A 72,089-nucleotide genomic window follows, 5' to 3' on the forward strand; every position below is an offset into this window, starting at 1 on the left:
GGTAGGCCTCAGCATGTATTGGATCTGGAATACCTATATATACCAAAAAATAAAAGCCCTTTACAATTGGAATATTATGGTCCTATTGTGGAGAAATTTGGGGACGGTCCATCTCTGGTGGGTCCAAACATAGTAATGGACTGGATCATCAAACTGGTCTAGCAAGGTCTTCACAATGAAAATGGAATGACCCATAAATCGGGTGGATCCAACCATCAGATAGGCTACTACGTGAATTAGGAGTTTTTTGGGAGTTATCTACAGTTTCATATGGTGTGGCCCACTTGATGGTTGGATTACCTTGATTCTTGCAGCATCACATTTTCATTATGTGACAACCTTATTAGACGGATTGGATGCCGTAAAATATAGCGAGCCACACACCTAACTAGTTTGCACTAATTTGTCATGTACAACTAGTTGCGTGTGAGTGTTCTTCACATCATTTAGTTGGGACGAACGGACGCGGATTGTGTCCTACCCCCGTCCTCCGGCAGGGATCTGTGGGGCCCACCATGATGTATGTGTTTTATTTATGCCGTTCATTGCTTTTCTCATATCCATTTAAGATATGAGACAAAAAATTAAAGCACATCCACAGCTCCACTTGACCGCATAAAAGGAAGCTGCAGTGATAAGGACGCTCACCGTTGAAACCTTTATAAGGGCTACCATGATGTTATTTTTACCATCCAACCTATTAATAAGGTTATGCAGACGTGGATGAAGTGAAAACACAAATATCAGCTTGATCTGAAACTTCTACAGCTCCCAAAAAGTTTTTAATTGTGGACATTAAATCCCTACTTTGTGGTCCACTTAAGCCCTTTACGTGCCTCATTTTTTGGTTTATACATTAAAATTATCTAAGAAAAATGATTAATGGCGTGGATAAAACACTTACATCACTGGGTCCCACAGAGCCTTGCTCGGACGGATTACCATCCGGGGGGGGCAGGACGCAATCCACATCCAGGATAATCATGTCTTCGTGGACACCGAGGGAATAGGTGTTGAGGAGTTTCTACTCAGATCTCCTGACCCATCCATCCATGAAGAAAGACATTGCTAAGGCAGGGGCTCTGTGGGCCCCTATGTGATGTATGTATTTTATCCACGCCGTCCTTCCATTTTGATAGATCATTGTAGGGAAAGATACAAAAAAGGAAGCACATCCAAGGCTAAGTGGACCACACCATAGGAAGTAGACCTTCCTAGGGATTATATTGATGTTCATTTGTAATCTAACTTGTTCATAAGGTAAGATAAACATGAACGAAGGGAAAATACAAATATTAGCTTGATAAAAGCTTATGCGGCTCCTAAAAAGTTTTAATGGTAGGTGTTTAATCCAGATCGTGTGGTCCACTTGAGCCTTAGATCTGCCTCGGTTTTGGGCTCATACCCTAAAATGATGTGGCAAAATGGATTGATGGCATGGATAAAACACATATATCATGGTGGACCCCACAGAGCCCCTGCCAGCCGCCATTAGTTAGGTTCCTTGTACCAGCTGCATTCAAATATCCAACGTAGACAGGCAAAAATACCCCACCCATGTCTCCATATGAGAGTGAAAATCATAAATAAATATATAAGAGGTTTTTACAGATAGCCTACTTACTTTTAGTCCAAAGACAAATAACACCTTCTGTATTCCCCCCTCCCTTTTAACTGAATATGGCCAGTAACCACTTCGCTATTAGGCCATGGATTGTGTAGTGACGAGGTGAACATGCTTAGAACGTGGCACTGATATTTTGTGGGGTCCACCGTAACATATGTGTTTTATCCACGCCATCCATCTGCTTTTCTAGCTCATTTTAGGGCATGAGCCCAAAGTTGAAGCATATCCAAAGCTCAAGTAGATAGCACCATAGAAAACAGTGAGAATCAAACGCATATCGTTAAAAACTTTTTATGGGCCACAAGTTTTGGATCAAGCTGATATTTGTGTTTTCCCTCATTCAACATCTATGTGACCTTATGAACAGATTGGATGATAAATTAACATCACTGTGGGCCTTAGGAAGTTTTCAACTGTGGGTGTAATTAAATCCCCACTATTTTATGTAGTGTGGTCCACTTGAGTTTTAGATATGCCCTATTTTTAGGGTTATGCCCTAAAATAAGCTAAAAAAATAGATGCATAATATGGATGAAACACATTAATCAAAGTGGGCCCCATATAGTATCCACACCACCACACTATATAATCAGCATCCTAAGCTATTAGTACTTTGGAAACTAAATATGATTAAGCAAAATCTTTTGAAAAATAACAATACCATCTCTCTCCTAAACCCCTAAACCCCAACTTATCCTTTACTCCTTGTCTCTCCTCTCTTAAAACCTAATCCTACATGCTTTCTAAATTAAAGTAAAACTGATTTTTTATTTTTATTTCTATTTATCATAACGGCTCTATCATAACTCAATCACATGTTGGTGATGAATGCCAACCACACGAGTTTTCCAGTCAAATATGGAAAAGAAAGGTTTATTTGAAAAAAATCATAAAGTAGAAAATATGAAATAGGAAGGTTTATTTGGAAAAATGCATAAAGTAGGCATGGTTTGTCTTTGAACTAAAAGAAGAGGAACTGTCTATGACAAGAAAAAACAACAACCTTTATTGTGAGACAATTAATTAGAGTATGATTTATGAGCCACAACCTGATGTGTACACCATATCTTCTGTCTCTAGTCAGCATGTTGGATTTACGTGTTACTTCGTGGATTGGCCACAACCAAAACTAGCTTAATAAGCCATATCAGTTGGATAATTAATCATATCGTTTGGATGATCCCAACTTCTGATCGGTGGATCATTCTGCAGGTCAGCTATCGAACTGATGCCATGAATTTGCACCAATCGATCAGATCGTAACCATTCTACTGATGGATTTCTCGGTGGATGATCGCCGAGAAAAACCCCAAGTCATAGAGAAGTGGGCCATCAAATGGACAGGACATAATCATCAAAGTGATTGTTGTAGTGAGGCCTTTCAATGAGGTGGTCCATCGACTCCAATAGAATGGATTGTTGTTGATGTCTTAAATATGTAAACAATAAGTTATGTCAATGTTATCAATAGACCACTAGATGCCATTGAGTAGTGGTAGATGTCATCAATAAATGCTTGATGCCATCGGAAAAATTTGAAAAATTTATTTTCTGGTGCTGGAACGTTTTGGTGCTTTATACGATGTCATCGAAGGTGTTTGATGTCATTGACAAATCGTTGATGCCATTGAACATGCACGCACAAAATTGCATTCGTGCGGGATTTGTTTCTTATTCCAATTGTGATATTATATGGTGTTATATATATCAGGTGTAATAAGGATTTGGGAAGTAGTAGTGGAATTCTAGGGCTTTCTAAATCATTCCTAAGGGTTTCAAGGGCATAGGTTAGGCTTGTGTAGAAGATTCAAGGCTTATTCGAATCGATAACACTCTATCTCTTGTAATTTATGCTTTCAAAGTGCATACTCGTTGCTTTGTGCTGTAATTTTTTTTTTTGAAAAGGCTTTTTCCATATAAAATTTGGATTATGTGTGTTGGACTTAGTTGTGTGATTGGTAGTACTTTACTTAATTCAACTATGTGTGCTTTTACAATTCCCCAACAAGTGGTATAAGAGATAACGTTGGGAAGCAGATCGAATCTAAATGTTATGTATTAATGACATATAACCTGAAGTTTCATATAAAAAAATAATCCCAGCAAAAATGATTTTGAACTATGAAAAGTTAAGATGACTGGTGTCCTAATTTAGTAAGGATTGGATGATGTCCTCTTTGAAAAGCGACTAAAATCTATGACTGAAGATGAATGGAACAAGATGGATAGGAAAGCCAGAATCTCTATCCAATTGTGCTTAACATATGAGGTCATTTATAATGTCATGAGAGGAAAAACTGTAGCAAGTACATAGGCAAAATTAGAGAACATCTATATGAAGAAATCTCTTGAGAATCGTTTCTACTTGAAGTTTTAGTTATTCAATATAAAGATAGTAGAGGGGACTGATGTAGAGGCCCACATTAACAACTTTAATAGATTGATTTGCAAATTATTGAATGTGGATGAAGCAATGAAAGATGAGGATCAGGTATGTATTCTACTGAATTCTCTCCCGACTTCGTATGAGTCTTTCAATGACTCGTTGTGCACCGGTAGAACTACCATTAGCGCCAAGATCGTCATCTCAGCCCTTCAGTCGAAGGCGATAAGAAAGAAAAATGGTGACATGGGTACTTCTATAGATGTGAAGTGATAGAATTGTAAAATGACTGGGGCTCATGGAAAAAGATTGTTAAAATCTTAATTCAAGAAAGGAGAATTCAGATAGTTCTTCGAGGGAAGCCTACATTGCAGAATCCTTTGAGGAGATGAATGGTAGTGACATGCTGATTGCATCAAAATCCGGGTACTTAGACGAAGAACGAATTTTGAATAAGGGAGCTTCGTACCATATGACCCATCATCAAAGTTGGTTCACCAGTTATAGTGAGTGTGATGGTGACCAGGTGTTTATGGGCAATGATAATGCCTGTAAAGTGGTGGGTGTTGGATCAGTGCACATTAAGATATTTGATGGCATAGAGCGTATCTTGACCAGAGTGAGACACGTTCCTGATTTGAGGAAGTGTCGGATATCTCGGTGAGCAGTCGAGGCAAATTCACTGGGTTTGATCATGTCTTTAAAGTTTTAAAGTGGGCACTTATAGTCTTGAAGGCACGAGAGGAATGAAAACCTTTAAAGGTTGATCAGGAGTGCTTCATTCGGTGGAGTTGCATCGTTTGTAGCGGATTCCACGTCTACACTTATGTGGCATACACGCTTGGGCCACATGAGTAATCGGTGCATGAAGATACTTTCTGACCATTGTTTGATTTTAGTTTTAAAAAGTTTTAATTTTAGTATATGTGAGCATTGTATATATGGTAAATAATCAATGTTGTCTTTTAAGTATGGAAAACATGTATGCAAGAGTGTTCTTGATTATGTGCATTTTGATGTATAAGGGCCAACACCCGTGGTTTTTAGTAGAGGGTCGTCATAGTTTGTCACATTCATTGACAAGTATTCTATGAAAGTGTGGGTTTATTTTATGAAAAATAAATCTGATATTTTTACTAACTTTAGGTAGTGGAAGGCAATGATAGACAAACAGTCAAGATGAAAGGTGAAAGTGTTGAGGACAGATAATGATGAAGAATTCACTTCTAGAAAATTCAATAGGTATTGTAAAGATGAAGGGATCATGAAGCACAACACAGTGTGCCACACACCAGAGCAGAAGGTGTGTCTGAGTGAATGAATCAAATTCTCTTGGAGATGGCCCAATGCATGATCAATAATGTTGCGTTGGGCAAGGAACTATGAACTGAAGCCGTTAATATGACTTGTTACTTAGTGAAATGGTCCCCTTCTACTGCCATTGAATGTAAAATTTTAGAGGAAGCGTGGAGTGGTCAGTAGATAGACTATTTGGGATTGCATGTATTTGGTTGTGATGTTTACTCTCATGTACCGTTAGTTAAGAAAGATAAGCTAGCCCAAAGGGATAAAAATTACGTCTTTGTCGGCTATGGTGGTGGTATGAAGGGTATAAGTTGTATGACTGAGTCACATAGAAAATAATCCTTAGTCGCGATGTCAAATTCGATAAAAGATCCTTATTCTGTAAAGATGAATACAATTAAACGAAAATTTTGGTTATGGATATTCAGTTAGACAGAGATGAGACATAGGTTGGTATAGAGATGGTGATAGATGTACATGAGCAAGTGGAGCAGCTACCTGTGAGAAGGAATCCACCAAGGGATTGCAGGTTACCAACGAGATATAGGGATAACTCAAATGTTACATTTTCCCTCATTATGGATGAAGGAGATCCATCTACTCTTCAGGAGGCTTTTGATGAGTAAGATGCTGAAAAGTAAAAATCAGCGATAGATGATGAGATGGACTCCTTGTACAAGAACAAGACGTTGGAGCTAGCTTTCCGTTTGCCGTAAAGTGACGGATGCAAGTGAATTTTAAAGAAGAAACATGATAGGTACAAGGCAATGTTGGTAACGAATGGATATACTTAGAGAGAAGGTGTGGACTTCACTGAGATATTCATGCCGGTAGTAAAGCAAATATTTATTATATTTGTGTTGGCACTGGTTGCCCAGTACGACCTCGAGCTAGAGCGGATGGATATGGAGACTGCTTTTTTGCATAAAGAATTGGAAGAACGGTTTTATATGAAGCAACCAAAAGGTTACGAATTACAAGGGGTAAAGAACAAGGTTTGCAGGTTGAACAGGTCGTTGTACGGTCTAAAAAAGTCGTCTAGGAGGTGGTATAAAAAGTTTGATTATTTTATGATGAGTTAGAGGTTTACAAGGAGTGAATATGATCACTGTGTCTATTATAAGAAATTGAGTGATAGGAACTTTATTATCTTGGTATTATATGTTGATGACATGCTTATCGCTAATCTTATCATGTCTAAGATCGACATATTGAAGACTCAATTAGCAGGTACATTCAAGATAAAATATTTGAAGGTTATAAAGAGGGATCTCGGCACTAACATATATAGAGAAAGGAAGAGGAACATGCTATGGTTATCTCAGGAAGAATACCTTGAGAATGTATTGATTAAGTATGGGATAGACAAGTTAAATTCGGTTAGCATTCCTCATATGACTTACTTCAAGCTATCTTTAGAATAATGTCTAAAAATATATGAAGAAAAGCACAATATGTCTCATGTGCTTTATTCGAGAGCAGTTGATAGCTAGATGTATGCCATGGTCTGTAATAGACCGGATATTTCACATGCAGTGGGTATTGTTAGTAGATACATGTCTAACCCTGACAAGCAACATTAGGAGGCAGTGAAATAGATACTTCAATACATTCTAAGTATGTAGGACTATGTCCTAATATTTGAAAAAATAGAAGAAAAGCTAGTAAGCTATATGGATTCTGATATCATTGCCAGTGTGGACAATAGAAGATCGACTTCCGGTTATTTGTTTGTGTTAGTGGGTAGAGCGATCAGTTGGATGTCAAAGCTTCAGTCTATAGTAGCTCTTTCCATGACCGAAGTTGAGCATATGATGGTGACGGAAGAATTCAAGGAAGATATTTGGTCGAGGGGGTTGATAAATCAGTTGAGGCTTCAGTAGGAGATCATGCTAGTCAATTGTGACAACAAAAACACAATCAATTTGGTTAAAAATTCTGTTTATCACCCTTGTACTAAACATATTGATGTGTGTCACCATTTTATCCCACATGTATTTGAGGAAAGGGGCATAACTCTAGAGAAAATTCATACGAGCGTGAATTTGACTGACATACTTACGAAGGTGGTTCCCACAGAGAAGTTCAAGTTTTATGTAACTTCTCTAGGCTTGTCGAAGGAATAAATAGAAGACAGAATATACACAAGAAGCGATGGTGGATCTATAATGCAAGACAAAATTGGAGATGAGGATAATGAGCTATGAATAATGAAGATTAAGACCTGGTGAAGATTATTGTTGATGTCTTAAATCTGTAAACAACAGGGTCTATTAATGTAATCGATAGACCAATTGATGTCATCGATCAGTGGTCGATGCCATAAAAAAAAAATTAAGAAATCCATGTTTTGTTGCTGGAACATTTTGGTGTTTTTCTCAATATCATCGAAGGTGTTCGATGCCATTGATTGATCGTCGATGCCATCGAAGTCCCATCAAAGGTGTCATCAAGCATGCACGTAGAATTGCGTAAGTGCGGGATTTGTTTACTATTCCGATTGTGATACTATATGGTGTTATATATATCGGGTGTAATCGGGATTTGAGAATTAGTCGAGAAGTTCTATGGCTTTCTAAATCATTCCTAAGAGTTTTAAGGGCATAACTTGGGCTTGTGTAGAAGATTCGAGGCTTGTTTGAATTAGTAATGCTCTATCTCTTGTAATTTTTGTTTTCATAATGCATATTTGTCGTCTTGTGCTGTCGTTTTTAATTTTCTAAAAGGATTTTTTTTTTCCACGTAAAATTTGGATTCTCTGTGTTTGGACTTGGTTGTGTGATTGATAGTATTTTGCTTGATTCAACTCGGTGCTTCCGCAGTCCCCCAATATGGATCAATGAACATGTCACTAAATTATAGGTAATGGATATAGTCTCTTAGATTTAAGGGAGTTTTACAAAAAAAAAAAAAATACTTAATTAATATAAAATTTACATTACGATATATTTTTCAAAATGATACCTTATTGGTAGATAATAATTACCATTCCACGCAAATAGGCCGGTGGTTCGGGTGGCCCCACTATGATGTTTATGTAAAAGCCACCTTGACCACCAGGTGCATCTCCCCATGTTAGGCAAAGTGCCAGAAAATGAGCTCTGTTTATAATTCACGTGGAGTACTACATGATTAGAAAAACTGTATAAGGCAACACTTACCTTCTAAACAATTTCCATTAGTGTGGCCGACATGAATCATGAATGCACGTGATTTTTGGATTACAGGACTAAGTTTTTGTATTGAATTTGATGGTAGGAGACTTGGAGTGGATTTCATATAATTATCATGGGCCTCGTAAAAATTAAGAGTGCACATTTTTCTTCCAGCTATTTCCTTTGGTGTAGCCCATCAGAATGATAGGCTAAGTTAGTATTTTTTTTTATAATTATTATTATATATTATCTCTGAGCCTAATATAGGACTAAATATCTACCGGTTGAAGTGAATCTTACATAAATATCACAATGAACCTCTCAAAATCAAGAATCGCGTCCCACTTGGATCAAATTTTTTTTGGTATAGTTGGAGAGGGACTTGGATCTTAATTTTGGTGGGGTCCACCTTGATGTGTATATAAAATCTACTCCAATTATTAGATGTGTGATTTCATTTTAAGTCTAGAGTAAAAAAAAAATCAAGTTGACTTATGATTCAGGTGGGCCATACTATAGGAAACAGTTTGGAGGGCGATCATTGCCTCTAGATTATTTCCAATCCTGTGGTCCATTGGAATCAGCAATGATGGTGATATTTGGGCCCTTGGTCTAACATGAAGTGAAACACCCGGTGGTGGAGACCACCTAAGCAGCGAACCCATTTGGTGTAATGTAATGTAAAGAAGACCATGGAATGATAAAGAGGTAGCTCTCAAAAAAGTATCAGAACGTAAATTCCACATTAGTTAGGTAGTTTTTTTTTCTAAAATTTCCTAAATTTGAATTATCTGAGAAACCAGAGGTTCCAAACTGAGAATGACTACAAAATGGCATTTATTGCAATGAGAGAGAGACGAGAAAAGCTTTGATGCTCTGACATAGTATGATGGTTGATACGCAGCCACTGAAAAATTGCGTAGGCAGTCTGCAAATGGTTCAAACTAAATTATCCAAATTACGGGTCCCAATTTAAATGTATCATGAACTAAAAATTACGTTTATTTGATTATCTGATTATCTGACTGGTGGGCATTGATTGGATGGTTGGAAACAAAAACATCAAACGGTCCACTTAAACAAGAAAATGTTACAGTTGGTTCCGGAATTTAGATGGTATAATTTTAGTCAATGTGCCAAGATGACTGTATATCAAGTGTCATAGGCTGCAAGAGTATCAAGTAAGTCTTCCAAGAGAAATAAATTTGTATTTATCATCTGACGCAACACTCTCATTATTTTCAACCGTCCCAATTACTCACGCATTAAATCGTTTCTTATGGACAGTACTCCAGGTTCTCTCTCAGTCAGAGCACTATAAGTTATTTGTACTCCTGCTTCCATCGGGACACTTATGTGGTCCAATATATTGATCTAGACCGTTCCATTTTTCCAATATACAATTCTTTGGTTATCATAGAAAATAAATACTGATCTGTTAAATATTAACTATTTCATCAAAGGTCTTTAACACGGACGGTCAAGATCATTCTCACAAAATAGGTCCTATGAACAATCTAATCCATCCATTTGTTAGGAATCATCATGGATTGCTTATGATTCCAAAGAATCATTTTTGCTAGGAAATTGTAACTATACCAACCATGGCTTAGAAAACGAATGATTAAAGAAATAAGGTAAAATCAAGGGTAGATTGGATCATCCTATCAGTGGAATTTTTTCATGGTGGAACATGAAATATGTTCTAAACTCAATGGACGGATCAGATTAATCGATTGGACTGTCAAAGTGACTTAATCCGACTAGGACATTCTAATTTGTAGTACTAAAGCAATGGAGCTCCTCTCCCAACTAATCTTCCCATAATCACATACAACTCACCTGCTCATGTATACGCCACAAATGCGTCAGCATGGCATATAGGTAAGGGATTTAATCCATCCATCATCTTGGGTCAACCTTCTACATTTTTACCCGAAAATATATCTTGTCCACTCAATATGTGGGCCCCCCAGTATTAAAAACATGTGAATACGTTAGAAAACTTCAGCCAAGATTTTCATAGCCGTACATTTGTTTTTCTGACTATGGCCCACCTGATTAGTGGATCAACTTGAATCTAGGCCTGGTGCCGTTCTTATGGGTCTGTTGGATTTGGACCCATAGTACCATGTTGGCATGCGCATGAGCTTTATTGCACTTGCGTGTGGGCCTAACAAAGCTCCGTAATCTCCGTCCATAAAGGGTGTGATTCTTAATTCATGTGCATGCACACAGAAACTGTGAATATGTCATGCGTGAAAGTCAATCTGAGACGTCCAATTTGCAGGATCCATGGTGGATTGGTTATTAGCCCAAAAATCCCATTTAAGGGATGATCTTAAATGACCGATTGGTTGAATCTAGACTATTCAAGCGGTGGGAAATCAACAGATAAGTGTCCTCTGATCAGAGGTAATTAGGACCATCTAGGAATACGATTTTGTGTTTGGCCAATCTACAGTGAGGCCCACCATTTGAGCGTTCGAGATTTAATTATGCATGGGTAACGATAGAACGGCTGGAAATTAAGAAGCCTTAGATTTTAAGAAATTGACAAAACTACCCATGGGAGTACGAAAGCGCACTTGAATCGTGTTGGATACTCATGACTAGGGTTGAAAGTTGAGCAGGTTGGGTGCGGTTGGTGCTCAACCCTAGCCTAACCTAAGGTTCCTATACTTTGACCATAAGTCCACCCAACTTAACCTCAGGTTAGGAATTCTCAACCCAAGTCCAACTTAAGCAGGCTTGGTCAGATTGGCTGGGTGAATACATGCTAATATTTTCGTTTTTACATTAGTTCGTTATATTTTTAATACAAAATCTTAATTTTTATACTTATAGTTTTATTAACTATATACATATATATAGAGTCATGCTCCCCGGCGCACCTACGCACGTGTGCACCTTTGCACACGTGCCATGGGTTTCTAATCTGAACGGTCCATGTGATGCGGAATCCCATAAAACCCCATTTGGAAAGTTTTCACCCCTATGTAATATTCTGGTGGGCCATAGCAAAGAGAAATGCAAATCAAGGGAGGAAACTGTTTTCATTTTTCATGGCCGACCAAAGTTTCATATCAAAGTAAAACTTGAGCTCGGGGGGTTTCATGATGTGCTGATTCACATGAACGGTTCAGATTTTGGATCCATATCACGTGTGATGGGTTTTCAAAAAAGTTCGTACATAGTACGTACGAACTGGTTCGCAGGTGAGCATTTCTCTCTGTATATATATATATATATATATATATAATTTTAAGACAACTACTCCTTTAAAAGTTGTTTTGGGTAGCACGCAATCTATTTAGGAAAGAATTCCGGGGTATCCTGTTAGCTTGAATCATCGAAAATGACATGGACCATTGAAACTTGATGGTACTAGAATTTCCAATGCCTTTAACATAGATGGTTTGTATTTAATTTATAACTTATATATTGATCAGATTTGGTTAGGTTGGGTAACCGGAGACCTCAACCTGAGCCCGACCCAAGTTTTATCAGTTGGTGTTTGTATAGCCCAAGCCCACCTAAAACTGAACCCCATGCACCCTGCCCGACCCCAACCCAATGCTGGGTCAGTTAGGTTGAACCCACCCGACTTTCAGCTGTACTCATGATGTTTTAGTTGAAGTAATCTGAGGGCATTTTCGTCCATAAAAGGAAACCAACGAGCTCTACAAGATTGAAGTAGCTCAGCTATTACAGGGGAAGCGGATCGCGTCCAACCCCTGCCTCAGAAGAAATCTGTCCAGGCAGGGGCTTTGCGGGGCCCACCGTGATGTATGGATTTTATCCCCACCGTTCATCCATTATTTCAGATCATTTTAGGATGTGAGCCTAAAAATGAGGCACATCCAATGCTCACGTGGGCCACACCACAAGAAGCAGCGGTGATAATGACGCACACCGTTAAAACCTTCTTATGGCCCACTGATAATGTTTATTTGTCATCCCACCTCTTCATAAGGTCACATAGACATGGATGAAGGGAAAACACAAATTTCAACTTGATCCAAAACTTCTACCCGTCCACTTGAGCCTTGGATCTGCCTCATTTGCCCTAAAATGATTTGAAAAATGGATGAACGGCGTGGATAAAACCCATACATCAAGGTGGGTCCCACGTATACCCAGCCAGTACCTATACAGTATTTTTCATGTGTATGTTCATTAGACAGGTGTACCATTTGTATTCACGTGCATGTGGTGAGTCATCCACGTGGCAAACATGCAAGCCATTTGGGACATCAAACATTCAGGACCGTTGATAAAGCTTCGTCAAACAATCACGTTGATTAGACTTCTTATACCCATCTAATTATGACCCTTAGAATTTGGACCTTCTGACCATTTTACTTTTACTTTCTTTCGTGGGGTACCCAAATGGACGGTTGGGGTGTTTCAGATAGTTTTACTTTCAGAGCATGCTCTATACACGATTTGGACGGTCCTGATTCGCATACGATGCTGCCATTTATGAAAATGGTGCAAATGCACACATTAGCCTACCTCATATTATATTGTAGACCAACGTGCTTATGTATACATTTTATAGTATATTTCATTTAAACATGCTCATACCTCCACACAAACATGTGATACATGAATATACACGCATGCATACATGTATGCATGCATGTGTGGTTTTTAAACGGATGCATGATATTGAAAGGAAATAGGAAATAATGAAAGGAAGTTAACCGTTTGATAGTAGAATTTGGGCTGTTACAGTTAACCAGCTAGCTGACCTACCATGTCTATATTTCTTCTCATAAAGCCAAAAGAAAAAGAATAAAAAAAGAAGACAGCTGTAGCAACTAGTTCTTCCTCGTTTTGTTGTTGTTGTTGTTGTTGTTGTTGACATAGCTGTAGTAGCTAATTCTTTCTAATTTTATTGCTGTTGTTGTTGCTATTGTTGCGGTTGCTACTATTGCCACGGTGGAAATCGAGGAGAACTGTGCTCTTGCATTTCGGGCATTTTGGGTCTTCTTCAGATAGCATAACATACATGAGACAACGCGGGCACCCGACAAGGACCATCGATGTAGTCTCTTCAGGGCTGCTTGGATACTTAGCCATCTCGGCCTCTGAACCCAGGTTAAGCTCTGACGACATGCATGAGCTTGGTGATGATATTGAAGATGACGATGAGTTGGGCGATTCCATAATCTGGTGGCTGGCCCACTGCGGTGGGGATAGGTTCAGCTTCAAGTCCAGCTTTGCATTTTTTCCATTGGAACTCATCTCAGCGGCTTCCTTAGTATAGTAGATGGCACCCGTCTAAAAAAACAAAGGGAGACTCAATCATATTTTAAGCATTATATTGGCATGGTGGCCCTATAAGATTGAGATCAAAATAATGGACGGTTAAAATTGGAATATCCCCATTTCCCAATGCAAAGCAAATCCAAAATAACTTAAATATATACACATACATACATAGATATACACACACAAATATCATATATACATAGATAGACAGAGAGCGTTAATATAAAAAAAAATACGAAAAGATGAGTGCTAGAGCACTAGTGAATATGGGTTACCTTAAGATCGAGACACTTCTGCCAACCAAAAGGAAGAGGCAAGGGCTCGTCTAATTCGATGGGGGAAGAGGCAAGCTTTGAGTGGAACAAATCAAGGGTGGTGGGGATGGCTCGGTGGAGGGCGGCGACTGCTGATGATGGATAGAGGAAATCACCTCCTTGGTTGTCAAAGGGGGTTTTGCTTCTACAACTAGTGCTAGTTGTAGCTCGATGTTGTTGTTCTTGCTGTTGCACCTCCAACGCCATTATATAGGAAATTGGAAGTGGGTTTTTATTGTTATTGAGAGAGAGAGAGAGAGAGAGAGAGAGAGAGGGAGAGGATTGAATGGAATTGAAGGATTAGTGGAAGAAGAGTATAAATTGAGGCAGGAAATGTATTTATTGTGGGAAACAAGGGATCATAAAGATGTATAAAGAAGGGAAATTGTAGTAAATATTGCAATTACAAGTGGAGGGTGTCTTCATTCATTGCTCACAGCCTAACATAATTGGTGAAAATCAATAGCAAAAACCAATATCTACTCTCTAAAGAATAAAAGAAGAAAAAAGGAAAAAGAAAACGAAGATTGGAAATAAAGAAAGAAAGGAACCAATGTCTTCAATCTCTATCTCTTGCTGTTTTAATTGTTTGATTTGCCTTCTATTTGAATATATATAGTGGAGCGTAGGTAGGTGGTTTTCAAATTGGTTTGTTGTGTGGGGCCATCGGACATTTGCTTCAATGAAACACCATTTCATGAAAGTTATGATATTTTCTAATACTAACTTTCATGGGATTGGGTTTTTCTTGACTGAGATTCGGAAAGTTGACTAAATATTAATAATGATTAAACCATTGTTGGAAAAATAAGAACTCTATTTGATAAATTCAAGTTCAAAATCCTCTAATAACCATAACTCACATATATGTATATGTAAAGTGTATATATATGGTACCATTTTGATCCATATGTATGTGTATACTAAGTCCATGAAATGAATGAAACATGAAGGAAATTTCCTTTTTATAAGTTTTAGTTAGTGACTTATATTTAAGGTTGCAACTACTATAGAAGCCAGGGTTGTGATAGGTGTGGAGCTAAAAGTAGGTATGTGTTATATAGAGAGAAGAATGCGTAGGCAACCCATCTTCCCTTTTAACTTGTTGTGGCCCACTAAGTTCTACATCTGCCTAATTTTTAGGTTGAAGTCCAAGCATTAGCCCACACGACGGAAGTAATGAGTAGATGTGACCTGTCATTAAGGTGGACCCACAAACCTTTCGTCTCAACGTTTTCTTAATTTGATGGTTCTTCATGCATCTAAATAAATCAAGGAAAGAGAAACATCAGTGTGGGACCTATATATATTAAAAGAAGCCAAAGGAAGCAAGTGCCATCTAAGTCATTCGAAAGTAATTGCGACGGCAAAAAATATTGAAAGCTACTGATATCATATATTTTAGAGATAAAATATGGATGGACTTAGCCACGTTCCGCCTACAATGTTATTGGTAGCTTGTTTACACATCATTTGGTACACTTTCTTCTATTATATTAATGAGAATTAGACTATCATTTATGTCATTTTGCTATTTTCTTAAGTAGGGTTGGCAGGAGTCAGGCATTAGGTTGGTTATGGCCTGGATTTTGAACTAGTCCAGCTTGGCTTATTTAAAATATTGATTTTGCTAGGCTGGCCCAGCCTATTTGTAAGAGTATACTAACTAAAATCTAAGCCATTGATCTGATGAACCTATCAGAGATAGATGATCCCATTCAAAATTGGAAGATCCTAGTGGTCCGATCCTATACATTCATGATGGGAGCCATAAGGTCATTAGTCTAGATCATTAAACCATGGACGTTTCCTAGAGATAATTTATTTATCATATTTTTATAAATAAAAATAAATATTTATTATTGTTATTATTTTATTTTCTACCCTTCTGACTCCTTTTCTTTCTCTAAAAAGCTTTAACACTCTCATACACACAACTATATATGCCATATATGTACCTAGAATCAAACCGTCCAAATAGTTGGTTCCACTTGACATGGCTTATATTTCGTTAATCAGCGATTAGGATAGTCTAATCAACCTGATTTTGGGGTTATCCTCTCTCCATAGTGGGTCACTCTATTTCGAGGGTTTGGATTAACAATAGAAGAATGCATGCACATTGCTCTCATACGGAGGGGAGCAGATTAGGTGTTACCTGGGTAACACGTTAGTGGGTGTTACCCTGATCGTGGGCCCACCTTAATGAACGGATATCCACGCCGTCCATCTATTTTTTCAGATTATTTTAGGACGTGACACTAAAAATTAAGGAGACCCAAATATCAGGTGGATCACACCACAGGAAACCGTGTTGATTGAATGCCCACCATTAAAAACTATTCAGGGCCCACCCAGGGCCTAAATTAATGTTTATTTACCATCCAACCTGTTGATAAGGTCAAACAAGCCTGGATGAAGGGAAAGTACAAAGATAATCTTCATCCAAAACGTTTATGGCCCACAATAACCTTTAATATTCAGTAATCATAGCTTCTAATGGTGTGATCCACCTAAGATTTGGATCTAGTTAATTTTTGGGATAAAGCCTAAAATGAGTCGAAAAAACGTATTGATGGAATGGATATTAACTTATTCATCAAGATGGGCCTCATAGGGTCAGGATAACACCCACCATGGTGTCACCTGCCTAACACCTAATCCGCTTCCTCATAACGAGCCAGCTATAAAATAACTATTTCTTCCTTTATTATCATTTGAAAATCTACAAATGTATTTATTGTCTTAAATACTATATATAAATGAAGATTAAATGTTTCTGGGATTATTTTAGTAAATAACTTAAATGGCAATCCTGCAATTAGTAAATGAGTATTTACTTAGATTTTATGGAAGCTCCGGAAGTCGAAGTAGTTAAAAATATAATTATTGAAGATGGTGGTGCATCATCCTACACACATGTGACACTCGTGTATGGATAATCCAAGCCATCCAAATTGTAGGGTACGTTGTGAATGGTGGATGTGTCTAAAATTATATTGATCACGAGATCCTAACCATCCAACTGGCGGTTACCCAATGAATGGTTAAAAATAAAATACTGATTGGTCCACTTTTCAAGGGCTCAATCAGATGGCTACTATCATCTGATCAGTGTAATTTTTTAGTTTTGCTCCATCCTCAATTGAGTCAGAGATTTGGATGGTCTGGATTGCCATGTAACTATGGTAGTATTGTGGCCATATTTTAACTTGGGTCGGACCAAAAGTTACGGTCCACCCAGAAAATAACTTCTAATATTTCATGTGCATACGAAATCCAATCCGTCCAACAGTTTATAAACAACATGAGAATTATCCTGCACAAAATTCAGCTATATCCACTGATTGAGTAGATAATACTTTAAATCTTCTCTTTATCAATGTCTAAATATCGTTTTCTATGGTCTGGCCCATATGTTGGGTAGATGGGCCTAATTTATCTATCAGGAGATTCATATGATGTGTCCAACCTATTTAAATGGTTGGATGTCGAACGTACTTGATATGTTTGAAGCTATCAGCTGGTGGACCATTACCTTTGCACTAAACGGTTGGACTTGATACCTCTGTATAAAATGAGACGATACGCGGATTTCCTGGCTTTCGCAGGAAGTTACTGCGCTCGAAACCTACATGGGGTCCACTGTGATGTTTGTAAGAAATCCACCTGGTCCATCCTTTTTCTACATCATTTTAGGACTTGAGATCAAAATAGAACACGATCCAAGACTCAAGTAGGCTGCACTAAAGGAAAAGGTGGGTAGGGAAATTCTTACCGTTGAAACTTTTCTGGGTCGACAGTGATGTTTACATACCATTCATGCCGTTCAGAACGTCATTTCTACTAGGATAAACTGAAAATAAAAATATTAGACTGATTCAAAACTTCTGTCCCCACAAATATTTCAACTGTGGACGTTCAATCCTCACGTTTTCGGCGCACTTGAGTATTATATCTCTCTCATTTTTCACCCATGTCCAATGATCTCACAAAACGTATGGACGGGGTGGATTCCTCACAAACATCACAGTGGGTCCACCTAGGTTTCGAGCGCAAGAACTTCCTGAGAAAGGATTTAGCAGGAAATCCGCGTCCGTATCTACGTATTTATTAATGCATTATAATGTACGAATGAGCGAATCAACGCAGGCAGGCTCCATTCCCAAATGCAATCTGGTCCGTTCATAAAGTGAGGGACGCTGTTGAGTGAGCTTAAGAGATTTTCTTCATGGCCGTTCATTTTCCTCATTCGATTGTGGCCCATGTGATGAGCAGATCGGCCTGATTGCACTCCAGGGTATGGTCACAGTTGGATCTACCTAGTGAGTGTCAGTGATCTCACATGTGTGACAAATTGCTATGTGTGCCGCAATTTCCCTTTTACATCGTCTTTGCACGGCTGAGATGATGCGATGGAGGGAGGAAGAACCGAAATATGGTGGAGCCATCTCCCACAGAGTGCATCGCGATGAATCAATCGTTTCCATACATCTACTGGCATGGATAGCTTATGTTTCAAAACCAAACCTATTACGCGATGATATCCATCATTTTTCTCCAATGTACCCGACTGGGTGATTGACGATCATCATTTTCATTTTCTACAACTGCTTTGGGGCTAGTGATCAGATGGATAAGAATATCAATGCTGCAGTTTTTAATACATAAGCAATCTATGCTAGCGGCCAATAGATGAATGTACGTAATTGATACTAGTCACAAGCATTCAACGACCTAACTACCCGTGTGGAGTAGAGGTGGGCATTGAGTGAGTTGGACCAGGTTAAGTCCAACTTGACTCCATCCGGTTTTTACAAGTAATGTTATATTTTGTTTCAAAATAAGCATTAAAATTTGATTTTCAAATTTTTCGGTTTCCTCCATGTTTGAAATTTTGGTACTTTTAGGTTATGGGTTTTGTCCCACGTCGAATTTTTCAAAGAAAATCTTGTTGTATGTAAGATAAGCTTTTTGCTTTGGGGCTTGAATCTCATTCAAGGGGTATGTGAATTTGGTCCTGTAGGCGTGCTATGCCAATAGCTCTAATTAATGTCATTATCTACGCACGCGCACCGAGTCGAGCCCATGTCCCCGTGCCCGATGTAATGGGCTGGGCACGGGTGCAGTGCGAGTGCGAGTGTACTCGCATGGGTGTGTGTGTGTGTGTATGGGTACTCATGGAATTTTATTTGTGAGAGTGTACTCGCACTTGCGCCTTTTTGTTTTAAACCAGAGACATGTGTCCGTTCCGATTGGTCGCACCTGTTGGGTTTAAACCCAACGGACCTAACCCTTTCTAAAGGGTACTCAATGCACCACTTCAGAGTCTATATAAGGACTTCCATTCTAGTTTATAAAGTACGAAAATCATTCCTTATATTATAAAACCTCTCTTTGTTCTTCTGTTCAGGTTTAAGAATTTTGCTGAGTTTGTTGTTGAGTCAACTCAACACTTTTGGTTTAAACTGCAAGTGGTTTGAGCTCGCATACAGTGAGTGCACCGTTGAGACTGGGTTATAGTCGTTGTATCCTGGAGGTCAATTGCTCTGGAAACATGTTGCACTTGGGACGCTGTCCAAGGGGAGCAAATTTGATTTCAAGCCAAGTGACTTACATTACGCCTCGACTCAAATATATAAGTTTTCTATCTCTAATTTTCTTTTTCTTTTTAGTTCTCAATTTTTAATAGTTTATTTAATTCAACCAAATATTCCAACAAATTTGAAATTAAATTTTGAATTAAATACACTATAGCTACCATAACAGTAAATGCTTCTGGCGAGTTAGCCAAAATCGAACAATTTGCTGGACAATGCTTTAAACGGTGAAAACAGAAACTGATGTTCGCACTGATCACCCTTAAAATTTCATACATACTATCTGAATTATTTACTATAGATTCAGCAAATCAAACAAAAGTAACAGATGAAAATAATTGTAAAAATTATATTCTAAATTCTTTATCCAATGAACTATATGATGTGTATGCTTTTTATGAGTCTGCTGAAGACATATGGACTATTTTAGAAAAGAAATACATTTTAGAAGATGCAGGCGCTAAGAAACATGCAATTGTTAATTTTCTTCATTATAAAATAATTGATGATAAACCTGTCGCTAATCAGATTCATGATTTTCAAAATCTAGTTCATGAACTATCGACAGAAGGAATTAAGTTGGATGAAGCATTTCTGTCAGGAGCACTGATAGAAAAGCTACCGTCCTCCTAGAAAGAATATAAGAATAGAATGTTTAAGACCCGACCTAAGTGCGTGTGTGTGCGCATTTCATTTCTCTTAGTCCCGCGGTCCTATCGGTCGAATCCCGACGACCTGCAACCTTTGGATAGTGTTTTCGGTCATCCTCAAGTCCGGTCACATTGACCCAACTTGGATCGACCCGAAACCTATGTCATCTTGTTTGCATCGTCTGTGCGGTTCCAATGTCGCGTATCGTGCATCTATCCAATATGTAGATCATAGGTTGTAGGCATTTCATTTATAGCCCTTTGATCATGATCGTGTGGCCCACCTAGAGATATATACATGTTTTCCCAAGATGGCCTACCCATTTGCTCAAGTTCCAACACACACTACCCACACCACCTAAGATTTCATCTCTACACTACCCACATCCTTAACACTACCCATCCCTAGTCTATAGCCACCATTTAAGTCTTCTTTTGCTAGCTCATGATGAGCACTCTATCCAAGCCACCCGACCCTAAAGAGAAACCATCATGGTTGCTCTTTTCTAGCCATTTGTAATGATGGATTTTCTACAACACCCCTCTCTCTCTTCTCTCCCTCTCATTTCTCCCTTCTCTCTATTCATTCTCTCCCTAGCAAGAGGGTGGGAAGTCCCCACCATCCTCTCATATTCCAGCCCCCTTCTCCTCCATTTCCCCTCAATCCATCCATCCCAATCCCATCTTAACCATTAATCTTGCATCCTTGGAGCATTAGAAGATTAGAGTTGGAGTTTTGGTGGAGATGAAGAGGTGGGTGTTCCTCTAGATATACAAATCTGATTTCAATAGTCTAGATCTTCTCATTTCTTCATGAAGGAGGTGTAGGACCCACCAACCAATGGTGGAGATCTTACACAATCCCTTGGATGTGGCTTAATGACCTATCTTATGCATGCATGATCCATGCATGGGGTTTCCCTTCTATGGACCCCATCATGGTGGTATCTTTTGATTTCATAGCATGATGGGTCATCTAGACCTTAGAATCATGGTGGGGATGACATCCCAACCATTCATCTTGATTTTTAGTCATACATGTGCTAGGTCCATGATGTAAATTGCATATCAATGTTGATGTGTGTGTGATTGTTCTTAGGAGGGCTCAATAGTGGCGGAGCCCTTTCCCTTTGGCTGGATTGTTCTTCTCTCTCTCTCTCTCTCTATTTTTTTTCCTCATTTTCCCCTGATGAGTGTGTGTGGCCCATTTGGTGGGGGTGGGATGTCCAGAAAATCCAGCAATGGGACACCCATACCACCTACACCAAGACTTTAGGTGTCCTACTTGCTGCCTATATGATGCATGCAAAGTATTTTAGCTTGAGTTTATGATCTGGACACTAGTGGGACCCACTAAGAAAGGCCATGCCACCCTTTATTTGATGTGTATTTCCAGATATGGGCTGGTATGTCCAGCCATATATGGCTGTCCAGAAATTCTAGATTGTTTTTCTTGTACTGTTGTAGCTGATTTTTGGGCTTGGGATTTGCCCATGTATTCGATCCCATTTTTTCCTGATGTGGGGTGTCCTTTAGAGGAGTGGACCCCACCTTGAAGTGTGATGGACCACACCTTAGATTGCCCTTGCAATGGCACCCAAAAGGGGAGGCCCATAGGGGTGGACGGTCCACCTTGTTGGACTATCCAGCCTTAATGAATGAAGGGGAAACATTAATATCAGCTTGATTCTTTGAGTGATGGGCTAGTTTTGTGGACCCCACTTTACTGTATTTTTCATAAAAATTATTAACCACTCATCTATCCTCTCTTAGACAAGTCTGGGCCCACTTTTATGGGTGTACATTGGTGTGGACAGCAATTTTTATGCAACATAACTTTTAATTCCTACCTTGCTGTCCATGTGTTTTCTTCATGTTGTGCTTGGGCTTGTGGCTTCCTAATTGGCCCATCATGTTGGGACCCATCTTGGGGGTGTGGGCCACCATTTTTCCACCCAAATAGCGGTATATTGCTGCTGGACTGGTAGCCATAGTTGGACGTCCCAGTTGGGCTGGCCGTCCACCACATTTTGGCCCACCTTGATGTATGGTTTTATCCATGTCATCCCTCCATATTGTGGCCCACATGGACGTGGCCCACCCCCCAGTGGGACGTCCACATGTAGGGCCCACTTTGATGCCTTTTAGGGGTAGCTGACCATGGCCCCAAGGCCGTCCACCATAGGATGCTAGCCATATTGGGCTACTGCTGGGTCTTCAGTCCACAGCTGGCCTACTTGTTATGTGTGTTGTATCCACTCCTTTCATTTGGTGGGACCCACTGTGACATGTGTGGGTCACCAAGGAACAAAATATTTATATAAATTAAATATTGCTGGACTCCAGCAGGCCCAGAAAGTGGGTGAGCTAGAATTTCAACAATTGCTCAAAGTAGCTGCCCATAATGTTTGTTCTGGGGCAGTATGGCCCACCAGATTTAAGGATATTTTGTACATATATATTGCCATCATCCTACAGTATTTTTGGGCTTAATTAGTGCACTCTTGAGGCCCACCCCAGTTGGATTTAATTGGGTCCATGTATGTAACTGGTTGTTAGATTCTTTAAGCCCATAAAGGGCTAGAACTTTCTAGATAGGCCCCTTGGACCATTGGGCCATTTTTACCATGTCATGGTGATGGATTTATGGGCTGGCTTACACAAATGGTTGGGCCCTTGGTTGCCCACTAAATCAACTCTATGCTTGGGTCGGTTTGTAGGCCCAAATCACTTGACTCATACATGTGAATTGTCCATATGGTTGGAGTGATGGGCTGCCCACTAGGCCCACCACAATATATGGATTAAAGACCCTTATGTTTGGGCCCAAACTTTGCTTATGGGCTCACAATGTTGTTTATGAGTTAAGCTTTGTATGATTGTCCCCTAAGCCCATGTATTGGTATAGGCCTTGGGCCTTGATTCCCGTTTGATTTTAGGTGGGCTACCTCTTGGAACCAGTTGAGGTTGGATGTCCTCCTCAGTGATCCTAAGGTAGGCCCATGGGTTCTCTATAAGTGGTTAAAAGTCCACCATAGACCTTTGCTAAGATCGTTTATCCTTTCAGGCTTATGTCTTGTTCTCCTTAGCTTTGTGGACTAACCCAAACTATTGGGCCCCCACTAGAGGATGTCCCCTTAAAGGATCTATCTAAGTGCCTAAACTTGATCCCTCCTTGGAAAAGATGAGTGTATTTCACGTCATCATCGCCGTATGGCGCACCTATTTCACCCTCACGAGCCATGTGCATCATTGTGTGGCTGGATTGCATTAGTGTGGGGTCATTGGGTTGGTATGATGGAGGGATGGAGTTTTCCCCTCTTGTGCACTTTGAGTGCTTGGAGCTGGTGCATGATTGGTATGCGTGATTCATGTATCTAGCATCACATCTCATGGATATTATCGCCCCTGCTTCACCAAGGCCTTGCCTCCACAAGTATATTCGTGGATGACTGTATGTGGACACCGGAAATATATTATTTGAGCATTTAAGGTGCATAGGATATCCCTAGGTGAAAGCCTCTAAACCTTCAAGGTACCTAGAAGACGTCTCAACCGAGTGGAAATTATGAGCGCCCAAGTGCCTTATACCATTAGGCTGCGTCTCTCACTGTTGTGTAGTCGGTTGAGATGGGATGTGGCCTTATCCACCTGAGTGAGTGGGCATTTCTAAGCTGAGTCTAACCAGCTTATGAGTGAGTCCATTACCGTCGAGCATCGCTTGTGACTAGCTATCCACAGGCGGGTAGTGAGGTCTCTTATGCTCGTTTAACTGTGTGGGTCTATAAAAAGGCAGTCGTCCTGCAGTGTATTTGATCCCTGTGGATTCCTTATTATGGAACTGTACTTGATATGTGAATTAGATATGAGGACCGGCATTACTTCGCATTGCACTGGCATTGGCTTTATAAGCCTCATGTTGTATCGCCTTGGCATAACGTCCAGTACTCATGTATTACATTGCATAGCCTTGGTACGACTTGCTGCATTCATAGTTTGCCTTGGTACGGCTAGTGGCATTGGTATCATTCTTGTTTCCTTTTGCATTCTCTCTTATCTTCTTCTGAGCACCATCATCACACACCTTCACCGCCCTCTAAGCTTTCTATAAGCTTATACATGATTGATGCGTGCAGGTGATTTTAGGTTGGTGCAGTAGCGGTCAGGGCATTGGACTGAAGCGTGCTGAGGACCCGTTATAGACCTTTCTCCTTCTTATCTTATGTATGTCCTTTTGAACCTTATGTAACTGTAAAAGTTTAAATTCTTAGTGAATTTTGCAGTGTGTTCCTTGGTTTATTTCTAAAATTTACTTGTTATGATCTTGGGTATGCTCTATTGGATTGGAATTGTGATATGAAAATCCTTTTTGTAGGATCTCAAGATCGGAATCCTGCCTCAGGAACCGAGAATAGGGTGCTATGGAGGCTGTTGCGGCCAGAACCGACTATCGGGTTCCTTATAAATCCGATCACCGAGTCTAGGGCGTGCTATAATGAAAAATAAAAAGAATAGTATTTCTTTGGAAACTATTATTATACACATACGAATAGAGGAGGCCAACAGAATCAGGGACCAAAAGGAAAATAGAAATGAGATATATTCAAAGGTGAATCTTGTGGAATCAAATTAGGAAAACAATAAGAAAATGGGCAAATGTCATAACTGTGAAAAATCTGTACATTATGTAAATGAATGTAGGTTAAAAAGAAGAATGTAAACAATCAATTCAAGAAAAAAGAAAATTGCTACAACTGTGGAAAACTTGGGCATCACATTAAAACCTGCAGGCTTAAAAAAAATAAAGATAAGCCGCAGGCTAATCTTACAAAAATAGGCAATGAGTTTGACATGGTAGTAGCTGTAGTGTCAGAAATCTTCCTTATAAACAACTTGGAGTGGGTACTAGACACTAGTTTAAGTAGGCACGTGTGCAAGGAGCATAGTATGTTTACATCCTATCAAGTATCAGGAGATGATGAACAAGTGTTTAAGGATAATGCTAGAACATCTTCAGTTGTATGAAAATGGAAAGTACTTCTGAAACTCACTTCTGGAAAGACTCTAATGTTGAATAATATCCTACATGTGCCTGACATTAGAATAAATTTAGTCTCTGGTTCGTTCCTCAATAAGGCTGGTGTTAAGTTAATATTTGATTTAGAAAAGCTTTTAATGACTAAGAATAAAACTTTTGTTGATAAAGGATACCGTAGTAATAGTTTATTCATTATAAATATATCCAATGCTAATAATAAGAAGGCATCTAGTTCTATTTATATCGTTGAACTCTTTTATCTATGATATAGTAGATTAGGTCATGTGAATGTAGTATCTTTGAAGAAAATGAAAAGATAGGTTTATTACCTAATATATATAATGAAGAATTCGATAAATGTGAAACATGTGTTGAATCAAAATTAATTAGAAAACCTTTTAAACGAATAGAACGATCCTCTGTTATATTAGTGTTGATATAAAGTGACTTAGGTGATTTTAAAAATCACATGTCCAGAGGTAGAAAAAGATATTACATAACTTTTGTAGATGACTACTCTAGGTTCACTAGAGTATATCTGTTAAGGAACAAAGATAAAGCTTTAGGTGCTTTTTCTAAGTATAAAATTGAAGTTGAAAATCAGTTAAATATAAAAATTAAAAGACTTAGAATGGATAGAGATGTGAGTATAAATTTTCTCAATTTAGAGAATTATGTAAAAAGAGTAAAATAGTTCACGAAACTACAGCTCCTTATACACCAAAACAAAACGGAATAGCAGAACGTAAGAATAGAACTCTTGAGGAGATGATGAATGCTATGTTAAATAGTTCAGGCTTACTCTTAAATATGTGGGGAGAAGCAATTCAATCTAGTTGTTATATCCTAAATAAGATTCCTTCTAAATCTTCTGAACAAACACCTTATGAACTTTGGAAAAATCATGTTTCTAGTTATAAGTATATTAAAGTGTGGGGGTGTCTTGCTAAAGTAGGATTACCTGAAACTAAGAAAAGAAAGTTAGGCCTTAAAACAATCTACTATATATTTATAGGGTATGCATAAAACAGTATAGCCTACAGGTTTCTAGTTTTAAAAACTAAAGATAATATTCTAGATCCTAATACAATTATAAAAGCTAGGGATGTACAGTTTTTTGAGAATCTATTCCTTATAAAATCTAAATCTATAATAATAGAGAAAGTTAATGAATTAGATATCGCGTCTACTAGTAAAAGTGCTTGTGAGCAGGTAGTATAAGAGATACAACTCAGAAAAAGTACTAGAGTTAGAAGAGAAACTAACCTATGAGATAGTTTTTTCACATTCTTAGTAGAAGATGATCCTACAACTTATGCAGAAGAGATTAACTCTTTAGATGCAACCTTTTGGAATGAAGCAATAAATGATGAGTTGGAATCTATTATATATAATAACACTTGGGAACTTGTAGACCTATCACCTGAAAACAAACCAATAGGCTGTAAATAGGTGTTTAGAAAGAAACTAAAACCAAATGAACTATTGATAAGTTTAAGGCTAGACTGGTAACAAAAGCTTTTAAACAAAAGGAAGGAATATTATTTTGATACATATTCCCCTGTAACTAGGATTACAACTATTAAGGTTTTAATAGAGATAACCTCTATATCTAAACTGGTGGTACATTAGATAGACGTTAAGATAGCTTTCCTAAATGGAGATTTAGAAGAAGAAATATATATGGAACAACCTGAGGGTTATAAGATATCACGTGAAGAAAATAAAGTATGTAGACTAATTAAATCACCGTATGGTCTAAAATAAGCTCATAAACAATGATATGAAAAATTTAATGGTGTTTTAAAATCAAATAACTATTATATAAATGATGTAGATAAATGTGTATATAGTAAAATTTCTGGAAATGATTATGTTATCATATACCTTTATGTTGATGACATGCTTATTTTTTGAACTAATATTAAATTAGTTGTTGCGACTAAGAAATTCTTGTCATCTAAATTTGATATGAAACACTTACGAGAGGCTAGTGTAATCTTGGGTATTGAAGTAATGAGGAAAGATGGTGTTATTGTATTATCACAATCTCATTACATTGAGAAGTTGCTGAAAAAGTTTAACCATTTTAACTGTTTACCTATTACTACACCTTATGATTATAGTGTGACTCTCATGAAAAATACAAGTAGTAGTATGTCTTAATTAGAGTATTCCATAATAATTGGTAACCTTATGTATCTAACAAACTGCATTAGACTAGACATAGCTTTTGCAGTAGGAAGGCTAAGCAGATATACACATAACCCTAGAAAAGAACATTGGAATGCCTTTAAAAGGCAATATGGCCTATAGTTTACATTATAATGATTATCCTGCTGTATTGGAAGAATACAGTGATGCTAACTGGATTAGGGATTCAGATGAGACAAAATCCACTAGTGGATATGTTTTTACTTTTAGTGGAGGAACAGTCTCTTGGAAGTCTACCAAGTAGACATGTATCGCTCGGTCAACTATGAAATTTGAGTTTATTTCCTTAAAAAAGGCTAGATCAGAAGCCAAGTGGCTTAGAAATCTCTTAATTGATATACTATTGTGGCCAAAGCTTATATCGGCTGTGTCTATTTATTGTGATTGTCAAGCAAATATAGTAAAAGGAAAGAGTAAAATATATAATGAAAAGAGCAGGCATATTAGACTCAAACACAACATAGTGAAACACATGTTGCATTATAAAGTCATATCTATTGACTTTATGAGGTCAAAAAAAAAATCTAGCAAATCCTCTGACTAAAGGACTATCTAAAAGATTAGTCAATGATACATCGAAGAGAATGCGACTAAGCCTAATATATGAGCTGCCAGTGTCGATAACCAACCTATACAAGTGGAGATCCCATAAAATAAGTTCAATGGGTAGACAATAAAACATGAAGTAAACGATTGCATTGAGTTATATAAGACCCTTCTATAGTGTACAGTGCGAGCAGCAACCCAAAATGATGATTTTTTTAGAATTCTTAATGGATTCATAGCCATATATTTGGTGATGTATACAGTTGGTACATACACTTGATGAAATTCACCTATATGGGTGTGGAGGTGGAGGTCGCTTTATATGAGAATTTGGGCGAATTCTCTAGAGCACTCATAAAATCCAGGTAATAGTGTATGACTAAAACACACCGAACTGCAGAATCACTTGTAGAGGAAGAGTTGTGTGAGTGGCATGTACTTGCGATTTACATTAAAAGGATTCAAGTTCAAGACGATGGTGTTACCTGATTCTTGTAGACCTATCTTACTTACTCTAATGTTGGTTCAAGTTTATGGTGAAACCGACACCATTGCACAACTATTACGCTTTAACCTAAAAGATTTTTTATTTTGAAACTTGTGGAGGATTGTTGTATTTTGTTTCAAAATAAACATTAAATTTTGATTTTCAAATTTTTCGGTTTCCCTCCACATTTGAAATTTTGGTGCTTTTAGGTTGTGGGTTTTCTCCCACATCAGATTTTTCAAAGAAAATCTTCTTGTATATAAGATAGGCTTTTTCCCTTGGGGCTTGAGCTCCATTCAGGAGGCATGTAAATTTGGTCCTATAGGGGGGCTATGCTAATAGCTCTAATTTATGCTATTGACCAGACACGCGTGCGTACGCCGAGCCGAGCCGAGTCCGAGTCCGAGTTCATGTCTGTGTGCGCGTGCACCTGCACGACACGACGGGACGTGACGGGATAGGCTGGGTTGGACATGGGCAAGGGTGCGAGTGTGGGTGTGGTGTGAGTGCGAGTATACTCGTGTGGGTGTGGTACTTGTGGGACTATTTGTGAGAATATATTCACACTTGCGCCTTTTCATTTTAAACCAGAGAAATGTGTCCATTCCGGTTGGTCACACTTTTTGGGTTTAAACACAATGGACCTAACCCTTTCTAAAGGGTTCTTAATACACCACTTCGGAGTCTATATAAAGACTTCCATTCTAGTTTGTAAAGTATGAAAATCATTTCTTATATTATAAAACCTTTCTTTGTCCTTCTGGTCTGGTTTGAGGATTTTGTTGAGCTTGTTGCTGAGTCAATTCAACACTTTTAGGTTAAACTGCAAGGGGTTCAAGCCCACATACAGTGAGTGCACCGCTGGGACTGGATCATAGTCGTTGTATCTTGGAGGTCGATTGCTCTGAAAGCCTGTTGCACTTGGGACGCTGTCTAAGGGGAGCAAATTCAATTTCAAGCCGAATGACTTACGTCATGCCTCGACTCAAATATATAAGTTTTTTATCTCTAATTTCCTTTTTCTTTTTGGTTCTCGATTTTTAATAGTTTATTTAATTCAACCAAATATTCCTACAAGTACTTGATCCGAACTCAAACTGATTTAGGACTAAGTCCAACAGGGCTGACTCAATCTGAACCGATTCTTTGTTGACCTGACTCGAACCGAGTTTGTCTCGGTTAGAGAAATCGAGTCAGATCGAGCTGGGTACGGTTCGGATCAAGTATTTTGTTTTATTTTATTTTTGAAATTTTTGAAAAAATTAAAAAATATGAAAAAACTATAAAAAAAAATTTGTATAAAAAAGAAGAAGAAATTAAGGGTAACTTTCCTTTGTTAATGAATAACTAATTTTACATATATTTAAAATATATTTGAGAGAAATAAAATCAATTAAATAATGAATTAAATAACAAGTGCTTGAATCTTTATCTTTCAACTTCCAAGAGAGGGAATGTAGAGGAGATAGAGAGAGAGCACTTGGAAATTGGAATTATCAAGTAAGAAATATGAGAGAGAGAGAGAGATTAAGACAAATATAAGAGAGAAAGAGAGATTAAGACCACTGGAAGTGGAAATATAAGAGAGAGAGAGAGAGAGAGAGAGAGAGAGATTAAGAGTCCATACATCGCATAAGTCACGCCCCAAACCCAGAAATCAGACTCACAGGAATCTCGATCGCCGAATCCGGTGCCGACAGCCTTCGTAGTACCCCATTCTCGACTCCTATCATCCATACGCCAGATCCTGATCCTGAGATCCTATAAGGAGGATTTTTCTTTTGTACATTTAACTCGTAATAAGCATAACCACAAGATTACCCAATTCACACAGTCAACATCATCATCACATATCCACTAATATTATCATTTGAATACAATGCTGAAAGGAAAATACAAAAAATTGAAAATCAAGCTCCAGACAACCGCTGCACGCTCCAAGCTCAACACTGCTGCAACCTAACATCACCTGCACACATCTATCGTGCATAAGCTTATAGAAAGCTTAGAGGGTGGTGTAAGTATGTGCATAAGGTAAGTGCCAAGTATTCAATACAATGCCATAATCATACAATACCAGAAATACTGAAAATCCATAAATTGTACAATATCGGAATAAGCAGAAATACTAACAAGATCATAAATCATACGATAACAGAGTAAGCGGAAATACTGACAAGATCATGAGTCATACAATATCAGAGTATGCAATACAGATCAGTTATGCAAATGAGAAGTCATAAAGAGCTAAATATCAAATGTCGAGAATGCAATGTAATGTACAATTCCTTATGTGTTCACAAATACGTCAGCCGTATCTAGACCATATAAATGCAGAAACACAGTAACCCAAAATGTCATATGCCGCGGATGTAATGCAATATGCGGTGCGAATGGGATGGCCATGCTGGAGTGTGAGGTCGGGATGATAGTATGTGGTATCGCAGGCTATGGGGTCCATCACAAGGGAATTCTATCTAAACCAGTCTCATACCTAAATTTGGCTAGTCAGACTCGATGTGGTAAACTCCTGATCTCAGGTTAGTCGTGCGCCCCAACTGAAATCCTAGCCATGCGAAGGTACACGTAACAAATAGTTGCGCACAACTAGCCCGAGTGGATAGTGAATGAATGAATGAGTATGTAACTCCTGCTCAATAAGTCCACATATCAGTACAGTTCTTCTCTGGAATCATCATCGGGGTTTAGTGCACTCCAAATGGCACTACCGCTCTCCTAGCCGCACAGTCTAAGTAAGAGTAAGAAATCTCACTATCCGCTTGGCCAATAGTCTGCCAATACCTATCCGGCACATCGATAGCGAACCCATTCACAAGCTGGTCAAACTCATCCTAGTATTGCCCCCTACGCTCGGGCGGGTAAGGCCACACCCCCTCCCAACCGACCATGACACAGTGAGAGACGCGGCCTCCTGGTATTCGGCACTCGTGCGCTCATGTATCCACTCGGTCTCGACGTTAGGGCGTCCTCTGGTATCAAGAGGGTTTAGGGATTTTCACCTAGGGCCATCTATGGCAGCCCGATGTTAGAATAAATTTCCAGTGTCCCGTCTGGCCATCCACGATATGCCTGTGGAGGCTACGGCCCTGATGTCGTTAGGATGTACAGTAATCATAATGCGAGTTGCATGAGTCATATAATCCAGTCATGCATCAATCTTGCGCATACCGTGCACCCATGTGAGATAACCCCGCCTATCATGTAGTCTCATAACAACATGCTCAATGACATATGCAATGATCAACCACATCTCATAACAAACATGCAGATGATGCGTATGGGCATGTATCATGATGTTATGCTGTCACATACTCATAATCGGTATCAACAACCGACATCGACAATTGACCTCGAAAATGTGGACATTTAACCAACATTGCCCCCAAGGAATGACTCTCATGGATCCTAACATATAGTGGACCCATGACCTCACACAAGGGCCAAATATACAACACCATGGGCCTCACTCAAGATTTTAATATACGTCACGATGGGCATCTCACGTGGGCCTAACATACATCACAATGGGCTCCATCGCTTAGCCCTCAAATGCATCACAATGGGCCTCATCATATAGGCCTCATATACATCACATTAGGCCTCAAACATGGGCAGAATATTCATCACAATCGGAATCCACAATCGGTGATGATGATTGGCCTCGATCGATAATTGGCCACGATAATCATAATCGGCAATCGGCTATGATAATCGGCCTCGATCGATAATCGATCAATCAACCATAACAATCATAATCAGTAATCGGCCATGACAAATCATAATCGATAATTATCCTCGATTGATAATCGGCAATCGCCACGACAAATCAGAATCGGTAATCGACCTCGATCGATAATCGACAATCGGCCACAACAAATCATAATCGATAATCGACCTCGATCGATAATCAGCAATCGGCCACGACAAATCATAATCGGTAATCAGCCTCGATCGATAATTGGCAATCGGCCACGACAAATCATAATCGGTAATCGACCTCGATCGATAATCAGCAAACGGCCACGACAAATTAGAATCGATAATCGGCCTCGATCGATAATCGGCAAACGACTACGACAAATTAGAATCGATAATCGACCTCGATCGATAATCAGCAATCGGCCACGACAAATCATAATCGATAATCGACCTCGATCGATAATCGGTAATTGGCCACGACAAATCATAATCGATAATCGACATCGATCGATAATCAGCAATCGGCCACGACAAATCATAATCGGTAATCGGCCTCGATCGATAATCGGCAATCAGCTATGACAAATTAGAATCGATAATCGGCAATCGACCACGACAAATCATAATCGGTAATCGACCTCGATCGATAATCGGCAATCGACCATGACAAATCATAATCGGTAATCGACCTCGATAGATAATCGGCAATCAACCACGACAAATCATAATTGGTAATTATCCTCAATCGTTAATCGGCAATCGGCCACAACAAATCAGAATCGGTAATCGGCCTCGATCGATAATCGACAAACGGCCACGACAAATCAGAATCGATAATCGACCTCGATTGATAATCGACACCGACGATAAGCATCAAAAATCGGCATCGACAACCAACATATATAAACAAGGCGGTGTCCATAGATGGACAACCAATCAACCATAATGTAAAGATTGACTTTCGACCGTGGTTATATCAAGTCCGATAGCACGGAGCCATCCGTCTATAGTGAATGGGGCCCACTTATTTGGGTTAACCCACGAAGAGAATGGGCCTAACGAGGCCTAAGGGAAGGTCTCAATGAGGATATCTAACCGTCATTACCCATCAATGTGGACATCTAACCAACATTGTTCTCAAGGACTGGCCCACATAAGAGATTCATTCACAACGTATCGACCACACATACATCACGATGGGCGCCATTATGGGCCTCTCATTTATCACGTTGGGCTTCATACAAGGGCCTCAAACGAATCACAATGGGCCACGCCCATGGGCCTCGAATACATCACAATGGGCTTCGCCCATGAGCCTTGAATACATCACATTGGGCCTCGCCCATAAGCCTCGAACACATCACGTTGGGCCTTATCACATAGGCAGAAAGTTTATCACAATAAGCCGTATTACATCAAGCAGGCCGCATCCACGGACTGCACCAATGGGCCTTGACACATGGGCTATAAACACAATAAGTGGGCCGCATCAATAAAACACGTACATCATGGTAGGCCCACTGTCCCATGCTGGACGGTGTGGCAGATACATCGCCAAGGTGGGCCTCACATCCAGGGATGGACGATGTGGATACAATAAATAAATCAAGGTGTGGCCCACGTCAAAATGGATGGATGAAGTAGATACAACACGTTCATTATGTGGGGGCCACATGAATGGACGGTGTGAATATACAACATATATATCATGGTGGGTCCCACTATGATGTGGGTGAGAACTTGGATTACATCTCAAATCATTTCAATAGTGGCAAGTGTATCATGCATATCACTATACACTATCATTCTATGAAGCACATGGCCCACTATTGATGATCAGCACAAATCAGCACCATCCAAACATTATTCATGTAAATTGGCACTGTCCAACCATTGTCCAGCACCGTCCAACATAATCTGGACCATGTGGATTATAATAAATAAATCAAGGTGGGTCCCGCGTGGGACCACCATAATATAATATTATATATAAGTATTTATATATATATTATAAAATATATTTATATCCCAACCTCTTGTAATACCATGAGAGAGAAGAAAAAAATAATTATAAAAATAATAAAAATAATAAAAGAAAGCATATCTTAATGTTTTCACCCTGTGAGCGCATTTTGCATGCATCAGGTGGCCACCCACCGTCTAGATGATGGACGACTGGGATAAAACACGTAAGTTCAAGGCGGGCTCCACACACACGTGGCAGGTAAGTGCCACACCAGCATCACAGTGGGTCCCACATGAATGAACGGTCTGGTTGTGGCACAGCCTCACAGCTAGACCCATAGAACTCACTGACGTCTTACACAGAGCTATATAACTGGTGTATCCGTACGCCGGCCAATCCTCATGCATTGGCTCCCACATGGGGCCCACCATAACATTTATCTTTCATCCAAGCTGTTGATAAGGTCACATAGACCCTGATGAAGAGGAAAAACAAATTTTATAATGATCCAAAACTTTTGTGACACTGAAAGGGTTTCAATGGCAAACTTTTAATCCCACTTTTGTTGATGGTATGGACCACCTGAGTGCTGTGAACGGCTAGTTTTTAGAACGTCCCCATGCTTAAAGGGGACCCATCAATTGCACGGTGTAGATGCCCCAAATGCATCACGGTGGGGCCTGAGGTGGGGTCCACTCTCCCTACTTGTTTTGCCAGCGCCAGGACGCTGCTCGCTGCTAACGTCCGCAGTAGCAGCAGCAACAGCGTCGACTTTTTTTTTAATTTTTTTTTATTAATATTATTTTTTAAAAGAATTTCATAGGTGAGGCCCACATCAGGAGAATCTACTCCACTGGTTGGGTCCTTAGGCTCGTGACGGGTCTAACAAGCCCAATATTGGGTGTGTTTTGATGCACAGAATACCACAGCAAGCCCTAATAATTGAAATCACCCAAAACTATTGTTTTCTACAATATGGCCTGCCAGGGATTCGGATTGACTTCTTTTTCCGGCTCAATGCCTAAAATGATCTAGGAAGGATTAGATACATACATCAAGGTGGGGCCTGTATGAGTGGCCCACCCAAAAAGTTTAAAATCAACTACCTTTTTGGCGGTGAGTACACCTCACTGTCTGATCACTCTTCACAACGTCCAGCGTCCAGGGACGCTCGACGTGTACATATTTATCAAGGTGGGTCCCACGTGTGGGGACCACAGCTGGTGGGTCCTACGTGAACGTGGCCCACTTGATTTGTATCAATATGATATTTATGTTTTCCCATCATCCAAAGGGTAGAGCTCACATGGCTTTGACAGCCATAGGGTCCATTTGATAGACGGTTTGGACATCACGTACACTCATTAAGTGGGCCATAAAAAAAGGAAGGAGAGAGAGAGAGAGAGACACCCACCTCTAGATCAACTCCTTCCGCCCATGCAATCTAGAGCTCCAAGGGGACAGTTTTGACGGTTGAGATGATGATCCAAGGATTGGATTGGGTGGTAGGAAGGTGGGCCACACCAAGCTCTAATGGGGAGTTGAGACGTGGGTTGCTTGTTTTTGGAGAATGAGTGAGATGAGAGAGAAGTGTAAGAGAGAAAGATGGAGGTGATGTAAGTGATGGAGTGATGGGGAGGGGGATGGTGAGTGATGGGTGAATGTACTTAGTTGTAAGAGAGAGTTGACTCTAAGAGAAGGGTAGTTGTACTTGACATTGATTGATGGAGTGATGTGATGTGTCGTAAAGTTCCCTTGGTGTTTGCAACATGCAGCATTTTCCTAGAACTGAACGCGGGCCCACATCTCCTGGCCTGGGTATCGCCTCGACGCGTGAGACATGGCATCGGAACCGCGGCGATGGCGCGGTCGTAAGGATATAAGTCTCGGGTTGAGTTGACTTAGATATACGAGACATGACTCAGGACCGCGTATAAATATCGGTAACAGGTCGAGGGTTCCCAGAATTTGATCGGGAGTACCGTGGAAGCCTACAGAACGGTACGGTCTAGGATACAGGTCTTACAGCATATGTGATCGCATATTTTTGCATATACATATGCAATCGTATTTGTGCCAGATCGTATATGTGCATGATATCAATATGTTAGACCATTTAGCTAGGTCATTCAACTGTTAAAAACTTAAAATATCACAGATCCAACTTTCAAAGTAAATAAAGTATGTTCATAAAATGAATAAAGTAAATAAACTCTGTCCAAAATCAAAAGTAAATAAACTGAACATGCACATACAGACAAATAAAATTTTAATATATTCAATAACCTCTGTATGATGAATGCCTTTGCGGCATGTAACCGGATGAACCTTATCCATAATAGTAACCCCCTCCTCCACCTCCACCTTCAACGTTAGAATCATCCTTCGGTTCTCTTTTTACGGCTTTAACTGCACTCAAACTCTGGGCTGACTCTGAGCTAGAGGTGTCCAAAAGATGGTCGTTCACCTCTGCTGAATCGAATGATGGAGTTGTCTTTCCATCATCCTTATCCATAGATTGAACAAGTTTTTTGAGCCACTTTTTATGATCCGATTTGTACGGGATTCCCAACTGCCTATAAAATGTTGTGGGACTTTTAAGAAACTTTAATGATTTACTCGTGCTCGTGCTTGCTTCATGTTGTATTGGAAGGGGTGAATGTTGTTGTTTGGTACTCCTAGATGTCATTTTCAAGCTTTCTTTTATGACCTCTTTATAATCGTGTTCTTCTTGTTCCTTTAAAATTCTCTCTTGTTCTTCTTCTCTACTAACTATGGAGGGCCTAGAGGCAGTTCCTCTGCTTAACACTTCTTCATTTATAATAACCTTACTTTTATATATTTTGTGGTTTGTTGTATTGGTTGTAATTGTAGGGGGAGGGGTGTAAAAAGTCTTTGTATTTGAGTCGAGAATGGCTCGAAATAAATTCCGGACTTCTTAAGGAGCTTTGCTACATGGTGCAACGTCTCCTCCCCGACAATCCAAATATAATTTCAGCTGATTTGTTTTGTTTACAAATTGCTTTCCACATAACTTACATTGTAACTTTATCTTTCCATCTTGGGAGTAGATTTGGACTCCATAATCCCAAATATCTACCGATGCATCATCTTCCGATGACATATCTACAGGTGTATATTTTTAAAGAAAAATATTTGGTTAGCTTAAGGCAACATAAAAAAAAGTTATACTGATGAATAAACACAATTAGGCAACCATATAATATGAGACTTAAGCAACATTAATTAATTGAATAGTATAAATGAAAAGAGAGAAAAATCCACCTATAAGATATTACAATTTAAGCTATTAAAAAATAATTACAAATATCCTGTTGTAACTTGTAAGCAAATGCAAGAGAAATATAAGGTAGTTTCTTATCTTGCAATCATAGGTATTGTCTCATCTTGCTTATCACTCTCTTCTTCTTCAAACTCCTCATCAATAAAATTCTCTTTCCCCAAGATTGGACGCAGTCAATCCTGTGTACAAATGAGCACTTCAACCGATTCTGGTGTAAGTGAGCTTCGATACTTGTTCACGACCCTACTCCCCATACTAAAAGCAGATTCTGAAGCTACAGTTGAAATTGGAATTGATAATATGTCTCATGCCATTAACGAGATCACAAAGTATTGTAAATGATAAGATTTCCTCTTCCACTAATTCAAAACATCAAATTTATCGCCTTTGAATTTTACAAGTGGCTCCTTTAGATAGTTTTCAAGTTCTGATTTGGGGTGGGTGTCTGCATTTGAGTCTCATGTTGTGCCATGAAAGACATGAAATCATATACCATTTCTTCTAACGATTTATTAATAGCAGAATTAAAACCCACTTGATGAGTTTTATCTTTTGCGGCGCACACATAGAAATTGTACAAATCATTGATTACATCACGAATCTTATCAACCTTAGGGGCACTCATCTCACCATACAACTTATTAAATATGAATATAACCATGATAATCTTGTATCGAGGATCAAGAACAACTGTAATAGCCATTACCAGACTACACTCAAACCAATACTTATCAAACTTTAACTATATACACATGGTTATTAATTGTAAAAAGTTTGGTCCACTACAGCTTTTGTGCAAGATATCTTTTACCTTCCAAAGTTCTGGTAAAAATATATTTGTTGTTGGATACTTGCTTCCCAAAAATTTCTTTGTTGTGTTGTAAAAAACTGAAAGGAACTTGCAAATTGATTCAACTCTTAACTAATCATCTTCAGAAGGTAACTAAAGATATGCACTATCATGCTTCGGATAGTGAGAGAATGTATCTCTGAAAGCTATTGCTAAGTCTAACATTTCAAAAGTTGAAATCCAACGTGTCATGACATCCAGCTTCATCATTCTCTGAGATGACAAATTCAACTGCTTCATGATCTCATTATATATATATAATCGTGAAGGTGACCCCCGTATATACGTTATATTCTCTCTTATGTTCTTGATCATTAGCTCAATTGTTTTAAGGTCATCTTGTATAATCAAGTTTAGGATGTGAGCACAACACTTAACACAAAATATCTTTTTACTAAAATAAAAGTCACTGGTGGCCCTAAATTGGTTCCATAAATTCGTTATCACGCTATCATTTGTCTAAAGTTATTAAGAAGATTTTCTTCTCAATGCCATACACCATAAGACATTTGTACATGTAATCTAAAATCATCAATCCAGTGTGAGGAGGTGCAAGATAACGAAAGTTTATGATTCTCTTGCAGAGCCTCCATTCAGCATTAACATAATGAGCAGTTAGTGAAATATAGCTCTTTTATTGATTAGATGTCATCATAAATATGATGTCAGACTAATTCAAGAAATTGATTGCAACTGTCCTTTCAATTTGAGCTTCTTGCTTTCATACATCTTCATGCACACTCTCTTTATTATTGTACAGGAGACCTTCTCGTATCTAGGGTTAAGACATCTGGCTAATTTGACAAAAGTAGAACTCTCTACCATTTGAAATGGTCTTTTATTGGCAATAATAAATTTGGTCGTCAAGTCATTCACCTGGTCTTTGTTATACTTGTAGATGGACAATGTACCTTGCGACGGACCCACTAAAGATTGGGTGAGTGAAAGTGTTTGTTGCCGTAAGGTCTGAGTTCTCACTTTTTTATGATACTTCAAACTGTGTTTCTTCAGACTTGTGGTCGATCCATCTGCTTGTTTAGTGATGAGGGTCGAATATTGCATATCAGACCCCAATTATTGCCTGATTTTATGTATATGATAATGCTTAACGGAGTATTTTAATTATATTCTTGTTGCAGGATGAAATCAGGAGCGTTGATGGAAAAAGAGTACTACAAGCATGAATTTGATGCTCCAAAGTCACCAAAGTAAGGAACAGATTCCAGAGGACCAACATCGACAAATTTACAGGCCATGGATCCGAGGAAATCAAGCCGTTCACGTCAAAAGGCTCGTAAATGGTCCAAAATGCAAGATCACAAGGTTCCCGCCATCCACTTGGCCCGAAACTTCATACATGGCCTGAGGACCATAAATTAACCGTACATATTAAATTTCACCGATTCGATATTACGGGAAGTGGGCTAACGGCTAGATCATCCCCTTAATTCATTAAGTGAGGCCCACCTGATAACAGTATATGCTTCAACTTTGGTCTCAACCCCTTAATCAGGGAGACAAAACATATGGACGATAAAGATTTCTCCAGAACATTGCAGTGGACACCACCTAGTGCAGCGTGTACACAGTGCACATGAACACCCACGCGTGCATCGGATCGGAATGCATCAGTCAAAGTTGGTTTGACCGACGTCTTCCGCAAAAAATGGAAGTTTCCATTTTTGAAACAGCGTTCGCACATGCTTTTGATCGGTTGCAGTTGTGGGCCCCACCCATCGTCCGTACGGTTGATCCAGACCGTTCATTCGTTCCCTGGGGTAGCCACAACCTACGCCTAGCTGACAGAATTTGAAGACATCACGTTATTAGTTTCTCAACTGTTCAAAAAGCAGAATGGACGGTAGGTTTAAAACTCTGTGGGCCACATCAATGGACGCTCAAAACCATCCATATCGGACCGAAATTTCGTCCTGAATCAAATGGATGGGATGGATTTCCCCGAAAACACTTATGTGGGGCCCACCGAGCATCGCAGCGCTGGATGTGCAAAGGCTTACGCACGTCCACGAAAAGTGGATTTTCAGGCGGTTGTGGCCCACCATCTTTGATCAGATGGAAGATCTGATCCGTACATCATGTAAAGCATCTAAAAATGTCCCAGGAGACATTGATTTTACGTATAACATGCAAACTTTTGGGAGAGTTTGAAGGCACAGAAGTTTGCTGCGAAAAGACTTTCGCTGCGCATGCGAAGCTGCTGCGATAGCCTCTCCACCACCCCTGGCAACTATAAAAGGAATTTTTGGAGAGCAGCAAGGGAGGAGGAAATCCAGGGAGAGTTCGGTTTGGAGAGAAGAAAGAGAAGAGAAGAAAGAAAAAGAAGAAAGAGAGCAAAGGAGCTTGACGTGAAGCAATCATAGGGATGTGTTTGTTTTCTATTATATTTTTCTTTCCAGATTCTTTGTTCCATACCATGAGTTGTTAATTTCTTAGCTAGGGTTGAGATAAAGCCCCTAATTTGAATGACTCTTGTATGTGTTGATTTTATCTGAATTTGATTGGTTTATTTCTTTCTCTAGTGTGCTTAACTGAAATCTCCGTACTTCTTCATTCTACGAGCTTAACCAAAGTCTAGTTATGGATGTTGTTTGGAGTATTATTCTAGGTGCTTGTGTCTGACCATGAACAGGTTTTCTATAGAGAAAGAAACAGGAATCTACATCTCTTCATGCCTGACCATGGATGGAAAGATGTGATCCATATGCTTTAAAGGATTACACATTCTGTGTGCCCGACCAAGGACATAGTTTGTGATTTATTTAATTTATATCAATTTGAATAGGGTAAATCAATAGGTAAAACAAGGGTTAGGATAATTAAGGATGAATTCGAAAGTCCTAGTCTTCTCCTTGATTGAATTTTCCTCACTATTCTCGATTATTTTTCGTATATTTGTGTTAATAGTTTGCTCAATTATTTATTGGATTAGTTAAGAAGAATCGTAGATTTAAATTGTGACAACCAGTCCTTGTGGGAACGATCTCGTAATACGTACCATATTTATATCTGATTCGTATACTTGCGAGTTTAAAATCATTTAAATCAGATTGGTTTAAAAATAAAACATCAAGTTTTTGGCGCCGTTGCCGGGGATTGTTTCGGTCCAATTGGATTTAGGATTCACTCTTATCATAATTCATAGTCTTAGATTTTTACTAACTTTAGGTTAAATTTTTTTTAGAAACTAATCTATTTCCTGTTTTGTAGGGTCCTGACATAAACTTCTAATTTGGTAATCTCTTTCTAAATTCTCTACTTTTTCTAATTTTTATTTTTAGAATTAGGGTTTTATTTTTTTAGAAATTTTCTATTTCTAGGCTTTTTTTTTCTAATTTTAGATTTTGATTCTTCTTTCAAGTAACTTTCTATTTTCTAGTTTTAGAAAATTTTCCCTTTTTAGAAACTAACTTAGCTTTTTATTTCTAAGATTAGAAACTTTTTTTTTTTAGAAATTAACCGTTGCTTAGGATTTTTCTAACATTATTTTAAGAAATTTAATTTATTTTTATTTTTATTATGTTTACAGGAATTGAGGAAGGAAGCTACTAAATAAGATTGTCTTCAAAAGGAGGAGCTCTCAAGTCTTCAGACATTCTGTAAGTGTTATAGTTTATATCCCTATCTGTTGTCAAATTTGTGGTGCCAAAATCACTGTTATATATAACTTGCATAAGTGAAGTTCTCTCAAGGATCAACATTTATAAACAAGCTAAGCTCACAACAAGCAAAGCTCACAAGTACAAGGATCAATCTTGAATGCAAGAATTGCTCACAAGACAAGACTCAAGCTGCAAGACTTCAAGAAGAGTACAAGGCAGTTTGTAAAGAACTCAAGACACTTTCAAGATTGAGCTACATCAAGATTTCAACTACATCAAGACTTCAAGGCTCATACTTCAAGGTCACTAGTTCCTAATGTTTCAATGTTCTTACTTCATGGTTGAGGTTTGACTGACCTTAGGTTGACCTTAGAAGTAGGTCATTTTGGATACATAAATCGAATGTTTATTTTACATAAGTTTGGTCTGTTCTTCGACTAGTCCTAGGCCTTCTTCGACTAGTCCTAGAGTTGCTTCGACCAGTCTAAGAAATTCCTCGATCAGTCGTGAGTTTGTTACAAATTTCGGATAAAATCTGTTAGGCTTCGACTAGTCCAGGAATCTGTTCGACCAGTCGAAGGAACAGTGTCGACTGCATCTTCGACCAGTCGAAAAACTTCGACTCGAAATCCAGCGATGTTTTTCAGGTTCTTCGACCAGTCGAAGGAGATCTTCGACCTTCGACCAGTCGTAGAACGGTCAAAGCTTATCAGTCGTAGAACGGTCAAAGCTTATCGCGCCTGATCTTTAAAATATTTGTTATTGCTTCGACTAGTCGAAGAGCTCCCTAGACCAGTCGAAGACGAGATCTGCTCACCTATAAATAGTGCACGAATCTTAGAAGAAATCATTAAATTAATTAATCCATTCAAGTCAATCTTCATCGAACTTCTGAGAGATAATTCTGTGCTCCATCTAAGCTAAGTGTGCTTATTGAATATTCTCTTTCCTTAGCTTTATTTAATTGATTTTGTTTCTGCTATTCCAATCTAATTTGATAGGAGGAATTGTTATTCCCTTTCTTTGGAATCAAAATCAATTAAGGCAAGCCCTATTTGGTTTAATTTAAAATCTATTAGAATTAGAACCATTGTAATTAAGTACTGGACATTGAACTTGGACATTCAATCATCTACTCTGATTTGGTTCTATCGGGCTGCTACAACGAAGGAGATAATCAGGTATTTTACATTTAATTGTAAATTCCTTTCTGTTTTGGTTTCTTTCAAGATTTGCCAGAAAAATCTTGTTGTATTGGTTATCTGAGGAGAGCCAGGAAAACTCAGAAGTGGGGTTTTTTAATTGTGTAAGTTCACAGATAAAGACACAATTGTAAAGGTTTTGGGTGAACCTGGGAAACCTATTTTGTTAGTGAACGCTAATATCCCCTGTGTGAGGATATTAGGAGTGAAGTAGCATTCTGTGTGGCTGTTGTTTAACAGTTGGTGAACACACAGGCGAACCACTATAATCCCTTGTGTTGTGGTTGAATGATTTATACTTCTGATCTTTAATTATTCTTTTGTGGGATGTATGTATGGTGGTGAATGTTGTAATCATTTAATTCAAGCATTGTGAGAATTTTGTAATAGTTTAGAATTTATTTTCTGCATTCCTTTATCAGCTTGATATTCAATTTCCTTTAAAAGTTGTTCCAGCAAGGTTGCCCTGCCATTTTTATGGTGTATGGCTGTCCCTAGAACAATACATTTGTGATTACAATTTATTTTAATTCAGTTTGTATTTATTTCTGTATTCCTCTTCGGTTTGAGATTTGATACAAAGATCTTTCTAGAAATAAGGTTGTCCTACCATAAACTCTGGTTTTTGGTGTAAGGTTATCCTTAGAACAACATTTGTATCAACCTCTCAAGATCTGAATTTTGAGGTTATTTTACTTTCTTGCATTGTGATTTATTTTGGCTATCATATTCTTTTTAATTCCGCTATTATAAGTTTTATTTGGCATTGTCCTATTCACCCCCCCTCTAGGACATATAGCTAGGCTTTTTCACATTCATCATCTCCTTTTCTGGGTTCCACCTTCCAATTCTCGTTTACATAGCTTTCTCTTGTTTTTAGGAATTCATAATTTTTATTTTTAGTTTTATTTCTCTTAGGTTGCATCTTAGTTTAGTTTTCTTTCTTACATTGCAATAACATAGTTTATGCTCAGACGTAGATCTCTGAACATAGAACTAGCACCGTTTGATCCTGAAATAGAAAGAACCTTTCGTAGAAGATTTAGAAACATCCTATTTGAAATGGCGGAAGAGAATGGAAATAAAGCTCTTAGAGATTATTCAGCTCCTATCCAATTCAATGCACCTTCATGCATAGTGTTACCAGCCACCACGACAGCACACTTTGAACTCAAACTTGGGGTCATACAATTGTTGCCCTCCTTTTATGGTTTAGATAAGGAGGATCCATATCATCATGTGAAAGAATTCTTAGATATTTGCTCCACCTTTAAGTTCCAAAACTTTTCAAACGATTCGATCCGTTTGCGCCTTTTTCCTTTTTCTTTGAAGGATAAGGTGAAAACATGGTTGAATTCTCTAGGAGTTGGGTCTATCACTACATGGGACCAACTGTCTAAGAAGTTCTTAAACAAGTTCTTCCCGATTCAAAAAACTAATGCTCTTCGTAGAGAAATTACAAATTTCACACAAAAAGAGGGTGAGCACTTTCATGAATGTTGGGAAAGATGGAAGGACTTACTTATTAAATGTCCACACCATAGTTTTGAAAAGTGGCAACAGGTTCAATACTTCTATGACGATCTGACACCCCAAAACTGTCGCATGGTTGATGCCACCAGTGGAGGGTCATTCATAACCAAAAGTGATGTCGAAGCGTGGAATTTCTTTAAAACCTTGTGTGAAAATTTCCAGCAATGGGACTACTCAAATAGAGGTGAAAAAAGTCTCCAACCACAGAAGAAAGGTGGTATATATGATGTAGGAGTCATGCCAGATCTTTATGCTAAGATTGATAGCCTGACAAAGAAAGTGGATGCTTTGATGATGAATAATGGACCTCCACAAACAACTCAAAGTCATGTGCCATATGTTCCAGTCCCGCCCATCCTACGCAGTCTTGTCCACCTAGTGCAGCATTTTTAGAATTTCTCTCTGAACAAGTACGTGCTATGAACACCTTTCGGAGACCTGGGAATGATCCTTACTCAGACACCTACAATCCAGGGTGGGCTCGGCATCCAAATTTTTCTTGGGCAAAAGGACCACAACAAGGAGGACCATCTGGAAATTCTCTAAGGCAACCATACCCCCAAGTTGGTAGTTAACAATCTCAGCAGTTTCCGCAGTATCAACAAGTGCCTCCACAATCTAGGAAACCATCTCTTGAGGATACACTCAATCTTTTTATACAGAGTTCACTTTAATTTCAAAAAGACACCCAACAAACTTTACTAGCTAACCAGCAAAGCGTACATGCAAATGCGCAATCCATTGCCAAGCTAGAAGTACAGTTGGGTCAACTTGCTGCCGCATTGAGTGAGAGAGAGAAGGGCAAGTTCCCTAGCCAACCTGTGGTAAATCTAAAAGGACAGTATGAGATTGGCTCTAATTTAAACCAAGAACAATATCATGAGCAAGCCAAATCAATCATTACCCTTAGGTCCGGTAAACAGATCGAGAACAAAGTAGAGATGCCTAGGGAAGAATCAAATTCCAAATCAGAAGATCAAAAGGAAGCAGAGAGACATACTAATGCGTCGAAAGCCCAAAAGCACTCTGACTCTCCAGGAACCACTCATGTGCCATCTTATGTGCCTAAAGCACCTTTTCCTCAACGTCTGGCACCGGTTAAGAAAGGAAACAACTTTAATGAGATACTGGACATGTTTAAGCAAGTGCAAATCAACATTCCGTTGCTTGATGCTATCAAGCAAGTTCCTGCTTATGCTAAGTTTCTTAAAGATTTATGCACTTAAAAGCGTAAGATGAATGTTCATAAGAAGGTCTTCCTTGCGGAGCAACTCAGCTCCATGATTCAACACAACACCCCTCCTAAATTTAGGGATCTAGTAGCTCCTACAATGTCTTGTGTCATAGGAGATCATAAGGTTGAGAAAGCACTGCTTGATTTAGGGGCGAGCGTCAATTTGTTACCATATTCTGTGTATGAGCAGCTAGGACTTGGTGAACTGAAATCAACCAAAATAACACTCCAACTAGCTGATAGATCTATCAAGGTGCCCCGTGGTGTTATTGAAGATGTGCTAATCTAGGTTGAAAAGTTTTATTTTCCAGTGAATTTCATCGTTCTAGATACTCAGCCTGTCCAGATCCTACAAGTCAAATCCCGGTTATCTTAGGACGTCCATTCTTGGCCACATCCAATGCAATCATAAATTGCAGGAACGGAGTTATGAAGCTATCTTTTGGTAACATGAAGAATAAACTCAATGTTTTCAATGCTGGACAACAAATGTCAGACTCAGATGATATATTTGAAGTGAACATGATTGAGAGTCTAGTGCATGACTCTTTCCTTGAATCTTCCGAAGACGCTCTTGAGACTTGTTTAGCACATTTTGGCATAGATTTTGACATAGAAAGTTTCATCCAAGAAGTCAATGCATTGCTTGACTCTAATCCGAAAATGGATACAACAAAATGGAAAGCTAGAGTGGAACCTCTTCCACCTTCTGAGTCTAAACTGGTCTCGTCTATTGAGAAACCACCCGAAGTCGACCTTAAACAATTACCTGAAACTCTCAAGTTTACATTTTTAGGACCTTCTGAAACCCTGCCTGTCATCATAGCTGCTAACCTTGATAAAGAACAGGAGGGTAAGTTGCTTAATGTTCTTAGAGAACATAAGGCAGCTATTGGGTGGACAATAGCGGACATAAAGGGAATAAGCCCCACGGTGTGTATGAATCGTATTCATCTTGAAGAAAATGAAAAAAACATCGCGTGAAATGTAAAGGAGGCTTAACCCTAACACGAAAGAGGTCATTCGGGCTGAGGTGCTAAAATTGTTAGATGTTGGTATCATTTACCCCATTTCTGATAGCACATGGGTCAGCCCAGTTCAAGTTGTTCCCAAAAAGTCTAGGATTACGGTGAAAAAGAATGAGGATAATAATTTAGTGCCAACTCGCATGACTATGGGTTGGCGAGTTTGTATTGATTACCGTAAACTGAACCTGGTCACAAGGAAGGATCACTTTCCTCTTCCTTTCATAGATCAGATGCTTGAGAGATTGGCAGGGCACAGCTATTATTATTTCCTGGATGGTTATTTCGGGTATAATCAGATTCCCATTACTCCCGAGGACCAAGAGAAAACCACATTTACATGTCCTTTTGGTACATATGCCTATCGGCGTATGCCATTTAGGTTGTGTAATGTGCCTGCGACCTTCCAACGATGCATGATGAGTATTTTTTCAGACATGGTTGAGCGTTTCCTTGAGATTTTCATAGATAATTTTTCAATTTTTGGCTTTTCATTTGATGAATGTTTATACCATCTATCTCGTGTCTTGGAAAGATGTGAAAAATGAACCTGGTATTGAATTGGGAAAAGTGCCATTTTATGGTTCAAAAAGGAATTGTACTTGGGCATGTTGTTTCAAGTAAAGGCATTGAAGTTGATATAGCCAAGATTGATTTAATTTCTAGTCTTCCTCCACCCAGAACGGTTAAGGAGATTAGATCATTCTTAAGGCATGCGGGATTCTACAGGAGATTAATTAAGGATTTTAGCAAAATTTCTCAACCCTTATGCAATTTACTAGCTAAAGATGTTACTTTTGTCTTTAATGATGAGTGTCGGCAAGCTTTTGATAAGTTGAAGCATTTACTGACTTCTGCTCCAATCATCCAACCACCTGATTGAAGTTTACCCTTTGAGCTTATATGTGATGCTTTGGATTATGCTATTGGAGCCGTCCTAGGACAAAGATTGAACAAAATGCCTCATGTCATTTATTATGCTAGTAGGACTCTAAATGATGCACAGCTCAACTACTCTACCACTGAAAAAGAATTGTTGGCAGTAGTATTTGCTCTAGACAAATTCAGGTCGTATCTCATAGGGTCAAAGGTTATAGTGTTTTCAGATCATGCAGCATTAAAATATCTTCTTTCTAAAAAAGACGCTAAACCTCGATTGATTTGGTGGATTCTTTTGCTACGAGAATTCTATATTGAAATTTAGGATAAAAAGGGTTCCGAAAATGTGGTAGCCGACCATTTGTCTAGACTTGTCTTAGAGTCCACAGTAGATCCTTTGCCAATGAACGAGTTTTTCCCTGATGAACAACTTCTAACTATTTCTCAATTATCTTGGTATGCGGATATTGTAAACTATCTTGTTACAGGTCAACTTCCTTCTCATTGGACTAAACAAGATAAATCCAAATTTCTTGCTGAGGTTAAACATTTCTTTTGGGATGACCCATACTTATTCAAAATTTTTCCTGATCAGATTATTAGGAGATGTGTGCCTAAGAATGAGTTTCATAGTATAATCTCCTTTTGTCATGACCATGCATGTGGTGGTCATTTTGGTTCAAAGAAAATAACTGCGAAAGTCTTACAAAGTGTATTTTATTGGCCTACACTGTTTTGAGACGCCCATGCCTTTTGCTCAACATGTGATAGATGCCAACGTACGGGTAATATTTCCCACAGGAACATGATGCCACTTACCAATATTATCATTGTTGAAATATTTGATGTTTGGGGTATTGACTTCATGGGCCCATTTCCCCCGTCATTCGGTTAAGTGTATATCCTTGTGACCGTCGACTATGTCTTTAAGTGGATTGAAGCAGTGCCATGTAAAACGAATGATTATAAAGTTGTGGTCCGTTTCTTAAATGAAAATATCTTTTCTCGTTTTGGCATTCCTCGAGCAATTATAAGTGATGGGGGTACTCATTTTTGTAATAAACTGTTTGAATCTTTAATGAAGAAATATTCCATCACTCATAAAGTTGCAACGCCATATCATCCACAAACAAGTGGTCAAGTTAATGTGTCAAATCGAGAGATTAAACAAATTTTAGAGAAAACGGTTCATCCCGATCGTAAGGATTGGTCGCAACGTTTGAATGATGCTCTTTGGGCATATTGTACGGCTTTCAAAACCCCGATTGGAATGTCTCCGTACAGGCTTGTCTTTAGGAAAGCCTGTCACTTACCTGTGGAATTAGAACATCATGCTTATTGAACCATCAAAACTTTTAATTTTGATTTAAACAAGGCTGGATCACACCGTAAACTTCAACTCAATGAGTTAGAAGAAATAAGAAATGAGGCATATGAGAATACAAAAATTTATAAAGAGCAGACAAAAATCTTCCATGACAAATCAATTCTTCGCAAGACATTTGAACCGAACCAACAATTCCAGGCTACGCCTCTTTCCTAGAAAACTACGTTCGCGATGGTATGGTCCTTATCGAGTAGTAAAAGTATTTCCTCATGGAGCAGTTGAGATTCAAAATCTAACAGACGGGAATATCTTCAAAGTAAAAGGTCAACGGTTGAAACCATATTTAGATGATTTGGTGAACAAAGATGTTGAGAAAATTTATTTGGCGGACCTAGGTTATCAAGATTGATTAATTCATGGTTCATTCTTGTCTGACTGAAGACATTAAACTTAGCGCTCCTGGGAGGCAACCTAATGTTTCATTCCATTTCACTTTTCTCATTCATTAGTTCAATGTTTGTGGGTAGCATTGCTGCAAACCCTCACGAGACTACAACTCGTCCACTAGGGGTAACCTAAGGGTTTAAAGGCTTGTTGCATACGCTAAATGCAATCGAGAGCGCCTGCGAAAGTGGTATAGATAAGATTTTCTTTTTGCGTTTTTATCATTTTATTTTTTTCTCTCTTATGCTAACTCGCTCTTACATGGATATTTTTTGGGAAGCCTCTAGATTCTTTCATACAGGTACTATTTGTCCATCACTCCTCTTTTATTTTTGTTGTCTCATGAGCATTGCATGTTTATTTCTTTTACATTGAGAACAATGTAGATTTTAGGTTGGGGGTGGGTGATTAGGCTACCTCATCAGTATTTTCTTGGTCTTGAGCACAAATTGTGAAAATTTTTAATTTTTTTCTGGAATTTCTTGTGCATTTGAAGTGATTTTGAAGGATAAGTGTGATTTTAACATTGCAAGGTACAGAATGTCGGTAATTTATAACTCTTGGATTCAGCCATCCGTTAGATTTCACAGTTAAGTTTGAATTGTTAACCCATGATTAGAACTTTTAAACATTGATTGAGTTATGATCTCACATATCACATCTCAGTTGTACATTAAGGTTCCGTTTCAACATTGAATGATTAACTTGGTAATCACTAAGCATGAAAGGAACCAGCCTGAAAATTTTCTTAGCTTTGGTCTATAAATAAGAATTGAAAGAAAGCGTAAGTCATATAATCTTCACCATAGGTTTGCTCCCTATAGGTGTAGATTCGATTCCCTATGGTTGTCATTTGAAAATTTTAGGCAACAAGTTTTCGCCATAGGTTTGCTCCCTATAGGTAAGGACTTGATTCCCCTCCTTGGCGTTACTGTTCAGAAAAAAAATATAAATCAAGGGCTGATAGAATGAAAAGTTAACCTATCAAGCAAGTGTTGGTTTCAGTTGTCATGCATTCTGTTGTTAATTACTAATGATATCATGAAATTGACAATTGGATCTCTTAATGATAGTAAGTCGAGATTACACTATACACTCATGGAACTCAATGTTTAGAATAGTCTAATTAATGGATGAATATTTTGAAATTGATTACGAAGTTTACCATGAGCTTGATTCTAGAAAGAAAAATTCTGTGCACCGTTCATGAATCTTAGAATTCTCGCGCCTCGACGATTTGTTCACAAGTCACTCAGGTTTACAGAGATTGTCGTGAATTTCTAAAATTATTTTTCGCATGTTTTGCTCGGGACTAGCAAAATGCTGGTTGAGGGTTGTGATGAGGGTCGAATGTTGCATATCAGACCCCAATTATTGCCTGATTTTACGTATATGATAATGCTTAACGGAATATTTTAATTATATTCTTGTTGCAGGATGAAATCAGGAGTGTTGATGGAAAAAGAGTACTACAAGCGTGAATTTGATGTTCCAAAGTCATCAAAGTAAGGAACAGATTCCAGAGGACCAACATCGACAAATTTACAGGCCATGGATCCGAGGAAATCAAGCCGTTCACGTCAAAAGGCCCGAAAATGGTCCAAAATGCAAGATCACAGGGTTCCCGCCATCCACTTGGCCTGAAACTTCATACATGGCCTGAGGACCATAAATTAACCGTACATATTAAATTTCACCCATTGGATATCGTGGGAAGTGGGCCAACGGCTAGATCATCCCCTTAATTCATTAAATGGGGCCCACCTGATAACAGTATATGCTTCAACTTTGGTCTCAACCCCTTAATCAGGGAGACAAAACATATGGACGGTGAAGATTTCTCCAAAACATTGTAGTGGACACCACCTAGTGCAGCGTGTACACAGTGCACATGTACACCCACACGTGCATCGGACCGGAATGCATCAGTCAAAGTCGGTTTTACCGACGTCTTCCACAAAAAATGGAAGTTTCCATTTTTAAAACAGCGTTCGTACATGCTTTTGATCGGTTGCAGTTGTGGGCCCCACCCATCGTCCGTACGATTGATCCAGACCGTTCATTCATTCCCTGGGGCAGCCACAACCTACACCTAGTTAACAGAATTTGAAGACATCACGTTATTAGTTTCTCAACTGTTCAAAAAGCAGAATGGACGGTAGGTTTAAAACTCTGTGGGCCGCATCAATGGACGTTCAAAACCATCCATATCTAACCAAAATTTCATCCTGAATCAAATGGACGGGGTGGATTTCCCCGAAAACACTTATGTGGGGCCCACCGAGCATCGCAGCGCTAGACTTGGGAAGGCTTACGCACGTCCGCGAAAAGTGAATTTCCAGGCGGTTGTGGCCCACCATCTTTGATCAGATGGAAGATCTGATCCATACATCATGTAGAGCAGCCAAAAACGTCCCAGGAGACGTTGATTTTACGTATAACATGCAAACTTTTGGGGGAGTTTTAAGGCACAGAAGTTTGCTGCGAAAAGACTTTCGCTGCGCATGCGAAGCTGCTACGACAACCTCTCCACCACCCCTGGCAACTATAAAAGGAATTTTTAGAGAGTAGCAAGGGAGGAGGAAATCTAGGGAGAGCTCGGTCTGGAGAGAAGAAAGAGAAGAGAAGAAAGAAAAGGAAGAAAGAGAGCAAAGGAGCTTGACGTGAAGCAATCAAAGGGATGTGTTCGTTTTCTATTATATTTTTCTTTCCAGATTCTTTGTTCCATACCATGAGTTGTTAATTTCTTAGCTAGGGCTGAGATGAAGCCCCTAATTTGAATGACTCTTGTATGTGTTGATTTTATCTGAATTTGATTGGTTTGTTTCTTTCTCTAGTGTGCTTAACTGAAATCTCCATACTTCTCCATTCTACGAGGTTAACCAAAGTCTAGTTATAGATGTTTTTTGGAATATTATTCTAGGTGCTTGTGTCTGACCATGAACAGGTTTTTTATAAAGGAAGAAACAGGAATCTACATCTCTTCATGCCTGACCATGGATGGAAAGATGTGATCCATATGCTTTAAGGGATTACACATTCTGTGTGCCCGACCAAGGACATAGTTTGTGATTTATTTAATTTATATCAATTTGAATAGGGTGAATCAACAGGTAAAACAAGGGTTAGGATAATTAGGGGTGGATTCGAAAGTCCTAGTCTTCTCCTTGATTGAATTTTCCTCACTGTTCTCGATTATTTTCCGTATATTTGTATTTGTAGTTTGCTCAATTATTTATTGGATTAGTTAAGAAGAATTGTAGATTTAAATTATGACAACCAGTCCTCGTGGGAACGATCTCGTAATACGTACCATATTTACATCTGATTCATATACTTGCGAGTTTAAAATCATTTAAATCAGATTGGTTTAAAAATAAAACATCACTTAGCATATTGATTTTTATAGTACTTGCATTGTTTCTTCATGATGTCGTTCTTTAGGGTTACTTCTTCAAAATCGTCTCACACTACCGATGTTTTTTTTTCGCTTTTTCCACAATATGTGACTGTGAGGTACTAGTATCAATGGACACCTCTTCATCTTGTAGACATAATCCTACATCTTCCAAGATCATCATTTTTAATTTAAATGCTATGCCAAAATTCCGACAGCATCTCCCCTTACCTCTCAAGAAATATTAATAATGCATTTAATTCTCACCTTAAGTATTTGCATTTTGTCTGGATATTTGACAGTGAAAATAAATACAAGAAATAGATTCAAAGAGAAACAAAAAGATGAACTGAAACAAGCGTATGCATTTAAATTAGAGTAAATGAATACATTCTAATCCATCCAATATTAAACTGTCAAAAAATGGAATAATTTAATGATTTCCATGCCTTTAAAAACATATTGTATCTATGCCTGACAACATAGAAATTCTCAAACAAACAACTGATTATCCTATATTACAATAATTAAAAAAAAAAATCAATCTAACTATTTGAATAGTTGATGAAAATTTAGCAATAAATAATCTAACTAATAATTTAAAAATCTAAGAATTTAACAATAAAAAATATAACTAACAATTTAAAATTCTAATTAATAATAAATATTATAATGATAACTATCACCCTGTTTGGCACTTTGGATTTGGTGGTAAATTGGTATATTTCAAATCCAAATAGCTTCTTTTTACGTTTGGCAACCTTAAATTTGGAGATAAATGGAATCAGAGGTATTTTAAATCTACATTTTTAGTGGTTTTGAGATCTTGAAAAAATGTATAGATTTCATCATTCCGAAGAAAATGCATTTTGTGCCTCCTTTTTAAGGGCAAAAGAGTCACACATATAACAAAGGTGTCTCTAGGCTACTAATCTACTAGACACATGACACCCTAATGATACCCTAAAACAATTCAATTATTTGCTCCAACACTAGAATCACATCAATAGAAATAGAATAATACCATATGCTTTCACACACACACACACACACACACACACATATAGGGAAATGGTACTATACGCTCGACCGTATTGTACCTTCCATAAGGTCGAGTGGTGGCGGCACATTATTTGTGCGGATGGTGAGGAAATTTTATAAGGAACTGAATAAACAAAATTGCAAGAAATTTATCTGCAAGCCTTTCGTTGTTGGAAGATTATGTGCTAAAATTCTCTGTGGGGCCCACTATGATGTTTGTGATAAATCCGACCTGTCCATCCATTTTTTAAAATCATCTTACGACATGTGACCAAAAATGAGCTGGATCCAGAAATTAAATGGGACACATGAAAGGAAACAACGGGGATTTAGTTACCACCGTTGAAACATTCATATGGCTACAAAAGTTTTGTATTGGTTTATATTCATGGTGTTTTCATTTCATATCAGTGAAAATGACCTTATAAACGGTTTGGATGGAATATAAACACTAAGGTGAAGCCTAGGAAGGTTTCAACGGTAAACATTCTTTTCTGCCGTGTTTCATCTCGTATGGCCTACTTGAATTTTGGATCCTCCTCATTTTCGGTATAATGTCCTAAAATGATATCTAAAAATGAATGGACGGGTTAGATTTCACACAAAGATCACAGTGGGCTCCACACAAAATCCTTTTACGAATATTCGCAGGAAAGGCTTTAGTAGGAAATCCGCTTCCGCTGGCGCACTGGCTACTCCCCCACCACCGGCAAATGGCAGGTGGTTGGTGCTATATGGGCCCCATCATACTGTATGTGTTTCATCTATACTGTCTATATGTTTTTCTAGATCATTTTGGGGTAATGAGACAAAAAATGGGGTATATCCCAATCTCAAGTAGACCACATTACAGGAAACAGTGTTGAATAGGTGTCGACCATTAAATTTTTTGGGGGGGCCATAAAAGTTTTGGATCAGTTGATCTTTGTTTTATTCCTTCACATGGGTCTGCATGACCTAATCAATAGTTTGGATATCAAACAAACAGTGCAGTGGGCCTTAGGATGATTTTAAGCGTGAGCATCACTCTCCACACTTTTTCTATGGTGGGGTCCACTAAAGCTTTTGATCTACCTCATTCTTTGCATAATGCCATAATATGATCTCTTAAAGTGAATGAACGGTGTGGATATAATACATACATCATGCTGGGACCCACAGAACTTGGTGACGTGACTTCAGCTACTCATAAAATCTAGAAGTGAAGTGCGTGCGTATTACAGCAGGTTTCCTGACGGACGCGAATTAGCTGGTGACAGGTTGAGTAGCCAAACTCGTTGCAGAAGTCACGTCACCAAATTTTGTGGGCCCGCCACAATATATGTGTTGTATCAACACTGTCCATCCATTTGGAGAGATCATTTTAGGGCATGATCCAAAGGAGGAAGATCCAAAGCTCGAGTGAACCCACCATAGAAAACAGCGGGGATTGTGACGACCACCGTTGAAACCTTCCTAAGGTCCATCATGATGTTTATTTGAGATCCAACCTGTTCATGTGTTAACGCAGACATGAAATACAGAAAGTTCAAATATTAGCTTGATCTAAAACTTTTATAACGCTTAGAAGTTTTTAACAATGGGCGTCACTCTCTCCACTATTATCTGTGGTGGTCCACTTAAGCTTTTGATCTGATTCATTCTCTGGATCATGCTGTAATATGATCTCTCCAAATGGATGGATGGAGTGGATACATAATATACATCATGATGAGGCCCACAAAACTTGGTTACATAATTTCAGTAGCAAGTCCCGCTACCCGACTTGTCAGTAGCTAATCCGCATCTGTTTCCTACCAAATTTCTCACAATTTTCTTTATTTAGCTTCCTTATAAAATTTCCTCACCATCCGACGAATAACGTGACGCCACCACTCGACCTTATGAAAGGTCCAATACAGCCAAGTGTATAGTACCTTTTCCAATACACACACACACACACACACACACACACACACACACACACACACACACACACACACACTAATGTGGGATATGAAAACTGATTTAATTAATCAAATTATTCAAATCTAAGACTTATAAATATACCAAAGAATTCCAATGTCCTCCAAATACAAGCTCCTAAATAAAAGATTTGGATTCTAGTGCATTTCAACCAAACACAAATGAGGATTCAATTCATTTCAACCAAACATAAATGAGGATTTGGAATCACCTTGATTCCAATATAATTGTCATTTGGATTTCGTTGTATTCCAAATCCAAGATCCTAAACAGGCCCTAAAGAGAATACGATGGAGGACAAGGACAGTTGGGTTGTCATGGTTAGTGGTCGCCGGCCGAGCTGCAATTGAAAATGGTTAGCCGCCCAAATTGAGAGAGAGATAGAGAGAGGGTTACCATGTGTGTGTGTGTGTGTGTGTGTGTGTGTGTGAGAGAGAGAGAGAGAGAGAGAGAGAGAGAGAGAGATTCGAGTCAGGAGAATGGGGGTGCTCAGCTGCTTGAATAGGGACGACCGAATGGACAGCGAGAGAAGGGGGCTCAGGACGATTAGGGCAAAACTAAACTAATGGAGATTAGGCATTTGTTTTTTTAATATTATATATAATATAAATAAATATAAAATTATATTTCGAGCCAAACTGAACTGAGTCGATTTAGGCTGGGCTTCGAGTCGAGCTAGGGCCAGCTTGGACTTGGATCGAATTTTTTTCGAACCCAATAAAATAGCTTAGCTTGGTCTAAACCTAGCTTCAAGCCAAGTCGAATCGATCCTTTCCGATCCAACTTGAGCGAGTTAACCGAATAAAATAGCTTAGCTCGGTTCATGCCCAACTCGAATATATATATATATATATATAGAGAGAGAGAGAGAGAGAAGAGAAAGAGAGAGATAGAGAGAGAGAGAGAGATGATCCCTTGCACACCTTCTTAGGTGACACGTGTCATGGGCACAAAATCTAAATAGTTCATGTGATGCGGCACCCCATAAAATCTTCAATGCCTAACTTTTAGCTTGATCCAAAACCATGGTGGGATAAAGCAAAGGGACACGCAAATCAAGGGAGAAAACAATTTCCCTCTGTTATGGCCTAATAGTGTTTTGCATCAGGCTAAAAGTTAGGCTTTGGGGGTTTCATAGGGTACTGTTCGGATTTTGCACCTATGACACACGTGCAAAGGTTTACACAAGTTTTCACCTAAGAAAATGTGCATGTAAGCATTTCTCTCTCTCTCTCTCTCTCTCTCTCTCTCTCTCTCTGTGTGTAATATAATTAAAAGGATTTTGCTAATGTCTCACTTTCGAGTGTGGATCCTTTGCCTCCCGGAGACAGGAACTCCCTGCCTCCCGCGTTTTCATTGGTCAACGTCAGTATAAGTGCCATGTCATCAGATTTTTTAAATATAAAAAAAAAATACATTTAATAAGAAGTATAACGGAGACGTTAAAGGGAAGCGGTTTGCGTGCCGAGTAAATCATTAGGGTTAGCATACTGAGTAAAGTCCGTGGAGCCCACCGTAGTCATTCGTGCATTGTATCAACTCCATCCATCTCTTTTATCATCTAATTTTATGGTTTTATAACAAAAAGTAATCATATCCAAAGATCAAGTGGACCACACCACCTGAAACAGTGTGAATTGAATTCTACCGTTGAAAAGTTGTTGGGGGCCCACAAGTTTTATATCAAGATGATATTTATTTTTTTCCATTCATCCATGTCTTTGTGATCTTATGAACAGTTTGGATGAAAAATAAACATCATTGGGGCTTAGAAACATTTCAATTGTGAAAATCAATACTTTCATTGTTTCCTTTGGTATGGTCTACTTGAGCTTTTGATATACTTTAGTTTTGGGCTCAACCCCTAAAATGATCTGAAAAAACGGATGGACGGCATAGATAAACCACATAAATTCACAGTGGGCCCAACAGAGTTTACTCAGTACGATAAGACTCATACGCAATCCGATTTCACGTGTCTAACGGGGACGCGGATTTCCTGCCAAAGCCTTTTGCAGTAAGATCCTGCGCAAGGATTCCGGATGGGCCCACTGCAACATTTGTGATAAATCTAACCCGTTCATCCATTTTTAGATATCATTTTAGGACATAATACCAAAACTAAGGTGTATACAAAACTCAAATGGGCCACACGAGAGGAAACGGTGGAGATTTAGTGTCCACCGTTGAAATATTTATATGGCCATAAAAGTTTTGCATCAGTCTAATATTTTGGTGTTTTCACTTCATCCTAGTAAAAATGACCATATAAATAGCATGGATGGCATATAAACATTAAGACGCCTAGGAAGGCTTCAACTGTAAGAATTTCTTTCTCCACTGTTTCATCTTGTATGGCCCAGTTGAGTTTTTGATCATCCTAATTTTTGGTTACATGTCTTAAAATGAGCTCTAAAAATGGATGAATGGATTGGAATTCTTATAAACATCATGGTGGACCCCACCATACATCCCAGTACTGGAACTTCATGCAAAAGGCTTTCCCCGGTGAATCCGCATCCACGGTTTCCATTGGAAACGGACTGGCTACTCCCCTGCCACTCGGTACTATGTGGGCCCACCATGATGTATGTGTTTCATCCATGCCGTCCATTTATTTTTCTAGATCGTTTTATAAGCTGAGACCAAAAATGAGGTATAACCCAATCTCTAGTGGACCACATTACATAAAATAGTGTTGAATGAACGTTGACCATTAAAAACTTTTTGGGGGCCATAAAAGTTTTGGATCAAGCTTTTCCCTTCATCTAGGTCTTTATGACCAAACCAACAGGTTGGATGTCAAATAAACAGTACGGTGGGCCTTAAGAGGACTTTAATGATGGATATCCAATCACCATTGTTTTCCTGTGGTGTGGTCTATATGAGATTTATATCCCTCTCATTTTTGGGGTCAACCCCTAAAATTATATGTAAAAATAGATTAACAGAATGGATGAAACACATACATCATGGTGGGGCCCACAGAGTACAGACCACCACCACCACCGGGCTGGTGGCGGGGGGAGTAGTCAATCCGCTTTCATTTCCATTTGGAATTCAGTGCCACATTGAGCAGTGAGACTCGCTACTGAAGTGATGTCACCTATTTATATGGGTCCCACTATGATGTATGTATTGTATCCACACCGTCCATCCATTTGGAGAGATCAGTTTAGGGCATGAGTTAAAGAATGAATCAGATCCAAAACTTGAGTGGACACCACCATAGAAAATAGTGGAGAAAGTCACGCCCACCATTTATTACGGCTGAATCCAATCCAAACCTCGTCATTTTGTCTACTGAACCCCATCACTTTGTACTACAACCCCGTCATTTTATCTATTGAACCCTGTCACTTAGTGTTGAAACCTCATCATTTTGTCTATTGAACCCCGTCACTTTGTCTACTGAACCCCATCACTTTGTACTGCAACCCTGTTACTTTGTCTACTGAACTTCGTCACTTTGTCTACTGTACCCCATCACTTTGTGCTACAACGTCGTCACTTTGTCTACTATACCTCGTGACTTTGTACTGCAACCTCGTCACTTTGTCTAGTGAACCCCGTCACTTTGTACTCTAACCCCGTCACTTTGTCTACTGAACCCCATCACTTTGTACTGCAACCCCATCACTTTGTCTACTGTACACCATCACTTTGTATTGCAATCCTGTCACTTTGTCTATTGAACCCCGTCACTTTGTATTGTAACTCCGTCACTTTATCTACTATACCTCGTCACTTTATACTGTAACCCTATCACTTTGTCTACTGAACCCCGTCACTTTGTACTGCAACCCTGTCACTTTGTCTACTGAACCCCATCATTTTGTACTGCAACCCCGTCACTTTGTACTGCAACCCCGTCACTTTGTAAAGTGACGGGGTTGCAGTACAAAGTGATGGGGTTTAGTAGACAAAGTGACAGGGTTGTAGTACAAAGTGACGGAGTACGGTAGACAAAGTGATGGGATTTAGTAGACAAAGTGACAGGGTTGCAGTACACAAAGTGACGGGGTTGTAGTACAAAGTGATGGGGTTCAGTAGACAAAGTGACGAGGTTGCAGTACGAAGTGACGGGGTTCACTAGACAAAGTGACGAGGTTGCAACACTAAGTGACAGGATTCAGTAGATAGAGTGACGGGGTTGCAGTACAAAGTGATGGGGTTCAATAGACAAAGTGACGGGGTACAGTAGATAAAGTGAAAGGGTTATAGTACAAAATGACGAGGTACAGTAGACAAAGTGACGAGGTTGCAGTACAAAGTGACGGGGTTCAATAGACAACGTGACGGGATACAGTAGATAGTGACGAGGTTGTTGCACAAAGTGACGGGGTACAGTAGACAAAGTGACGATGTTGCAGTACAAAGTGACGGAGTTCAGTAGACAAGGTAATGGGGTTGCAGTACAAAGTGACGGGGTTCACTAGACAAAGTGACGAGGTTGCAACACTAAGTGATAGGGTTCAGTAGATAAAGTGACGGGGTTGCAGTACAAAGTGACGGGGTTCAGTAGACAAAGTGACGAGGTTTGGATTGGATTCAGTCGTAATAAATGGTGGGCGTAACTCTCTCCACTGTTTTCTGTGGTGGTGTCCACTCGAGTTTTGGATCTGATTCGTTCTTTGGCTCATGCCCTAAAATGATCTCTCCAAGCGGATGGACGGTGTGGATACAAAACATACATCATAGTGGGACCCATATAAATAGGTGACATCACTTTAGTAGCGAGTCTCACTGCTCAATGTGGCACTGAATCCAAAATGGAAATGAAAGCAGATTGGCTACTCCCCCCACCACCAGTTCGGTGGTGGTGGTGGTCGGTTATCTGTGGGCCCCACCATGATGTATGTGTTTCATCCATTCCATTAATCTATTTTTACATATAATTTTAGGAGTTGACCCCAAAAATGAGAGGGATATAAATCTCATATGGACCACACCACGGGAAAACAATGGTGATTGGATATCCATCATTAAAGTCCTCCTAAGGCCCACCGTACTGTTTATTTGACATCCAATAGGTGACATCACTTCAGTAGCGAGTCTCACTGCTTAATGTGGCACTGAATCCCAAATGGAAATGAAAGCGGATTGGCTACTCCCCCCACCACCAATTCGGTGGTGGTGTTGGTCGGTAATCTGTGGGCCCCACCATGATATATGTGTTTCATCCATTTCATTAATCTATTTTTACATATAATTTTAGGAGTTGAGCCCAAAAATGAGAGGGATATAAATCTCATATGGACCACACCACGGGAAAATAATGGTGATTGGATATCCATCATTAAAGTCCTCCTAAGGCCCATCGTACTGTTTATTTGACATCCAATTTGTTGGTTTGGTCATAAAGACCCAGATGAAGGGAAAATCTTGATCCAAAACTTTTATCGCCCCCAAAAAGTTTTTAATGGTCAACGTTCATTCAACACTATTTTATGTAATGTGGTCCACTTAAGATTGGGTTATACCTCATTTTTGGTCTCAGATCATAAAATGATCTAGAAAAATAAATGGACGGCATGCGTGAAACACATACATCATGGTGGGCCCACATATACCAAGTGGCAGGGGAGTAGCCAGTCCGTTTCCAATGGAAACCGTGGACACGAATTCACCGAGGAAAGCCTTTTGCATGAAGTTTCAGTACTAGGATGTATGGTGGGGTCCACCATGATGTTTATAAGAATTCCAATCTATTCATTCATTTTTAGAGCTCATTTTAAGACATGTAACCAAAAATTAGGATGATCAAAAACTCAACTGGGCCATACAAGATGAAACAGTGGAGAAAGAAATTCCTACAGTTGAAGCCTTCCTAGGTGTCTTGATGTTTATATGCCATCCAAATATTTATAAGGTCATTTTTACTAGGATGAAGTGAAAACACCAAAATATTAGACCGATGCAAAACTTTTGTGGCCATGTAAATATTTAAACGGTGGACACTAAATCCCCACTGTTTCCTCTCGTGTGGCCCATTTGAGTTTTGTATACACCTTAGTTTTGGTATTATGTCCTAAAATAATATCTAAAAATGGATGAATGGGTTGGATTTATTACAAACATCATAGTGGGCCCATCCGGAATCCTTGCGCACGATCTTACTGCAAAAGGCTTTGAGTGAAATCAGATTGCGTACTAGTCTTATTGTACTGAGTAAACTCTGTTGGGCCCATTGTAAATTCATGTGGTTTATCCACGCCGTCCATGCATTTTTTTCAGATCGTTTTAGGGGTTGAGCCCAAAACTGAAGTATATCAAAAGCTCAAGTAGACCATACCAAATGAAACAGTGGAAGTATTGATTTTCACTATCGAAATGTTTCTAAGCCCCCAATGATGTTTATTTTTCATCGAAACTGTTCATAAGATCACAAAGACATGGATGAATGGAAAAAACAAATATCATCTTGATATAAAACTTCTGTGGGCCCCAATAACTTTTCAACGGTAGAATTCAATTCACACTGTTTCAGGTGGTGTGGTCCACTTGATCTTTGAATATGATTAATTTTTGTTGTAAAACCCTAAAATTAGATGATAAAAGAGATGGATGGAGTTGATACCATGCACGAATGACGACGGTGGGCTCCACAGACTTTACTCAGTACGCCTACCCTGCTGAGTTACTCAGCACGCAAACCGCTTCCGTTAACGTCTCCGTTATACTTTTCATTAAATGTAATTTTTTAATATATTTAAAAAATCTGATGATGTGGCACTTATAATGACGTTGACCAATGAAAACGCTGGAGGCAGGGAGTTCCTGCCTCCGGGAGGCAGAGGATCCGCACTCCTCACTTTCATGTGGACGTTTTAAACAACACATAAGGTAACTTATCATTGATTTGAGCCATTCATTCTTTAATATAATTGGGAGCAAGCCGTGGTGTGAGAACTAGGTCGATTAAATTATCCTAACCTTTGAATGGGGCCAATTTGCTATAACTTCCTATTTTTTATGATCCATAAATAACATTGTTAGAACCATCAAATCAAAGTATACTTACGAATCATAAGAAATATAAAATGAGATCTATTTATTAGATCACCCAATTGGCATGATTTTTGAACCTTGGCCTGCTCCTAATCATGTGAATGAATGGATGATTCGGGTACACAATAGATCACCCCATGTGCCATTTAAGTGTTCTTGGGACTATGCTTAGGCCCTCGCAAAGCTGACACATTAGCAAAATCCTTTTAAAATAATTATTAGTAAAGACTTTCATCTCTATCCTAAAACTATAAATAGAAATTAAGAACCCTGTACTTGTACGCCATTGACTTTGGAAAGTCCTATTTAATTAGGACAGCCACAAGTCATACTCATTTTTCTTGGTAACCTTCAAGGTTATTGGCAAACATAGTCCCCCAAAGAAGTGCAATATAAGCTACTCGGGATAGAACTTATGTTGCATCACTTGCATCCAAACAGGCTCTTAAAAATACAGCATGCACGCTGCCCGCTTACGAAGTGCCTTGCGCAAAAAAAAAATGGAAGGAAAAAAAAACATAAAGGCCCAAGTCTAATCTCATGAATGTCTGTGGCATTTACGAGACATGAAAGTTGAAATGTTCAACGAAATTCAAGTTGAGGTGAGAAGTCCACTTCATCTATCTTCAATGGCCCATTAAGTAGGACGGATCATTCAATACCTTCTACGACTACAATTCCTGGTCTCATCAATGAATCTTACTATCAATGAAAGTAACATAATCTTCAAGTTCTATCACCCGGCCGTGTTCCCATTTATACAACCACTCCCATGGTGGCCCACCATTTAGCTCATGTCATCCGTGTAGGACCCACCTTGCCATCTTTTCCCCCACTCCTTTTTTTTCCTTGGGAAAAAGACATGCACCCACCCTGACTAATCTGATGCCACATGGCACACACTAGTTGGTGACACATGTCAAGCTGTAATATTTTAGTTAGAGAATATGATACATATGTATAAAAATGTACGTACATTTATACACTTCAGTGTCCTTTCTTTTTCTTTGTTAGGTAAGTATGTACTTGAACCGAATTTTTTCAACCTTGTAACTCACTCTATCTACCACTAAAGTCCGGTCACGACTCACCTTCAAAACCGAGTTGAGTCCAACTCGATAACTCAACTGAGATTCTAACACAAGGATGAACATGATGAGATCGTCTTTCCCAAAGATAACTACTCTGAATCCACGGAGCTTCTCTGTACTCCTTGATTCCCCAAATTTAGGAGGAAAACATTGAAAAGAACAGAAATAAATTCAAATAAATTCAAATTTTCATTTATAGATAATAAAAATGAATTTACAACCCTTTAATTAATGATAGCAAACATTGGAAGAAGTTTCAAAATCAAACTCTAACTCAAACTCCTTAAAATTTGTAATTTACTATTTATAGTAAGTTTTCTATTTGGCTTGACCATGTAATTCTCCTAATTTTTCTAAGCACTTTTCATGTTGGACACAACTCCTAAAACTTAAATGATTAAGATTTATAATTAAACTAAAACTTATTATAAATAGTAAAAATGGAAATAAAATGGATTTTCGACCGTTGATCTGATGGAATCTCTCAAATTCGGCGTGGGGAACCCGGCATGGCTCAGTTGGTTGGCTAAAGTAGCTTCTCCTACCCCAAAATCATATATGGTACATTGAGTAACTCATTCTAGTTTGTGAGGTACACCTGTTATAAGGTTTTGACGGTCCAAAACACCTCGACCTTCTCTGGTCCATCTTGGACATGAAAGTGTCGATGACCCGCTCTACTTTGGTTTCTCCATGAGTTATGCAAGTTTTTGTAACATATAAATAAGAAGTCTCAAGTCCAACAGGTTTTTGTAACACCCCAATCCATAGCTCAACTGGTAGACTGAGTGGAGATACCTCGTTTCAACACTTAAGGTCTTGGTATCGATCCCTAGTGGGGGTGGCTAACATGGAGTGTGTGTACTGACATGGTGTGTACTAACAAGCTAACAAAAAAAAAAAAAAAAAGTCCAACAGGTTAGACCAGTTGTTACTGTCCATACGGCGGTAACTTACGAATTTAACTAAATAGGTTGGCTCCACTATTAGGATTACCTTGTGAAGAAATCAGCCCTATATACTCGTCAAATGCTCCACACCATGGAAAACAGTATCGACATTGAGAAGTAACAAAATACAAATGCCGCCACTCCTATAATTCGTGGATGTAGCTGATTTTTGCACAAGGTAATCCTCTTGATGGGTCAATGCAAGTTGGAAGTTATCGGCTCAATGGACAATACCATTTGGTGCAACTGGTTGAATATGAGACTTTCTCTATAAATAATGTGAAGTGGTGACAACTTTAGTTCTATTGAATTTTGTCTGGATTTTTCCAGTTTTACTGAGTTTCTTTTCAATATAAATGAGTTTTTCCTGATTTTTGCTGAGATCCAGTCGAGTCGAGTCAACTCGGCTGCGTCAATTCAAGTTTTTAAATGATAGCTCAAAATATGTGGAACATCTCTATCTAGCACAACAATGCTTTAACGAAGCCGACCATCTTTCTCTCCGTAGCATCCAGAAAGAACAGAACCGACGAAACAAGGACGGCCATACGTTTGGCACTAGAAATAAGGATCTTCAGCTGAAACTGTAGACTTTCATTCACACTTATTTTTCAGTTTATTTCGGGGAAGCTGATGAATACGACATGGTAATGATCACGTTGGAGAAAAAGCATGTATTCAAATGGAAGAAGCAATCATTTATGAGGAGTTATTTGATACTCCACAAGTTTATGATGCTTGATACGCAGGCTGTCAGAAATTGTACATGGATAAAAATATTGAACTTGACTTGGTAGCTAAGTCACAATCCCAAAATCAGATTTTTTTGAACAACCCTAGCCTCTGATTCGTGGACACTTTTTCGGCCATCAGATTTTTATTTGTTTTCATTTCAACCGTCCAATACAGCAATAATCAAATAAGTTTCATTTTTGGTTTATGATAAATCTAAACCAGACCGATAATGGCTAATTCAATTTGATTTAATTATATGCCATTTGAAGTGCATGTGTATTATCCATCATACTTCTCCAGAGTATCAAAGTTTTCATTATGGTTGATAAGTATCCTCATTTGGGCATTGGACCATCCTTTTTCTTGGTCAAAGTATTCCTACCGATCGTTGAATCAAAATGCTCTCATTAATGCAAAAGTGGCTTGTAAACCCTCCTATCCTGTTTCTAACTCCTATTCATCACATGGTCTCTCTTTTTTATTTTGAATATTTTCCTCTCTTGGGTTGTATGTTTTGGTTCATGTATTACTGTTTCAAGAGAAGGTATTGACTTTGCTCGGTCAAGCATGGATGCATGCATACATGCATCCATGCACACATTCATGATGTTCACCGACAGAATGAGTTAGGTAGATGTACAGGTGGTAATGGGTTGGGTCAGGTCGGCCCAACCCGATCCGTTACCAAACGGGCCAAGAATTCTAGCCCATTTGTGACTCACAATTCATTACCGTCTTACCAGACACGACCCAGTCAAAATTTAATTCTAACCCGAACCTGACCCACGACTCGTTACGACTCGACCCATTCAAAATTCATTGAGCCCGACCAGACCAGACCCATTTAAGTTGTATATTGGTTGGGCTTGACTGACCTTACCCAACTCAGGTCTAAGAACGGAATTATCATTCCAGGTAGAGCCAATCAAGAAAGGACACTTATTATTGCACAAGAAGCACACATCATACATAAAATATTTGAAGATATTTCGAGCATGTGTTGTGAAAATAGCAGTTGATACTGTTTGGGTGATACATATCATCTATTGATACTGTTTGGGTGATACATATCATCTATAGACGGAACGTGACTAAAAAAGCTGAATACAAAACGTGGTTAGGCGAGAATAACAGATACGGGATTGTTAATTGATGAACTTGGTTGTATTTTCACTAACAAATGTGTTATTTTTAAGAATGTTATTTAAAATAATATCGATAAATGATTGTTGAAATTCCCTAGAAAAAAAAAAAAGAAGCAACATTAATCGATACTGATTTGTTTTTATCCAATATAGATATCAATATGGTCACCATCAATCCTAAAAAGCTGATTCGGCAATGATAAGATTTATCGTGGAGTTCAGATGAATCAATCCAAGGAGCAAAATGGCATGAGGCCTGAGACCGCAGTTGACTAGAATGAAGCATATCCGGAGGCAACAATGTCAAATTTTCAGTACCTTTATGAGAAATGTGCGAGGCCGACTCGATCAAATGAGAGATCTTATCAACCAAAATATCCAACGAAATAATCGGCCAATCAAAATTATGAGGAAAGAAATGTCTTTTGCCCTTAGAAGGATAATCATGACGTGATTACTCTCGAATTGTTCAAGGGGTTAAGGATGGTTACACCTCGGCTTGACTGAGAGAGTGTTTGGAGGTTGAGCCATCCAAAATTTCCAGTGATACCTATGGAGGTGACTCATACACAAAAGCTGTGTTGGCAAAGACAACAGCAACAAAAGAAGGTAGTTAGCCATTGTTTTGAATCAACCCCAGATGTATTTGCCAACTTGACCAAGGCTAGTAGTGCCAAAGTTAAAAGGAATAGAATATATATTTATCGATATAGAAGAATCGACCAAATTTTGCGTGGATCATGACTCTGTTGAAAATCCTAATTATGATAAGGCTGGAGTGAATATGAAAGGATCGACTAAATACTTCAGTGATGAGGAATTCTCGGATGATATTCTGATTGAAGAGTTGCTTGCTAAAGAAAAAAGCATTAGAATCATCTTCTTTTTAACTGAATAAAGGAAGTATGAACAAAGTTGCACATGAAGAGGATAATCAACCAACTTCATAAATATCTATGGGGCAGTGTCTGAATTCAGTCATACAATTTGACTCATTTCCCCCGATTACATCAGAATGTAATATGGTGTTGACTCTGCCATTAAGTTTTTAAGCTAAACCATCTCAACCAAGTATTACGAAAGGAGATGTGAAAGAATTATGCATGCTAATAACTATACAATATGGATCTTTTGACTCTAAGGAGGAAGGCAAAAAGGTGTCGACTGTGACGGTCGAACCAGGGTTCCGTTCTATATATATACACCCAACATTTGAAGCCGTTGTATATCTTCGTTCACTTGGAAGGATGTCCGACCACTTAGGTTATGGTCGATAACAGAGCTGCTGTTAACATTCTGCCAAGCAAAATGATGACTAAACTGAGAAATACTCAAGATGACTTTATCCCGACCGAAATCACAATGAGTAATTTCACTGGAGGAATAATGAAAATGCAAAGTGTTTTACCATTCAAATTAATGGTGGGAACTAAGAAGGTACTAGCCAATTTCTTTGTAGTCGATACTTCATCAAACTATAATGCTTTACTTAGAAGAGATTAGATCCATTCATTCTCATGTATCCCATCATCATTATACCAATTCGTGATTTTTTGGAATCAAGACAGAGTAGAACTGGTTTTGGCTGATAATAAACCATTATTAGGTATGTCTAATGTAACCGAGGCTTATTTCTATAAAAATGAGATCAGACCTATACAATTTACAAGGCGAGACAAGAACGGTAAACCAACCAGGATTGATGTTAAACTTCATCCTCATAATATCATAAAGGATTTGCTATCATGATTTGATTAAGCAAGAAGTTGTTGAATACTATAATTCCTTTTCATGTGACAAGAACGGTAAACCAACCAAAGAGTTTACGAAATCATGATAATAGGTGTTTTGTTGATATAGCCGGCATAGTTGTATTGGCTGATTAGGAAATTGAAGATGGTATTAAAATGAATGGTTTGAAACCAACTCTAGAGAAATTGGAAGATTCTCAAACTCAAGTTCAACAACCGATTGCATTTATGATATTGGGCAATGGAATAACGTCGTTGTCACTTTTTTTCCAAAGGCGAAGCGACGTGGGGACAATATTGTACTATATTTCTGGCTATTCTAAGAAAGCCAATAGGAGGGCGACATGTGGCATTGCATGAGGAATAAGAAGTGGATAAAAATATTTTCAAAATTTTGGAGCACTATTTGCATATTACAACTAGCATAAATCTAGTTATACACGTTAGTGGATGCTTGACAGAGTGTTATGGCCAATATACAAGAAACAAATGTGGTCGAGCTGTTTAAGATATAAAAGGTGATTAAGGGTAACAAAGCCTTGGCCAACAAAAGTAAAATGAGCGACCGAGAGGCGTTCAGAAGTGGAACAGATAGAGGAAAACATATTAAGAAAGACATAAGGATTTTGAAGACTACGTGGTAATGGTTCAACTATCATATTAAAGATAGAAGCATCTAGAGGAATTAATACTACACGTCATCAGACGATCGACAAAAGTAATGTGAAAAATTTGTGGTCAATGAACAATTAGCAACCAAAGCAGAGCTTGGCCGAGCGGAAGATGAACAATCATAAAAGAATGATATAGAAAGGTTTTTCGACTACTCAATTCTCTTGAGTAGGGGCAAATAATGCTTTAAGGACAGCGTCCTAGACGTGCTTCAGCCTATCCTTATTTTAGATCTTGGATTTTTCAGATTCCATATTTTACAGAAAATACAAATCTTTAATTTTTCAACAATCTTAAGGCGTTATTTAAACTGATGGAAGCCAATAGTATATCATCTTTCGAGTTGATGAATCAGGACTTGATTCGTCTTGACCGGTTAGATGGAACCAATTTCACGAGATGGCAAGAGAAGCTAAAATTTCTTCTAACGGCGCTAAACATTTACTACATTTTAAATCCTAGTCTTGAGTCATTGCCTGAAGCAACTGAAGTTGACACACCTAAACAAATAGTTGCCTGCACCAAACGAGCTAAAGATGAAACTCTTGTGTCGATGACACATTCTGAACGCGCTCTCCAACAACCTATACGATCTGTACTAATAGACGTCATCAGTAAAGGAGATTTGGACTGCTCTGGAGTTCAAATATAAGTCTGAAGAAGAAGGTACCAACAAATTCCTCATCGTCAGGTATTTTGACTTCAACATGGTAGATAACAAACCACTGCTACCCCAAATTCAAGAACTGCAGCTAATTGTAAATAAAATCAAAGCCATAAAATTAATATTCCTGAATCATTCCAAGTCGGGGCTATAATCGCTAAACTGTCACCGATGTGGAAAAATTATAGAAAGAAGTTGTTGCATAAGACTGAGGACTATACACTAGAACAAATCCAGAAACTTCTTCGAATTGAGGAAGAATCTCGTAATCGCGACAAAAAGAATGACAACGGGAATGCCTTGTCCAAGGTATAGGCAGTAGAGAACACTAATAATAAGAATCCCGAGAATAACGATTCCCTGAAACTCAATAAAGGAAAATTCAAGAAAAATGCCCAAAAGAAGAATAGAAAGTTTAAAGACTCATGCCATGTCTATATGAAAATTGGGCACTATGCTCGAGTATGTCGATATCGCAAATTTAAAAGAGAGGCAAGTGTAGTAGAAGAATGCAATATTGTGGCCATGATCACTAAAGTGAGTACTATCCAAGGAAAGGTTCCTGTTTGGTAGTATAATACTGTCGCTACCGTATATGTGTGCTATGACAAATCAGCCTTCAAAACCTATGAGGAAATGACCAATGGTCAAGAAGTTCAAATGGGTAATGAAGTCTGATCAAAGGTTGTTGGTAAAGGAATCATCGAACTAATATTCACCTCTAGAAAGAAAGTGATTCTGACAAATGTCCTACATGTCCTAGACATGAGGCCAAACTTAGTTTCTAGGGACCTTCTGGGTAAACCAGGGATAAGGGTGGTGTACAAATCAGGAAAATTGATTCTGTCCAAGAATGAAAATTTTGTCGGAAATGAATATGCTTGTAATGGGATGGTCAAGTTTTCTCTAAATGAAAGTAGCACTTTTATGTATATGGTTGAATCCGTTGGATTGTGGCATGATAGACTAGCCCATATGGGGTATAGTACCTTAAAGTTCATGGCTAAGAATGATTTAATCTCATACACAGATAATTAAACTGATAAATGTAAAGTGTGCATACGATCCAAAATGACGAAGAAATCTTTTCCAAGTGTTGAAAGATCATCTCAAATATTGGATTTTGTGCACAGTGATATCTGTGAGTTAAACGGTATTTTTACTCGTGAAGGCAAAAGGTATTTCATAACCTTTATTGATGATTGCTCTAGATATGTGTATGTGTACCTATTAAAGAGTAAAGATAAAGCATTGAACATGTTTAAAATATATAAAGCAGAAGTAAAAAAAATTAACTAAATAAGAAAATAAAAATTTTCCGTAACAATAGAGGAGGAGAATATTTCTCCAATGAATTCGATAACTTCTATAAAGAATATGGACTAATACATCAATGTACTGCGTCATACACATCTCAACAAAACAGAATAGCTGAAAGGAAGAATAGAACATTAATATAGATGGTCAACTCAATGCTAATAAAAGCAAAGTTGCCACTATGTCTGTAGGGGTGAGGCACTACTTGCAACGTACCATATACTAAACAGAATTCTGTCTAAAAAATATAAAATATCTCCATATGAAACATATAGAGGTAGAAAACCTAACTTAGGATATTTTAAAGTGTAGGGGTGTCTTGCATACTGCAGAACTCCTGATCCAAAAAGAACTAAATTAAGACCCAAAGCTATTAAGTGTGCCTTCGTACGGTATACACAAAATAATAAAGCTTATAGACTTCTAGACATTGAATCTAATATCATAATAGAATCAAGAGATGTTGAGTTCTTTGAGAACTCACTATCCTTGGAGTCAAAGGATAATGAAATCCAAACCCCTGATAAAGAACCAGATAGCGCAGCTCTACAGATAGTGGAAGCTCTTGTTGAACCTCGTAGGAGTCAAAGGACAAGAATAGAGAAAAGTTTAGGAGATGACTATATAGACTCACAACACGTCATTTT

General features: G+C 38.6%; 1 protein-coding gene and 1 non-coding gene across 2 annotated transcripts; both read right to left on the reverse strand.

Moving 5' to 3' along the window:
• Positions 1–13,165: 13,165 nt before the first annotated feature.
• On the reverse strand, positions 13,166–14,660 carry LOC131252235 (protein GL2-INTERACTING REPRESSOR 1-like). Its single transcript, XM_058253061.1, has 2 exons — positions 14,026–14,660; positions 13,166–13,759 (listed from the first exon to the last, which is right to left on the reverse strand). Exons 1-2 carry the CDS (start codon positions 14,269–14,271, stop codon positions 13,355–13,357), a joined length of 651 nt encoding a protein of 216 aa, XP_058109044.1. The 5' UTR covers positions 14,272–14,660; the 3' UTR covers positions 13,166–13,354.
• Positions 14,661–44,701: 30,041 nt separating this feature from the next.
• On the reverse strand, positions 44,702–44,808 carry LOC131221973 (small nucleolar RNA R71). Its single transcript, XR_009159699.1, has one exon. It is a non-coding gene; the product is annotated as a small nucleolar RNA R71 (small nucleolar RNA).
• Between the last annotated feature and the right edge of the window lie 27,281 nt (positions 44,809–72,089).

Source organism: Magnolia sinica, chromosome 1 (assembly GCF_029962835.1).
Source record: "Magnolia sinica isolate HGM2019 chromosome 1, MsV1, whole genome shotgun sequence".
NCBI classification, from domain to species: Eukaryota; Viridiplantae; Streptophyta; class Magnoliopsida; order Magnoliales; family Magnoliaceae; genus Magnolia; species Magnolia sinica.

What these genes read in the sequence shown, in the direction of transcription:
- LOC131252235 (XM_058253061.1), bottom strand. Translation starts at nt 14,271, where the DNA reads ATGGCGTTGGAGGTGCAACAGCAAGAACAACAACATCGAGCTACAACT. An exon ending in AGAAGTGTCTCGATCTTAAG is followed by an intron (nt 13,760 to 14,025) that starts GTAACCCATATT and finishes TTGTTTTTTTAG; the next exon opens with ACGGGTGCCATCTACTATAC.